Source organism: Amphiura filiformis, chromosome 12 (assembly GCF_039555335.1).
Source record: "Amphiura filiformis chromosome 12, Afil_fr2py, whole genome shotgun sequence".
Lineage (NCBI taxonomy): Eukaryota > Metazoa > Echinodermata > Ophiuroidea > Amphilepidida > Amphiuridae > Amphiura > Amphiura filiformis.
Window position 1 is genome coordinate 37,610,153 of NC_092639.1, and position 72,089 is coordinate 37,682,241.

The 72,089-nt window shown below is 35.3% G+C and overlaps 1 protein-coding gene across 2 annotated transcripts; it reads left to right on the forward strand.

Moving 5' to 3' along the window:
- Nucleotides 1-8,019: 8,019 nt before the first annotated feature.
- On the forward strand, nt 8,020-39,357 carry LOC140166150 (transcription factor SUM-1-like). 2 transcript variants are annotated; one of them, XM_072189542.1, is made up of 4 exons: nt 8,020-8,984; nt 32,856-32,937; nt 35,438-35,512; nt 35,782-39,357. In XM_072189542.1, the coding sequence occupies exons 1-4, from the start codon at nt 8,418-8,420 to the stop codon at nt 35,799-35,801; spliced, it is 744 nt and encodes a 247-aa protein (XP_072045643.1). In that variant the 5' UTR covers nt 8,020-8,417; the 3' UTR covers nt 35,802-39,357. The 2 variants fall into 2 exon arrangements, with proteins under 2 accessions (XP_072045643.1, XP_072045642.1); XM_072189541.1 differs by having other exon boundaries at nt 8,022-8,984; nt 35,438-39,357.
- Nucleotides 39,358-72,089: the final 32,732 nt, after the last annotated feature.

The following is a 72,089-nucleotide window of genomic DNA, read 5'->3' on the forward strand; positions in this document are numbered from 1 at the left end:
GGATGCCTCTATACATGCTATATGTATAAACTCCTTGTTCCGTAAGCATGCGTTTACATTCTGTACTGCCTCCTTGTTTTCTAGAGGCATCGACAGCATTACATTATATTTTTGTGTGACGTATTGTAGATTAATATATCGACTGTTCAGTGCCAGAAGTGGGTAAGTGCAATAGCTGCCCTGTGAACATTTGGCAATTTACACACATATAATCATCTACACATGGCAGCTACATATAGCAGCTATTGCACTTACCCACTTCTGGCATTGAACAATCGTTATGGAGATACCATAACTGGAATTTTAGAGTGTCGATATTTACTTTGCAGAACTATGTATAGTGCCGATATTTACTATGAAGAACTATGAAGATTAAAGGGTCTTCCAAAATATGCTGTAATTGCAATTGGAAGGTTATTTTTGCGAAACATCCCTATACCCCCAAAAACCTTTCTGTGGAATCAGTTAAAATTGGTGTTCGGGAAAGTATGGAACTCTCACAATTGGAGAAGAAAACGAAATGCCAGCATAAAACGTTTCACTAACATGCTAATGATAATATTTCTAAATAACATATCTGATCTGACACGATCCGATCCAAACAGATCAAAGGTGGCGATTGTCATATTGAGATACAGGCGAACATAATGGAGCAAAAAACCAATAAAATATTATTGTAAGACCTCGTAACTTTGCAATCGAAATCATGCTAATGAGGTGTTAAGTTTTCAGTTGTATCATACAATACAATACAATACAATACAATACAATACAATACAATACAATATAAGCATGATAAGCCTTAACTCTTTCAAATGTAGTTATATGTGACCGTACACCACGAATGAGCCGTAAAGTCGGCAAATTGTATTCTGCGTTACAGTGTAAAATGTGCTTGAAGGTCGTATTCATCATAGGCACATCAAGTTGGTGCTACATGTATCTCATTTTGGTAGTGCCAGTCAAACACCTTTTAAACCAATCAATAATCCTATTGTTGAAGAGGATAATAAGCTTCTATAGAATTCTTAAAAAACTCTAATCTTTGTTTGCTTTGGCTAGATCCTGTTCAAGTGGTGAGTTACAAAGCATTGTATTTTGTCTAGGTATGTATAACCATGTATAACCAACAATTAACAATGAGAGGACATTCCTGAACCTCGTTGATTTGGGGATGATTTGAAAGGGTAAGTGGAAAAAATGTATGTAGAACCGAAATAAGGTACCATTTTATTTCATGTTACAAATAGATTAAGAATTAATTTTGCTTATTTCCCGGTTCTCCGCCACCATGTAATTGTATAGTTGTAAAATCTGTAGTTGATATTTTTTGTACATCACTGTGTATTTCTTTGTAAATTGCATCTGTGGAAAAACAAATTATGTTATGTTGTGTTGTGTTGTGTTGTGTTGTGTGTGGTGTGGTGTGGTGTGGTGTGTTGTGTTGTGTTGTGTTGTGTTGTGTTGTGTTGTGTTGTGTTGTGTTGTGTTGTGTTGCTGATAATACCATTAAGATTCAAGGTGCTCTACTATGGAATTCACTCCCCCAGTCAATCAAATCCAGCCCCTCTGTGTCATCCTTCAAAACTAATTTTAAAAAGCATCTCATCAGTAGCTACATTTCTGGCTAATGGATCAAAAATATTTTATATTTCTATTATTATTACTATATTAAAATATATCTCACATTGGACTTGTTTTCGTGTGTTTGTGTTATATTGTCCCTCTGCCTTGCGGGTAGATCTTGGTTGGAGTTTGTCCCCAATAAATTATTTTCCAACAATTTTTTGTATGTAACTCCAATATTGAATATCATTATCATTTGCTATATTTATCATTTACTTTGTAGGTACTAGCCTTTTTACAAATTCACATGTAAATGTTGGATTTAGGCCTCTGATTTGCTCATGCATACATGTTTTGTTTTCAAGGTTGTAGGCTTATATCCAATACTTGTTACATTTACAATACATCTTTTTCATGTAATATTTTGGAAATTGCCTAAAATGACTTAATATTCTAGATATGCCTACTGGTTATAAAATTATTTCTTATTTAATATGCATTGTATACTTTAAATTTTGCATTGGTAAATCTTGTATTTTCTCTACTTACAAGGCTTGTTTGTCTTTGTTCGGTTTTTTTTCCTAATGTATTAAATTTTGTTTTGCTTATTGTAAAATTGAAACACTATGTATAGGGTGCCACGTCATCACGCTGTGCGTTTGGTGGCATCCTCATCCTCTGTTTCTCATACTTTTGTCATATAATTTAAAATGTTCCACACTGTTTTATACAAGAAAATATTATTCTGTATTATGTTAACATGTATTTTGAATGGATGAAATAAACTGAACTGAACTGAACTGTTGTGTTGTGTTGTGTTGTGTTGTGTTATGTTATGTTATGTTATGTTATTCTAATATTTGAGCATTTCATGTTTTACATAATAATGGATCAAAAATTCTTGAAGGTCGTTGCAACTTGCCACAGTCCCTCTTTCAAATATTGAGTTTTAGTTTTGGTTTTGGTTTTGGTCACGTGCTTTCTTATTATCCTGCCTAAGCTCTTAACTGACATGATTATCGATATCTTTGTTTCTACCCTTTGTTAGAAACTTTAGAAGGGCAATTAGGTACGGCAAATTCCTGGGGCCGACGAAGAAGAGTATCTGTATGGAGCAAGGGACGTCAATCATGTCAATCCAGTCTCTGCAGTTTTCATCATATAACATAATGAAGATAAGAAGCCGAATAAAATAAAATAAAATCAGAAAGTGGTTAAAACACATTTTACGTAGCCATGTTATCACCTGTACCTGGAGGTGCAAGTTACAAAATAATAATGAACTTTATAACTTAAGGGGGTACTACACCCATTGCATTTTTGTTTGCATTTTTTTGCATTTTGTGAAGAAATTAGAAAAAAATTGGACAAAGTGGTATGCAAAATGAAGGGGCAAATCTTCTCGTTCTATTGGTGGCATCGGTATCAATGTAGCTTACATCACTTACATGCTTTTAAAGGTAGAAGCCAAAAGGTGGTACATCACTGATGTTTTAAATTCACTTCATTTTGGAAAGCTTACTATTAACGGATTTTGTTAAAATTTTGGATATGTGTTGCTAACGCATTAGAGAAATAATGTTGATATGTAAAATGGGAATAAGTGGTTCCTGATTTCTTTTATGACTTCATGAACTTGGTGCTCCACAACTATCAAAAACGAACTGGTTAAAATGCTTCTATTTTCAATGTTGAGCTATATTTTGTATTTTTAACTTGCGACATTATTTCACTGAAACCTAATTAAGCCATAGGTAACAGGTTACCACAACCACACTACAGCAACGGTTGAAAAAGATTGTATTTCTTGTCACCTAAACCACCATATTAGGGAGTGTTCATAAATACTTTGGTGGGGGGGCTGGAAAATATTTTTTTTCATGTCGAAATTTTTTAACCCCCCCCCTTTTCGTGAACCCAAAACTTTTTGACCCCCTCTTAATGGACCTAAAACTTTTTCGACCCCCCCCCCCCTCATATTAGGTTCAAAACTATTTTGACCCCCCCCTCATTTGTACACTATTTTCGCCCATGATGGGGATGAAAATGCCTTTATTGTGACAATGTGCGTGTACAGCGGGCAAATGTTTTGTATTTTACACTATTTTGGCCCATGATCAGGGTGAATTTGGGTGGAAAAGGGGTTCCTTGCCCCTATTCTTTTCCTTTGCCCTCCAGATTTTATCTTTCATTTTCATTCATCTTTGTCATGGGGCACTTTCCCCTTGCCCCCTGGCTACGCTACTGCCGAAATGGGGTGTTTTGCTATTTGCTGGGCCAGTTCGGGTGATCGCGAAGCGCAAAATTTTGCAATTTTACCCTATTTGGGCCCAAAACACGGTGCTTTTCGATGTGCTAAAACAGTTGCATAGGGCAGTTATTGTTTTCTTTTTCTCCTACTAGGATCTTTAGGGGGATGTCCCCCATGGAAAAATTAGGGGATGGAAACGTGTGCCCCGGTTCTCCAAGATTCTTCCGCCTATAATTGTAAAGCAACATGATTTAGTTGATAATAAATTAATAATCTGTACTGCATGAAACATTATTGTAAAAATTGTCAAAACTAAAGAAGAACAAAGTTATTGCAGTCTTTTGGTGATTAAAAGAGCAGATCAGAAGGAACTGACACAAACCTCAAAATTAAGTTATAGACAACAAGACAATTTTTAACACTTCATACTTATATTGAATGACTTTTCAAAATACATAAAGGACCTGATCAAATACCCTTATCTGGAATGAACTTTTGTTCTGGTTTTAGGGGAACATTTGCGCGCGTAGCGCGCGAAAAAAATTTCAGGCTATTTTATATTTTAAGTTTTACACCCCCCCCCTCTACGTGCCAAAAACTTTTGAACCCCCCTGTTCATACACCCAAAACTTTTTTAACCCCCCCTCTTCAGAACTCCAAAAATTTTATGACCCACCTCCATATTTTCCAGCCCCACCTACCAAAGTATTTATGAACACTCCCTTAGGTAGTTTTCCGTAAGCTTCACTTTTGTGATTTTGGTAACTATTTTATATTTATTTGTCCAATCCATCTCAACTAGGCAATCTAAATTGTACTCACCATTTACATCCCAATGTATTTTAGTATATCCACCTCACACGTTTCCATTATATATCCAGTAACAGACAAAATATCAAAATTGATGCCTTATTATGATATCACAAACTATCACATGTATTCAAAATGGATGCCTAAATTTGACTTGAACCAAGTGACCTATAACCTGACCTGTGATAACCTCATAGCTTTTTAAATCTCTGTTCCTAACAACACATTATAGAAGATACATACATGGCGTAGTATTAAATTGGCTATGCATCCACATTTGGAAGAGCTTATTTAATTTATTCAGTGTTATTTAGCATGCACCATTGAGTACATTTCTATATATAGTATAACAAAGGATTTAATGTATTCTATTCATGTACTCTACATGAACATGTTGAATAGAATAAATTATGGTTTGTTATGAAACACACATCTGAGTTACTAGGATATAGTAAACAAAAAATATATAGGGCTAAAATGATTTACTAAAATGGTTTAAAAGCACTTTGTATGTAGAGATATTTTATAAGTTTAGGACATGAGGTGATGAACATATTTATGTACTTCATAAATTTGCAACAAAAAAAAGAAGAGGGGTACTAATGAAAATCAGGGTATTATACCCCCTTAAGGAATTCACTCACTCACTCCTGGACGACTTCTGTCGGACTCCTGCGCTGGCTCTCCAGATATGTCTGTCCTGTATGCAGTTCCTGATTTCGTTTGGTTCCTGTCCAGTGTCCTCACACAGAAGATCTACATAGGTCTTGCTTGGCCGCCCAGACTTCTTTTGCCGTAACTGGGTTTCCACAACACTAGATCTGACACCTCCTGCCCTGTACTTCTTAAATAGTGACCAGCAAATTGTAGTCTTCTTTTCCTGATTTCATCAGTTACCTTTGGGAGTTCTCCATACAGTTCTTTATTTGTGGTATGTGTCCTCAAGCTTATATCAAGAGCTGATCTAAGTAGCCTGGTGCACAGCCGTTCAACTTTACATCGTCATCATCATCATCATTGTCAGTCATCATCAATTATCGATGATGATGATGATGACTGGCATCATCATCAATGATGATCATCATCTTCATTTATATCATAATATTACCATACTCGGAGGTCATCAAAACTACACTGGTGGCTAATTTGCAACAACGTAATCCGCTATACGGAGTTAATTGTCAATTAAATAACTAGTTAATTAATTAAGCTGTTATGAATGAATAATTAATGTCACCATTCCTATCATCGTCATCATTGCGACTGTCATCACACCAACTTTAATTACGTAATCGTTTCTCCTGACTCCCTCCCCATATTTTACTCCACCTCTAGATGCAATTAAAATCGTTTATCATGTCCTTTGTCCTTTATCATCATCATCTTTTTCCTCCTCCACCTCCACCGCCACCTCCTCCTCCTCCTCCTCCTCCTCCTCCTCCTCCTCATCATCATCATCATCATCATCATCAGCAGCAGCAGCAGCATCATCATCATCAGCAGCAGCAGCAGCAGCAGCATCATCATCATCATTACCATACTCCGGGCATCCTGTAAACGGTAAGACTACGCTGGTGGCTCATTTGCCACAGATGTATAATCTGCTAATTATTGTGCTGGTTACTTTTCAAGAAATTTAAAAAAAAATGTTATTTCACGATTCCTATCATCGTCTGACGTCGTGGCCACCATGGTCATCATAATCAACCCAGCCGTTATGTAATAAATTGTTTTTCCTAACTTCATCCTCATCTTTTATTCCACCTCTATGCAAATAAGGAATCTCAAAATCATTTTATCATGTCCGATTTCCTGTATCATTTATGGCTGTAAGATAACGGTTGGAATTTTGCTGGTTTACTTGTTCTCTAGTTTGGCATGTTTGGGGGCTTCTATGAACCGCTATGAACTATGATTAAATCATGTGCAAGCCAAGTTCATGTGTAAAGGAGCTCGCCTCTTACTGGTACCTGTCCGTCAAAGTAGAAAAGTGCACTCGCCCCCGTCGAGTACGGCAAGCCTGGTATGTGAGCGGTGCTGTATCATATTGCCCTCATAATCAGGAAGTTGGCCCTGTATATAATAGCCTACGATGTCTTGCTAAGCAAGCTTCTGAGGTGGTACGGAGTTCAAGTTCTTCACAATTATTAACTGTAGTTAAAGTAAACCTCACTTGTTTGTTTGTCTTGTTTGTTTCATGCTAGGCCTATGCATGTATGACACAACAAGAACTCATTTTGAACTAAATCTATATAGGCCTATCCTATCGATGCCCCGTTCCATGTACGGATGGTTTCACAATAGGCAATTATCGTTATACACCTTGTTGATTAGTGTTTACAATAATTACATTAATTTAATTAACAATATGTTATTTTTCATTCATTTCAGCATATCAAATATAACTGTTGATTCTGAATCTTTTAATATAGATATAGGGTCGATCTCAGGGAGGGGGGGGGGCACTTGAATATATATCGGTGTAGAAAAAAGGGGATCATTCGGTGTTGGCAACGTCAAAAATGGGGTGATTTTGTATGTGAGCGCCCAAAATTTCACATCATTGACAATAAAAAATAGCTTTTTACCCAATTTTACAGTACAAATAGACAAAACCCGTTCATTTTGCTGAAATGCGCGCTAATTTTGAGGACTATATTGTTCGAAAAAAGGGGTCATCAGTGTATAGGCTGCTGAAACAACGGGGTCATTGGGTGTAGGATTTGCCAAAAATACCGGGTTTTTTCATGGGCACATGACGTATGTCAATATATGGGAATGCCCCCCCCCCAGTCAACTATAAATAGGCTTGTCAAAGAAACCATATTTTCTTTTAATAATGTATTCTACATGATCATGATGAATAGTGAACTCGGATATTACCAAACACCTTAAAGCACTAACCCAAAACCAAAGCAATTTTTTGCCTCACTTTCCATTGGTCATTGGTCCATTGGATGGCAAACCAGGGATGAGCAAACAAATATGCCCTACATGTACTCCGAACTTTTTACACAGAGTGTCATTGTGACAAAAATACCTTTTTGCAACAGAATTTATTTAATACATAGCATTGTTTGGTACAAAAGGTTTACTTGATACAAAAAGCCCGACAAAAAGTTTAGGCCTATTATAATCATAGACCATTTATTACACCTATAAGAAAGTGGGAGGGGAGAGAGTAAGCCCTGTCTTTACACCATAGTGCGACTCCCAAAAATTGGGTGGAAACTTGGGTCATAAAACTTTATAAAAGGAAATATTCAATATCTCAGCTTATGACTCTATGATAAGCTGCCAATCATACAGCATGGCTGACTGTGAAGTCCATCCCACTTGTGCTGGGCTCCACACGGCGGGATTATTTGTCCACCTCATGATTTGAGTCATGCCTGGATCACTGTGGATTGGAATAGTAGGCATGGGCACAGTGTAAATGGTGCGAGGCGATATTACACACGGACGCACGTATGGATGATGTGTCCCTCGGCTTCTGGTGTCGGCGCATTTTATAGTAGTAGTTATCAATGTTACTGTCATATAGTGACGTTTCACTTGTGACTGGACTGTTGCGTATTGTTACGAAGTGTTAAAAACTTTATATAATGCAACATACGACAACTTGTCATTCAGTAGGGGTGAAGTGCTGCTAGGAGTAAGTTGACAAGACTGAAGGGAGTTATAATTAGGTCTTCCAGTGACATCTTTGGACGTAAACTTTGCACTTTTAGACTTCACAGCTTGAACTTTTTCTGGTGATCATTTATCATCATAACCTTTCATCAGTATCATGACAATGGAACCAGTCCGGAGCAGTTGTAGATATACCGAGATGCAACCAATAAGTTATTATGACAATTATCCACCTCCTACAAATGGAGATATTCCATATAATAATATGCATAATTACACGAACGGTTATCATGATAATAATATCCAAGGGAGTCCCAATCGCAATGGACACTGTTATGCCAGCGATGGCTCAGCTTCTAGTGGAGATGGGTGTCGAGAGGAAGATCTTGAGCACGTGTTGGCGCCGGGATACCCCGGCCAGGGAGAACGAAGATGCCTCCTCTGGGCTTGCAAGGCATGTAAACGCAAAAATGTAGCTGTAGATAAGCGAAAAGCAGCAACGATGAGAGAAAGAAGGAGGTTGAGGAAAGTTAATGAAGCTTTTGAAGCCTTGAAGCGACATACCTGCACCAATCCAAACCAGAGGCTACCAAAAGTAGAGATTTTGAGAAACGCCATAGAATATATTGAAAAGTTGGAAAGACTTCTTCAAGTAGAAAAAGCAAATGGGGAGAACACCGATATGGACACTCTAGAAACCAGCTCCAATGCTTCAGATGTTTTGGTAAGTATGGACGATATAGTATAACAACATACATCATCATGATTGTACTTCTTTAACATTTTAAAATTTTGTGTTTATCGTGTTCACTGATTGCATGTGCCTATACCAGTTACCTACAACTTTTACTTGCCATGCATGCTTGTGGGATAATCATATGATAATATAGAAACATTACTTGAGCTAAGCATTACCCACGATTAGACCATGAGTTATTGGGTAAAAGTAGTAGAGAACTTCGCAAGTTGTATGCACTTGACGTTTGTTTTGATCCACTCGGCAAAGTGCCGGTAAACGGTCCATGATGGTGGACGCTTCTGGTTACCTGGGTAACGAATCAGGTAGTTGGTGCCATATATATGTTGCCATAGTAAACCATGCACAATGATGACAATTTAATTTCGGCGTTTCTATATATTCTTATGTTTATTTCATATCCTTTTATCAGTTTATCATCAAAATAATTTTGGTCATTGAATACAAATATACATTGTAATATCATTAATATCAGAATACAACCTTCTAAATTCTGGCCTTTTTCTGGCTCTGAGACAACTGTGATTACCATATTACAATGCAGCCAAGATTTCAACGTGATTTTAACAGCTGCACGGAGCCTCCGGTGTTTGGCGATATCAAGATAAATCTCTGTGATTAATGATACATTAACATGATTAATGTCTTTCTCTTTTTAAACAATTAGGTAAAATTAAAGAAGACAATTTAAAAGGCAAAATTTCACCAACTTTGACTTTGTAAACGCGATATGCAATACTACTCGCTGTACAAATAATTCATAGTCACATGGTCATTGTTTAATGCCTTTCTTATAAAAAAAATACTACATAATTTATATATAGGCCCCTACTCAGGCTACTGTAAAAAAAAAATTTAAATTGTCTTGACAAAATTAGTGCGTTCTTGCATTTTTTAAAATAGCAAGTTGGATGCTTTTCAATATACTAGGCCTATAAATAAAACTTTCTTTTGTAGATAATTTGTCTTTATAAAATTAGTGCATTTTTGCATTTTCAAAAACAATAAATTGCATGCTTTTCAATATAATCACAAAATGGCTCGAAGACATTGATTTTCAACGATTATTCATCAGACATGTCATAGTGTCAAGTCAGTCATCCGAAAAACACTTACTCAATATTGCAATGTTAAATGTAACTTAATTTCATTCGGTGATCAACCCGTGTGTTAACCCGACCATAGGTATCCCCATTTATTATTATCTTTATTATAATTTTGTGCAAGTCAGCCACCACTCCAATTATCCCTGATATTAGCCATGACGTATTTACTCATAAAATCAAATTTTGACAAAAAATCTTGTTACTGCATTGATACAAATAACGAATGTGAATGATCGACGGAAGAACTATGACATGAACCAGAAAGGTACTTTATTTCACAGTCGTTTTGACTCATTTAACTAATTCTTAGACCCTATAATAACAGTTTATGGTGATTATACTAGCATTGCTGAATATAGGTAGTCCTGCAACACCAATTTGACTTTCAAAAAGTGTAATATGCAGGGTAACGGTATTAAATAGATCAAAGAATTATGGTAAAATATTTTACTCAATTAACGTTACAGCTTTGGTAAGATATTTCATGCTACAATCAAACGCACAGCAAGAAAACAATAATTGCATTCCCATAATCATGGATTGAACAAGCAGATTCTAAAGAGATAAATAATTCTCGAGTTGGGGATTTCCTGAATATTTATTGGCGAAATCACGGTGTACATGTTCTACAATCTGGTATACTCATCTTCACTGAACACTGTCTTTCCATCGTGTCCAATCCTTGCAGCTTGACCATACACCAAATCAATTTGGTCACACACTGGTTTTAATTTTTGGCCTTCTAAATTTATCTGAGACCCAAATAGCTCCTCCCGTGATATCACTTTATTCCATGTTCTCTAGGGCATTTTGATGATATGTTTCGGCATGAAGCATTAATATCTATATTTACTCGTGTGTATATGTAGTACTTTTGTTTTATATTTCAAAACATGTCCATCCTTATCCTGGTGTTGCAAATAATCACATACTTCTGTCTTAATTAATGTATTAAAGCTACTTATGAATTTAAAAAGCATCATTTCTCATGTATGGTATGCATATTTTTCGAATATCTTAATTAAATCAAAGATCCTAAAAATTAATCTTGGATCAAATGTTTCTCGTACATTATAACCCATCTGCTTAATAAGCTGTAAACCCAATTAACCCATCAGTCTTAATGAGATAAAAAAATGAAACGCCAACATTATTTGAGCATTAAGATGTAAACCCATGTGAGAAATGAGATTGTAAGTCAACTTTATCTCATTGTGAAAATGAAATTGAAAGCTATAAATCTGTATACCATCATTATCTGTGAGAAATGTGATTGAAAACCAACATTCTGTGAGAAATGAGATTAAAAGCCAACATTCTGTGAGAAATGAGACTAAAAGCCAACATTCTGTGAGAAAAGAGATTGAAAGCCAATGTTATCTGTGCATGAGATCAAAAGCCAATATTATCTGTGAAAAATGAGATTAAAAACCAACATTATCTGTGAGAACTGAGATCAAAGAAGATTGAAAGCAATCACTACATTTGTGAAATGAAATTAAAAGCCACCATTGTACATATCCTTTGAGAAATAAAGATCAAAAGCTAACATTTGGTGAGAAAAGATATTTAAAGCAAATACTACTTGCAAGCCTCAAAATAAGCAGATCCGGACCAGGAGCCACACATTTGAAAAAAAAAGCAGCCCCTGGTCTTATGATTATTTAGTGAACCAAGGGCCATTTTTAAAGAGCTAAGAGTCATTTAAATTTCAATTGTACACATTAAATACAAAACCTGCTTTAACTATACCACACTACCAGGCTCTATTTGAAAAAAAAAATGCAGAGCCTGGTTCATATGATTTTGGTATGGACCAGGAGCCAAAATGTTATGACCATTGGGTAAATGGCTCCTGGGTGCCTGGTTATTTTGAAGCTTGACTACTTGTAAGAAATGAGATTGAAAGCCAACATTACTTGTGAGAAATGATATCAAAAGCCAACAATATCTATGAAAAATGAAATTAAAATCCAAGGGAGAAATGAGATTGAAAGCCAACGTGTTTTTTATTGGGGGGGGGATGAGATTGAAAGCCAACATTCTGTGAGAAATGAGATTGAAAGCCAACATTATCTGTGAGAAATGAGATCAAAAACCAACATTCTGTGAGAAAAGAGATTGAAAGCCAACATTACCTGTGAGAAATGAGATTAAAGCTAACATTTAGTGAGATATGAGATTGAAAGCCAACATTATCTTAGATTTAAACTCACATGAAAGTATGTCATGTAGAAGTACGACAAATCTGAAGACAGCATAGACAGGAAATATCAAACGTGTGCACATGACCTACCCACTTCATCTGTTTATTAAATAAACAAATTGACATGATAACCGTGGTGAGGTGTTGATCATGAGTTTTTGATAGGTCTATTACAATATACAAAGCTTCAAAAAGCCGTAAGCATTTAGAGCATACAGAAATAAACGCTTGGATTGGATAGAGTATAGATAGTAATGGTAATGGTAATGGTAGTAATGGTAATGGAGGTACGGGGAAATGCCTTTAGTAAATATCTTTATAAATAGCAACCGTGAGATTTTACATAACCTGGAGTTTACAATCACAGTTTTGGTATATCCAATTACACTATATGGTTAATTTCTGTCACTGGGATGGTTTAAGTTTATGTAAGAATAAGTAAAGAAATGTAGAACCAACGAAGAACATATGAAAGCAATAAAGCAAGCAAAGTAAAAAAGAGAACATTTTTGCCAACAAAAAAATATCATTCAGTGCTGATCACAAAGTCATTGACATACTGCGTTTTTTACCCTTACATGTACATGTACCTATTAAATGTAGCCGTCGTCGCGATCCTTTCGTTATAAACTCCCTCAAGTAAAGGGAAGATCTAGGACTAGGAGGTGGACATAGACTATAAAATCACGAAGTTCCCCTTAAAAGTTTGGATAAATTGGAGGAATTTTTGTGGCGTTATATTAGTCCTGATTATACTTCTTATTCAATTAAGTTGCTATACTACATATTTTGAACTTATAATCAATACAATACAGTTCCTTCTTGGACTAGTTATGTTGTTTTTCTACACCATAATTTAAAGCTTATATTTCCCTTTATATGTCAAATCAAAGGGCATAAGAAAAAAGGGCGGCCATGCTGGGTGGAGGCAAAGGAATCCGAATACTTCCTAGCGAGCCTACAATGAGCACCAGTATGGTAGATAGGAACCGTGCTGTAATGTTGTATTGAAATTGTCAATTTTAATTAGGTTTGGTTAGAAAAAGAGACCTCATAGAAAGTCAACATTTTCCTTCTAACCAGGTCATACTCAAAATAGTGTACAACCAATGCTCTTATTCTTACATCAGGAGATACTACTAATATTAGTTTTAGCTTTTGGGAACGTATAATTGTTAGAATCCTGATCAGATATTTCTAAACGGATAAGTATTGCACATAAATCAATAAAATAATTGTTTAAGATCTGCAAGTTTTTTATAGTGAAGGGGTTGTAAGATCACTTATAACTAATTTTTAACTTAAAAATAAAAACACTTTTCCGAGAAATTCCTCAATATCAGGAACTATGTTGAAGAACACTTTTTAACATTGAATAGCTCAAACAAGTCGGGGTTTTGTGTAGGGGCCCAAAATAATATTGTTTTTGAGGAGCCATTGCCATTTATTTTTAGTTTTCGTCAGTTCAGATTTGATGAAGTATTATGTCCATTGCATCATACAAGCAAAAAGGCTTTACATACTATTCAATCGGACTGTTATTTATACAACTAGAAAATGTCATAGGATAAAATTAACACTTCCGAGGAACTAAATTAGTCTTGGAGTATTCTTTGATGTTAATTCCAGTGCTTTGAATTTAAGCTGATAGCTATCTGACGCAGATAGTGTTGATGGTTCTGATGCATGTACCACGCCCTGTTCGAGCAAAGCTTTTGGATTATTCTAGCTCAGGAGGGACTTTCTTCTGACTCTATTATATCTGTTATTCAGTACATGTCACCAACCATGTATGTGACTCAAAATTATTTGCACCAAGACTGATACAGTTATTGCTTTTCCAAAAGTTGACAAAATAAATTCTAAAGCTCAAATATAAAATATTGATTTGAATTTTAAAATTATTTGAAATACTAATTTATGAGTTTATTTCGTATGTGCAAAAGATGTTTATTGCGAGTTGTGCTATGATAATAATTGGGCTATTCCAGAAAATAGATGCACACCCCTTATATAGAGGAGTTCGGATATCCGGACTTTTTGTCCAGTCGTGACTGTTGGAAATCCAGACTTTTAAAGTGCCCAAAGGCAAAAAAATCCGGCAGAAAAATAGTTTAATATCAGAAATCCTCAATTTAAGAGCTCATTTTCAACATTTCCGTGATTTTTCCTTCATTTGATTGGATTTCCAAGCTTTTTCCAGTAACATTGGCAACTGGAAATCCAGTCATTTTCAGAAAGCAGGCTTGGAAATCCGGACATTTCTTTGATTGAAAATTTACTCCTCTATAGGGGGTGTGCACCTATTTTCTGGAATAGCCCATTGTATCAAAATGTTATGAAAAATGTACTGATATTGATATTCCTGTTATTCTGATTTTTAAAGTTCTTTATATATTCTTATTAATATTTATTATTTTTATTGTTATCATTCTTTAATATTCTTATTCTTAACCTTATTCTTATATAGCTCTTATTCCAATTCTTATTCTTTTTCATATTCATATATTCATATTCTTATGCTTATTCTTATATTCTTCAATTGTAATTTTAATGTAAATGCAATATGTCTCTAATTATACATATTGGTTAATTGATTCCAAAATATGAGCCTTCAATATTCCGTACCATCCATTGACAGCCCAATCAAAATACTCCAAATACAAACTCATCACCGCTAGCGTATCCATAATTTCAATGAAAAACTTCCAAAAATGGGCATAGATGTTCAAACCATGATAATAATATCGTGAATTGTACAAAAGAACGTGGTTCGATTTCACCATTTCCAAATTACCCCAAATGACTTTGGCAATTTTAATAGTCATATCTTAAATTTGATGTAACGGTAGTTGACATGGATTGGCAGACGGGCAGACCATTTGAGTCGCTCCATTGATTCCCACAGGAATGGTATCTTTCCCGTGGGATTTGTTCACTTTTTGGGAAGGAAAACATGACATTTTTTTAGTAGGCATGGGTCATTCGTGGATGCATGTATATTCAAACGAAAAGTTTTGGTATCATATATCAGATTGTTTTATCCAAATTTGTGCTGTAGTGTTGTAGGAAACTCGATATGGGGGGATGGTCATTTATTTTGGATCATGAGATACTTCAGCATGCGCATAGAGCTATAGTTGTCATTTAATTGATATTTTCTAAATTATCTTGCATGGAAGTACTAGAAGTAGTACTTCCATGATCTGGGAGGATCACATATTTCATAGTAAAGAAATATAAAGGAATTGTTGCTTGTATTTGGAACAGTGGTGTGGGGGGTTGCATGCATTGTGTCCTTTCGAGGGATCAAATTCCCTCTATCGGACCCCCCCCCCCTCCAAACCATAGCTATGCCCAAACCACACCATGCACCATCTGTGATCTCAGATTGGCAATGTATATCCTATACGAATCCTTTAGAATAAATATCTTGGCTTTACGTGCAAGTGCGTTGAAATCCGATAGTTCAAAAAATAGGAGAAACAACATATTTTGATATTTTTATTGGTTTATTTATATGACACGATTTTAAAGCAACCACAATAACATAAAATACGACGGGAGTTTTATATGCATATTGAGCGCGCCAATCTTGGCGTTATATATCTCATGGTTCAAACGTCTGCATACCACGCAATCATTCGCGAGACAGTTTTATTGAGAACCGATAATCATAACGACACAAATAAAGATCAAGTTAAAACTCATAAGTCAAATCTTTTTTTGCTGTAGTAACTATTCGACGTGTTTCTCAACCCATATGATCGTATAATGGCGAAATAATTATTGGTAGGAAGAGGAAAACATAGCGAAGTTTTCATGGTCGTTTGGCGCCCGTCTTGTTAAAGAAAACGTCTGCAAAACTACTTCCGAGGCCTATGTTGGCTCTCTCCGGATTTGTGAAAGCCACACCAACAAAAGACGGGCCGCGAGGTTTCCCGATTTACGTGCTCGGTCCCGAGGGTCCCGTGCTTGGTTTTAGCTAGACAAGGATTAAAACCTCTGAATATTATCTGATAAAAGTAAATATCCATCAAAACAATTTTAATATTCATCTATAAAACAACGAAAAATAAAAATGACCGACATTTTAATGTGCAACACGTCATGACCTAGTTAATGTGTTTCAAAGGTGTACAAATGCCGGCATTATTCTCTCAAAATATTAAATTCAACACATGGGCTGAAATCTTATTCAAAATGCTAAATTTATAACATTTCCAGAAAGAGTTAAATTTTAAACATGATACTGAAACGCCAATTGCTACTGAAGATGCGCACGGAAGTGATAAAGTCAAGACCAATTCTTGATGTAACTGATTGAAATCATGCACCTTTCGAAATACTCTATAGCGCAATAGTACAGTAGCTCATTTAGGCCTATTAAAGAACGTACATTCTGTAGAATTGGGTGTTTACAGGTAAAAGTATAAAAAGCAGATGATAAATCGTTTTAAATAAGTTTTACAGAAGATGAAGCAGTCGGCATTTACTGATTATCTTTTGATTATAATAAAACCAGACGTAGTTATACTGTCATGTAAAAATTTCTCTACCGGAAATGCTCATTGGTCCCAAAAGAAATTGTATTTTTATCAGTAAAATTTGCGAACAAAAAGTTTAGAGCACTGTTTTAAGCCTAACAAATTGACCCCTTAACCCGCAACATTATTTGAAGAAAAGCAGAAAACCAAATAACAAACAAGTTTTTCAAACCGTTTTTGTTCTTTGCCTTTTTTTCTATATTTCTAAATATTCTGGGATTAAATTAAAATCGCTAGGTTTTAATAATTCATTATCTAGAACAACATGAGAAAGCTGAATTATCTTTCACTTGAAATGTTTATAGTGGAATCGTGGAAGTACGATGGGATCATGTAATGCTCCTCAAAATTTGATTAGGTCTATTTTTTAACCATACTAAACATCAACAACAAGCTTCGTCGTAGGAAAACAAAAACAACAGCAAAATGTTCTTGAAAAACAATATTATTAAACCCTATTGGGAAAGCACCGGAGCACGACCCCGGAAACATTTTCCTACGCTAATGTGCTATTCCTTACATCCCTATGGGACCATTCAATCAAATTGTGGTGGTAAAAGTTTGCAGCAGCATTCACACACAAATCCATGCATGAGCATTTCAGGAGCATCTTTCTATAGTTCATTCTTCATCATATTAAGTTTCTTCGACATTTTTTTCTTCAAATCCGAACCAAAATATTAATCCAAAGGATTCTATATATTCTACGAGTTTCATGTAATGTTTACATTAAATTAGAATATATGATTTGAGAAAATGGTCTTGAATTGTATTTTGAATAAGAAAGTGTTCACGCTTGCCGATACCACTTTTTGCGTAAAATGTATATTATTATACATGTAGTTTTGGGAAAGAATACATAATGTTTTGAATTTGCACAATCAAAATTCAAATACAAACAAATGAATGTAAAAACAGGCGTAATTTTCACCATTATATAACTAAATACTACATGTATACTAATACTAAATATTAATAGGCATCATTAACTTCTAAGGTACATTGAAACTACCTTAATAATCAATCCTATAATAGGTTGCAAAGAGAGCGTAGCTATGCCATCATGATCATCAGCTGGCTGCATTTAAGCAACGGAAGTAATAATCACAGCTAAGGAAATACGGGAATTTCCCCTAGTATTTCCCGCCAACATTCCATCTTCAAAGCTGATGAGATTATGACATAATTTTAGCACACGAGGTGTAAGGCTGACCTTAATATTAATTCTCATCGCACATCATAGAGGCTTAGATACTAACTTAAAAATTACATGAGCATGATGAGCAAAAATAGTGCCATACAAGGACGTTGAAATGCAGGTTACATGGGTTATTTTAGAAATTGAAAATATTTTAGACATGCAAAATTTTATAACATTAACTTTTAAAGTTCTTCTTCGTTCGGTTCCTCCTCCACCACCCTTCAGCGTGTCCTCCTTACCTTTCATTCTTTTGAATCGTCTTCTTCTTCTTTTGACTTCTTCTTTTCAGTCGTATTCGTAAAGTAGTTAAATATTGTATTTATAAACACTAATAGATTATGGTGACCAGTGTAAGAAATATTTGGTCTAAAATGAAAGATAGGGGCCTAATCATTATTTTAAGCAAATTAACCAGTTTTTGGATCAGGCTTTTACTTTATGCGGCGCGGTATTGATACACTACAATGACTACACTGAATGTTCAGGAAAAAGTAATTCGCAATGTTTCGGAATACATGAAACAGGTTCTATATTCGCGATATCTGCTGTTCAGTGGCTAAAAGTACTTGCGCATCAAAACATACTTCTGATAATTATTGCATTTGTTGTTCAAATTTCCCAAAGCTGAAATTTAGTCTGATGAATTCTTTTTGTTGTAATTAGTTTACACATGAGGTCATTAGAGAATGAATTTGGAGAAAACCCTCTGATAATTACAAACACTCGCTGAGCAGCAAGACCTTCCCTCTAAGCTTTTAATCCGATAAGCTGATTATCTATTTGTTTTCATGAATTGGAAGACATTCTTTGATGTATTACTGAGCTCAATCATCTGAAATTACTGGAGCGTGAGCCACCCAGGCTGGTGGCTCAGCATAGTATTTTTAAACAGAAGGTTTTCTCCAAATTCATTTCCTAATGTCAAGAAAGTGAACAAAGTAGCGAATATATTACCTCTTCCTTACAACATGTACAATACTTCCAAGTTCCGTCGTATCTTTCAGGACTTTCTTAAAATCCCATTTAAATACGCCCTGTTTATTTTACCTTAATCCTAAGTACAGCTAGCAGAAAGCTACATTCTATCATCGTTTAAAGAGTCAGAGGCAGTGGATAAGTTTACCCTAGGGGTAGTGATCGTTTTAATTATAGCTTTCCGTTTTGCCCAGTTTGTGGGTATTTTGCAAGTATTATAAAGGTAATCCTGTCGATCGCAGCTAATTTTGGTTCTTACATGGTGACGTTGAAAAGGGCTGTACATTCATGATTTGTAATCATCTTTTAAAAGGATTTTTATTCAAGAATATAAAGGGTGGAACCCGGATTATAGTGCTGATATCGAGCTTTGGCAAGTTTTCAACATAAGAATACATATCAAAAAGATAAGCTTCTTTAGAAATGAAGAAGTGAGATAGTTTTAATTGATGAGACGTGACATTATAAGCACTTTTAAAGTATCCATAATTTGCCCCAAATATTTCTTAGTTTAATTACTCAACTCAATTAGAAAGCAATGATATTGAAAAATTAATATAGCCCAATTTTGTTCAATATTCATCAATCAGCAAATTTTTAGGCAGATCACAATACCGCCAACTGAACTGCTGCATTTACAATGGGAAATTCCTTTTTGATGGCACATCTCAAAATTCTTAACCGGTATTCCGAAACCCACAGGATCCAATTTCCGAATTATATAAATTCCGAAACTTTCAATGTAGAATTTTAACATCTTTGACGTTTCGGAATTATGAACTCTATAGGCCTAATGTCTATTTCGGAATATTAATTAGCATTTGGAATTAGCGACTGACTCTATTGATTTAGTTAATATACCATATTCAAGGGCGGGGCATGTTCTTGCGGTGAAGTTCATTCATAAAAGTTCATCGTGATTTGAAGTCATTGAGCCAAACCAGGATAGTGTGGTGTGACAAATAGATTTACGATTTCACAGTATATTCATTAGAAGTGTGACTCCTTCACCTCTAGAAAAGTTCAGGTAAATCAGTTTTGATATTTTGTCGATTTATTGCGTAATAGGTAGGCGCCACGTTTGACCAGTAAGGACAACTGTGTAGCACTAAGATTATTAGCATAATTGAAGAAATTGCTATTTCCTCTATCTTTATAAAACACATCCATTTATTTCTGACGTTATAAGTACTCATCATTAATTACAAAAAAAATCTAGTAATGTTCAACATTGTTGAATAAGAAATAATACAATACTTCAAGTAAGAAATAATGTTCCAACGCGTACTTTGCAAGCAGAATTTATAGCGCGATTGTTGATCATGTTTCATGTATTTTAAATATTAACTTTTCCTGAACATTCAATTGTAGTGATCTACTAAAAAGTGTCCAAACAGGTTAATTGTTCTTCACTTTAAGGTGGTACTACACTCCTGATAAATTTTGTGACTAATTTTGCATAATTTTTTTCAAAAAATAACTACACCCTGATAACAAGAGTTGTGTTATATTATAGGGGCAAGGAATCCAATCCAATTCAAGACAAGTGGTTCATTTATTATGTTATTGTTAAGAAATGATGTACATTCTAGCGGTACCTCTTTTCTTATCATAAATAACGTACCGCTTGTCTTGAGTCACCGGAATTCCAGTGTAGTAACTGGATTCCTTGCCCCTATAATATACATAACTTTTTTTACCAGTGTGTTATTATTTTTTGAGAAAAATGCAAAAATAGTCCCAAATTTATAAAGTGGTGTAGTACCGCAGGACATTTTGCTGTATTGATCAACAAATGCAAAATATGCATGACTGGCAAGTACTTTTAACCAATGGGCAATTGTTGACACTGTTTCATGTATTTCCAACAGTAAAGAGTGACTTTTTCCTGAACATACAATGTAGTCATTGTAGTGTATCAATACCACTCTCTAAAACAGGTAAATTTATCATAAAACATATTTGTGGGTAAAAAATCCGGAATTTTGAGTATTTCAATATTTTGTTTTGTGAGAAAATATGCAATGATTCTGGATTATGTCAAAACCTATTGTCATAAATAACTGTAGATAATTTTATGGAGAAGTTTGATAATGAGCAGACTATTTGACACAGAAATTAATCAAATGAGTAAATGTTTTTCCTCCTATTCTGTGGAATTTAATCTAGAAAGACTTTAATTTACAACCTGCTCCTGAAATATCTTCGCAAGTTGTAAATAATCATTATTATTTTGATACTGACAAAATAACAGTATTTTTAAAATGTAAAAAATAACGCCATTTTGCACAAACCAGAATCAGCATGCTAACGATGTTGTGAATTAATATTGACCCATATTTTGGGCGGGAAACACTTAAAAGCATTTCTCCCCGTGGTGTTGTAATATATTATATTTCGTAAATAATACACATAAACATTAATAAATTAATTATATAAGTGATTGACATTGACATTCAGATAAACTTGATTGGTTACAGTAAGAAAAATATGTTGCCCATTTAATAATGGCGCACCGATAATATTGGTACTGGCAAAGTTAGATACTTTTACTTGTTCTCGTTATTTCATGAAAACATACGTTGTCCTGTTCACTCTCTCGATCTCCTACGTGTCTGCCTAAGTCTGTCTGTCTGTCTCTCCCCTCTGTCACCCCGTCTGTCTGTGTGTCTGTCTGTCTGTCTCCCCCTCCCCTCTCTCACTCTCTCACTCTCTCTCCTTTCCCCTCCCCTCCCCCTTCTAGCTTTCAATTGTTTAAAGGCTGTTTTAACTTTTAAGCCTGCATGGAATAAAATATTAAAATGTCTTTCGAAACAACCCCACAAGTTCTTCAGAGTCCCCCCCCAACCCAGAAAGATAGTGATCAGTTATTAATGTAGGATTCCAACTAAACTGGCAACCAACCCCAGTATTATAAGTCTTAAAAAGATATCATGTCATCCACAGTCATCTACCAAAATTAAAGTAGATTGGGTGAACTATTAATATACAGTATGATTAGAGTACGGATTAAAACCGGAAACAACATATTTTGGTACCCTTGGTTTTGGACAAGTAAAATTTTATTCTATGCTTGGGGGTTACCTGTACTCTTTGCTGCCAGTCTCTTTTACAACTACATCATTTTGCCTAGATTGTAAAGATGACATCGCCAAATCTTGAGATTGTTTTTCCTGAGTCTCCTATTGTAGACTTTAACTCCAAAGCTAGCCCTATAATAGTGCAAGAGCCCTACAAGAAAGCTTGTTGGAAGCAAAGTAATGCATTCGACCCAGCTTATAAACAGGGTAATTACTGCGTGGTGGTGATCAGACCAGGGGTTCTTCAGAACAAGCTTTAATATCATGAGGCAATACAAAAACATGGGCATTATTTGAGGGGAAGTAGATGCATTTCATCTCGGTGGAAGATAATCATAGATGTAATAGAAAGAAACACGTACATGCTATGGTGGTAAGAGTGCAAATCAAGGTCAACGATGACTTGTTTACCTGCTGTACTTTGGCGCTAAGAAATTTGTATAGACACTTTTGGGGTTGAAATGCGAATCACTAAGTATTTTGAAATTATATAGTGTTAATGATGAAATTAATTTCTCGATCGCCAGCAACTTCTAAAACTAGAATACATTGATACGTCTACTTTGTGGTAGTAAAACTGTAGACAGATAAGTAAGGGTAAAGTAAGTAGACAGATGTCCATCCAGACACTAGGATCCACAACATGCTCATCTACCAGGGGCACAGTTCTTTAATCCTAATACATTTGTACATTTATTGAATGACCTTTGAAAATTTGGGTACAAAAACTCATTCTCTGCAACTTGAAGTCAAATGTTGCACTATGAATTGTTTAATTGAAGTTATTGAACTATATGTTTAATATTGGAATGAGACCATTGTGGTCCATAGTGAGACACCTATCCAAAAGGTGTATGGAGAAGTGCAAAATAGAACCAAAACTTTGTGTATATAGGCCTATATTTTTAAATATTGCTTGGAAAATGAATTAAACAAACTATTAAATTATACATTAAAAGAAAGGCAGTCATTTTCTTTTCTAAGTGACAATAATTTGAATAAATCGGAGAAAATATCAAATTACCCAATGAACTTTTGTGTTGGGTTCCAATTAGAATTCGTAACACCTTGTGTATGTTGAAGTGTTTTACACTCGCTGTGCATGTAATAGTACGTCAAGGTCGATCTCATCACTTCCCTGATCTCATGGTGCACCGGAGACAGGCAAGTCAACATTGCTGTTGATATTTTAATATTCATGTATTTATTTACTCCTTGTCTTGAGTTTGAAACTTCTGAACTCGAGTCAGGAAAGCGCATTTATAAGCAGACTTGTCATTTGACGATATTTTACTTGTGCAAGTTGTGGTAACGTTTTTACTTGTGGTAATGTTTTAAAACATTAAACCAACATTTTACCGATATTTTTGTAATACTGATATTAATAATATAATATTTGTGAATACATTTATATATTGATAATATATTTTATACGTCATTTTAATATTAAACGTTCGGTAAGAAATAGGACCTCATACACACCAAATCCAACACAAGTGTGTAAAAGATTTGTTTTCGGTGTTTTCCCCAGAAACAAAGAACATGAAGACTAAATAGACGATACTCGATACAGCCATTTTGAAAGCTTCTTCATTTGATGTTGATTACTTTTGACAGTAGTGGTTGAAACGGGACCATAGAACCCCGTTAGTTTTGGTTCAAGTAATTCATTTTTGGATTTTTACCGCATAAAGCCCGATCCTGACTCCACATAGCAGCGCGATGCGATGCTGCGATGCTATAAAAACTGTAATCTGAGCCAGGTTTTTATGAGCTCAGCGGTGAAAATTCTCATCGCGTGGTGGAAATTTTGGTCCGCGAAAAAGTTGAACAATGTTCAACTTGTTCGCATCGCGCTGCGATATCGCAGCCGTGCACGCTTCTGATTGGCTGCTGGAAAATCAAGGTCGGTAAAATGACCTTAAAAGGAGATGCAGACCGCACATGCTTTTAAAACATCGCAACATCAAGCGATGAAATTAAAATATACATTTTAATTTCATCGCGCGATGCTGCGATGTTTGAAAAGCATCGCAGCATCGCATCGCGCTGCGAAGTGGAGTCAGGATCGGGCTTTAGATAGGCTTTGTGGCTTAATGGTAGTCGGTCATTGATGTAGATGTTGGTATAAACATGTCCAATGGTATAAGATACACTCATTTTGATGGAAGTAAATACTTATCATGACAGGAGTCAGATGATCTACATGTAGTTTCAACAGTTTCGGGAGATTCTTAGTTGAGTGGGACTTCCACACGGAATCCATGCATGATGAAAATTCGGTTAAGGAGAATACACGTGAAAGTGTTGATTCTTGGATACGAATCCACAAAGCGCAGCCGAGTGGATTATATCCAAAATCAACACTTAACCATTGTATTAGTATATACTAAACAATACTACAATAGTACAATAGGCATAATTATTATAACTCTCTAAAACTTCTTACATACAATCAACAAATGTTTGTTACACATTTGTTTTAGCATTGCTTTAAAATGTTTATCACGCAAATTGAATAAAATGTAAATTTGTAAAATCTTTTGAGTGATTAGACAATCAATGGTCTACGATCTATAAAGAGTAACATATTGTAGCATGGATATATACAGGTAAGAATATAACTAGTTGGGCAATTTGATTTACTTTATTATAACTGCCCTTTAGAAACGAATTTATATTGTATCATTTGGATCGCAACAAGTTGATAATTTTAAGTCACACTGGATGGAAATACAAGAAAGATATGGCAAACATCATATGATGAGTAAAGTACAATTACCTCAACAACATAATTATCAATCTCTTTCGCTATCCTTATACTCTTCTACTAATTATGTCATATTTATCATGCTCACCTGTCCGCATTACGTATTATAGTCGGTTTTAGACTCATCAATTTATTAAAAAAGATCAGGAAGGAAATTGAGGTTTCCGGAAAATGATTTGGAAGGTGTCGAGGATTGGAAATATTAAACAAATGCAAGTCGAAAGAATGGTTTACATTTGTTAATGTATTGGGATAGTGACAGATTTGTAGATTACATATCGTTTAATTCAATTAAAACAGTAATCATGGTAATGATGATCTTATCGTGATAGATCGGTAACCTTATAGTATTGCATTATATTGAGGAACTTTTTAGTTGTATACATAACCATCAACAGTCAGTCCAGAGAATAGGACTATACTATTAACGCGAAATAGACATGATAAAGAATAATATGATAATTTCAAAAATGTCATAATGCGTTTTTCTTTATACATGTCTTATCTGAAAGTATTATTTAAAGTACTAATGCCATCATTCAAGTTTTGCATTTCCAAATCAAACCGTTCAACAGATGCGAAATATGTAGAATACAGTATAGTAGAATTTCATTAGGAAATTAATTTGGAGAAAACCTTCTGACAATAAAATACCATGAAAATACTATGCTGAGCTATCAGCCTGGGTGGATCACGCTCCAGTAATTTCAGATGATTGAGCTCAATAACACATCAAATAATGTCTTGCAATTCAAGAAAACAAATAGATAATCAGCTTATCGGATTAAAAGCTTAGAGGGAATGTCTTGCTGCTCAGCGAGTGTTTGAATTATCAGGTTTTCTCCAAATTCATTCTCTATAAATGTGTACTAGTACAATCATGCATATCCATTCTTGTCCACTTTGTCGTGGTCGTGGAACAGCCGTTGAGCGGTAAATTAGGACATGTGTCGTTACAAATATGTTTTTATATCCAACATGAGCACCTACCAAAACAAAATATGTTACTGAAACTAGGTCTATTCTATAGCACTTGTGTCTTTTATTACGTGTGTTTTCTTTGCGGTGAAACAATACAGAAATTTGATATGAACATAATGGTATAAATTCTTTCTCACATATGTTTCTTTCTCTGGTGTGAACATAAAAAACAAATCTGAAATCGTTGACGGATTTTCAAAAGAAGGGGCTATAGCATTTATTTTGTCATCAGCCCACCACATGTATTCGAGGAGCTTTCGTGGATCCAAAGTTGATAGCATCATCTCACCAAACTCTCGTATTCTTTACACCTCTGTTGATCTGTTTGGTTACGGTTTGAAGTTCAACAACAAAGATGGTTTAGTAAAACTGGTTTCCAATTTCCCATAGGGTCTGGGGTATCAACCATAAAGTCTTAGGTACATGTAGTATTCATGTTCCACTGTTTACCGTGTATTCACTGGATGAAATTTTAAAGATAGCGTTAAAGTGATCCCTCAAAAGATCAACTTTCTTTTCTTGCTGGCGGATGCCTGGGGGTATTTAACGTAGAATTTCGTAAGGGTTGAAATTACGGACACAGCAGAAATCATGTTGACATGGCAGAGGAGGAATTACCCGCATCACTATAAGCGGTCTACAGGGATTCCCAATCTACATCAACAAGGATTGTTTTCTTTTGTGCATCTTCCCTTTGTGGTATGATAAATCATGTAAAATTATCTTTTTGCAATACGATTTTCTCGATAGGTTTAAAGTTTTAAGCTCATTATTAATATCACACTAGTTCATTTTTTCTGGTATAAACACGTGACAGTGCTTCAACTTAAAGGTTTTATTGCATTTTTTATGATTTAAAACATTATGCTAAATTACATATCATCATTTGGAAAAGAGCAAATTGCTCTTTGTGCGGCAAATGTGGAAATGTGGAAAAGAGTTTATTTTGGCAACGTTTTGACAAAAAATTACTTAAAACTATATTGTTCATTTTCCTATACTTTATGCAGGAAAATGAGGCCTTATATTTCTGGTAAAACTTAAGTGATGTTGACAAGCGAGCTATCTTTTGTAATATTAGTCATACTAATCATAACTTCTGTGAGTCAGAGTTAACTAAACGCAATTCTTTGGAAGACATCCCGCATTTAAATTACTTGTGAAGTATTGCCATTTACTGCTCCATCCTGTCCACGGCCTATTGTCATTTTCACCGTTGTTTTACTATGTATTATATCTAGTCCTTAGGAGAGGGTAAAAAGTGCATTAAACCACGATTACGATGCCTATATCGTGTACAAAGGAAGTCATATATGTTTGTATGTACACGCATCGCGTTGTCAGTATGAATTAGGTATTCTCGTTTAAACATTGGCTATGACTTAGCAAAAATTAGGATGATTTTTTAAAACAATGAATGACTATTATGAATTTATCCATGAACTGTCTAGTAAAATGTTATATCATAAGAGCAGAAAACAGTTTGCTAAGTATGACTTAAATAAATTACGCTGTTTCACGCATGTCAATCATACCAGTTTTGTCCAACACTCCGTTTGACAAACTGTCGATCAAAATAAGCATGATAATTTGAAAGACATCATTCTGATATGTGTGTACAACAAAAATAACTTTCAAAAATCGGCATAATGAATTACTTGTATTGTACATTAACCCAATTCGAAATACAGATGCGATCGTTGTTATGGCGCATGCGTACAACGAATCAAACTTTTTTAAATTCGTAATTACATGTATATAACCCAATTCGAAACTCTGATGAAAGGTTGCATGTCCTAAGTTAAAAGAAAATTGTCTTGCGATAACATTTTTGAAGATCACATCGCTGACTTATTTTAGTTGATCATTCCATAGCTCCTAATCAGTGCCATTTTATTGTATCTAATGGCACTCCAATTTCAAATCGCTTAGTGATGAGACGCAATGTCATTCACGCACTGGGGTTTAACCAACCATGAAACTTGTAGTTGCGTTCGCCTGATGACAAAGGCATGTCAAACATTTTAACTGTGGAACCGGATTTCTTCCATATCTCACAGTGGTATATTATAGAAGTTGGAAATTATGCAGGATTCCTGCATGATGAAAAGTCTTCCTCTTGCTCATTTTACTACATAGGGTAATTACGACTGATTGATGAAATCGAATGGTATCTGATCTGCCTCCAAAAGGTTCTTATGCCAACTTTAATTTGTTTTTACAAACCTTTTTAAAAATGTATTTCTTTGACAACGTTTGTGGTCCGTTGAAGTTCATTCTAATAGATTGATTCGACATCTTGGTCCTCAACTTGGAATTTTAATGAACCTTTTGATGCAACACTCATGGTTCAACATAACTACGCACCTTGAATTCCTTTATAATTTTAAGTATTGGTTTCCTAAATGGTTTCCTAAATGTAGCAAGAAGGGACTCTCATTTTTCAACTCAAAAGATCACCACTATTCTCTGTTCTGATACTACAGAATGGCTTTGTCAGCAAAAGACAACTTTCATCGTCATGATATAAACCTGCACTTATCAGTGCCAAACGGTTGCTCCCCGGACTAAAATCCAATTGTTTTATACACAAATACAATATAATGTGGCATGTGTATTTCTAAGTTTGCCAAAAATATATAATTTCCCATCATATAAAACAATTACCGCTGTAATAATAAAAACAACATTGTGGGTACACAACTTTGGTAAGTTACATAGGTTAACTATCTACGGTAGATAGTAACCTTTTCTGCTTAGCATACCGCTCTCTGGTAATGCCAAGGACACGCGTAATACAATAGAACTTGAGTTGAAGATAATTTGTTTTGAGCGCAATCACAAAATACCAATTTTGTTGTGAACGATCTATTCTTCCCTCGAGGTAAAATGCAGTCATAATTTCATAATAAACAGTATGAAAATAATCGGGGGCAAACCAGAAAAAATGAAACCGGAAGACGAGCAAATTACTCAAAATTGTCTTACCCCTTTGGGCATGTTAGGCAAAAAAATCATTTGTGACTCCGTATGCCAAAGTTTTATCTGTTGTATACATGGTATAGGTAGGTTTTCTTTCTCCCCACAACAATTCTGAAACGTGATGCTATAAGTTTACTTTATGTCGAAGTTGACTTCCTAGCGGGTTGCCTGGAATGAACACTAGACAAGGCACGCGACTCGTTGCGGGTCGCGGCTGGACTCGACACGGACTGCTCCAGGCAGAAGATGCTCAAAACATTCATGCTATAGCTAGCTGATGAAAACCTGCCTGCTATAAATGTGTGGGCTTGAAATCGAAATGAGGAAAAGAAAAGTGAAACTATAGTTTTATAGAGTAAAACTATTCAAAACAAAATTCTTGCTTGGCGCCTTTTACTAAATACAGAAAAAAAACCAGAACAAGTTCAGCTTTGCAAGAGGCTGAATGAAAGGAATTTTGAATAATCAAACTTTCACTTTAATTACTCCGCGGTCATTAGCAACACATGGTTCGAATTATGAACGTTAATTCAATTGGCAAATAAAGTTGATTAAGATTAAACATGCTAATTTGGGCAGGTATGGACGAGCCGTAATTTTAGAAGAAACATAATGCAATGAATTATATAAGCAATTTTGTAATTATAATCTGATAAATAATCTTATGCAAAGTAAGATTATCAGTGTATTTACAAGTTTCAGCTTTTGAATCTACGCCCCTCCTATAGCGATGAAAGTCACAATTTTTGCGCGCTTCGCGCTCATTTCAACCCAAAATCATTTGAAAAATCAATTTAAGACCGATATTCAACTTCATTATAACCAAAATTAATGAGTGATCGGGCCTATTTGTGCAATTTTTTTGTTTCAAGAATTGGGATAGGGGCCCATTGTGTATCCTTAGCCCTGGGCGCCACAACCACTAGCTACGCATCTGAGTTTAGGGAACTGATATTCATTTGTTTTCGTAAATGATTGCGAAGCTCCTGAAGTGTTCTAAAATTTTAAAATATGCAACAACACAGCCATTTGCGCAGTGCATTGATACAGACAGATTAGACGATTATAATTGTTATTATTTTGTACATATCTCCATACAATTATGACTGATGTACTAATGAAAGGAAACCTGTACAACTTCCACAATATCACACATCTCTTCCTCTTTGCCTCCCCAATCAACTGATTAAACTTCCTGAATAGAAAAAAACGAGTAAGGTCATGTAGCTGGCAACATTACGAGGTATGAAGAGGCCTCGATATGACCAGGATCTGATAGCATTGTAAGACAGGTGCAGATGTCAGGCCAATTACCGCAGTAGATAACAGGGGTGCTTAGTATAAGGAAGATGGCACGAAACTATTGATCGTGTGTTGTACATATTAGTAGTAAGTGACTATTGTCTGTAGCAAAGAATATTTACGCGGATCATAAAAAATAAAATGATCGTGTGATCATGATGATTAATATTTGGTGCATCAAAGTATATTTAAATTAATTATTTAAAAAGTATATACCTTAATAGTGTTGCTATAATACATAAAACGTTTCTATGACAATTTGATAATTAACTTCGTTAGTTTTCAAAGTACCCATGCAAAGCAAAACACAAAATTTTGCAACGTTCGTTTATGAAACAGATGGAACTCATACACAATGTTTTGGCCTCATTTGGGGAACTGAAAAAGAGAAATGCAGTTCAGATTCTTTTTACTTTTTCCTGTATGAAAAATGAGGTGAACGGATTCGGAAGCAAATAATTATGTTAATCAAATTTGATAGATATTTTGCTTTCGCTGCCAGAATTTTGGGTGGTGCAAAAAGAATACAACGTTGGGAATGGGAGCACAGGCACGTGGTATGGTATATCTTTTAAAACTAAGAGATCAACATATATTCCACATTTGATAATACCAGGGATATGTCTCATATCCCGGACATACACATTTGTTACAAATTGCAAAAGAATACAGTTTAATCTTAGGGCTTGTAGTAAAAAAAACAATAGGTTACGTAAGAGATGCGCCATGAAGTCTTCCTTAAAGTTCAAAAGTATTAGCCGTGATATCAGCTGCGAACCCTCGGGTTGCGCCTTAATTCTATAACTTAAACCTGTCTAATTAAAATTGTTAAGTACAACGTTTAACACCTTCACTAATGAAGTTAATTATCCTGCCTCATTGTCGGGCGCCATTATTTAGGTGTTGGTCATATACTTCACACCTACTAAGATCAATCGTTTTATATGGCTTATATAATTTCCACGTTGCGGTCTTAAAGAGCTTTAAAGTGCAACTTACATACCTTAATCATGTTAATAATCTTGCAAAATATTTAATTCCGATTGAACATCGTTTCGTAATAAAACATATTTGTTAATTACACACTCGGAAATGATTTGTTTACAGTACACATAATTTGTGACAGATATCATTGATATGATATGAACAACTGTTGTACTTTTGGCAGGTCATATGATTGGTAGATCTACTTATTATCGCTATATTTCAAACTTTGTCATTTTGTAAAATTTTATATTGTGATATAATTACTTTCTTAAATGATTTATTTATTTATTTATTTATTTATTTATTTATTTATTTATTTATTATTTATTTATTTATTTATTTATTTATTTCGTTTGTTTATTTACTTTTTTTATTTTGTATTCATTATTTATTTTGCATTCATTTATTACTATTTTTATTTATTTGTTTATTTTGTTTTTATTCTTTTGTTTTTTTATTCTCTATTTATTCTTTTATTCATTTAAGTATTCTGAATATTGTTTAATTATGAAGTAAAAGAAAAATATTTTGACTATTAATTATATCAAAGATTTGAATACTTAATGAAATGGATGCTCCGCGCGCCATCAAATTGAACAAAGTTTTATATGTCTATTTTGCGCGGGAAAATCAGCGGTCGATATTCGAGGCACTTTGATAATAGAACAATTTCCAAAAGTTTAAGAGAAATATACAACTAGTGCATGTTATATAATGTTTCACTGTCTGTGTATATTTAATTTTTAATTTTTAACACCACTGCATAATTAGAAATCCGTCGATTCTCTATGGCATTTGTTTAGTGCCAGTGGTTCTTACGAAGAAGTCATTTTGAAAGATATCATCTACCTCTAACAATAGGCGCGCGAAAGGCATCAAAATTTCTCGCCTACGCGGATATATGACATCTACCAATTGATGTAGCACATCTTGAAATACACCAAGCATATGGAAACAGCATCCAAGTTTTGTTGATTCTCAGGACTTCTTAATCCTCGACAACAAATACGTTGATCCTCTCTCGTGTATCTTGCTCAAGTTTTAAGTTATCATATATGAAGTTCATATTTCAGAATTTCAAACAACATTATGTTTTTGGGTTCATGATAAGGAGTAACTGTGTTGAATATCCGTAAAACAGGTTGTATTCAAATTTGAGGTATAAAACAATATTTCCAACGGATTGAAGGGTGTAAATCTAGGGGTGTGCGAGAGAAGATGATACTTTAAGATGTATTTTATGTGTTTGTTATTTATTTACTTGTTTGAGAGTGATTTAATTGCCAGACCACATTAAAGTTATATTTGAAAATTTGCAATTTCAATATTTTACAGAATTAAAGATTAACTTTTTACTGATGATTATGTTTATGAAATGCCTTTTCATGATATGATATAACAAAATATGAATGCTAAGAAAAATTAGACCAAACATTGCAATAAAATGTAAGAAATTTCCGCGTAGCAAATAGAAAAAAGGAAACAAAAAAGGAAAAAACATGTAATTTTTTTGTCAAATGTTTTTGAGACATTTCTTGTGCGGGGGACCTCGACCATTAGCTGATAGACGCTGATTAATTAATTGTATATATCACCTAGATTTATATCGAACATTTGTCTTCTTAATTCTTAATTATTTTAATTTGTTTTCATTGTCATTCGAATTAATCAAGAACTTTTCTTTTTGATTTCTCATTTCAGACGGAGGGAAGTAGTCCGGGTTCTTATTCATCAGAAAAGATGCATCATCATTATGATGGCTATGACGTCACATCACCCTATGGTAAGTATTGTTTCAGAATATAACATTTCTTGAAAAAGGAAATTCAAAATATCAACGATGAAACCTGCAAAAAATTCAGAAGGGTTTTACGATGATATAAATATCTATGAATCAAATTGCTGTAAGATAAAATGCATTACGTAGGCCTATATATTAAGGTCTATATACCAAGACCATGTTTGTAAAAAATTACTTGCAAGAAGTAAAAAGTAAGCCTATTTAAATTTATTTTCAGGCATAACGTGACAGTGCCTACTTACATGTAGAATTCGATGTCCCATTTTGGATATTTTCAGTCAGAGCAACCAAAGGGCTTGATCTCCAGAATCGCTAGGGACGCACCATTTGATTCTCGAGGGGGGATGAGAGTTTGGGTCAGGCGGAATTTGTTTTTTAGCCGCCTTCGTCTCACTAGTGGGCAAAAACTCCCATGCCCCCCCTGGAAATCAAATGGTGCACCCCTTAGCTCCGGTAAACCAAACACCATATAATTATGGAAAAACAATGTTGAAATGGTTTATCCATGTGTGCAAATTGTCATTTCTTTTCCCCACGTGCATAAAAAAAAGTTGTTTTGTCAACATGTGGAATTCTTGGTTGGAAAATGTAACAGTCCAAAAAATCATTCATGTGAAAGTACATCATACATCATAATGAATTATTACTATCTAACATGTGTACAACAACAAGAAAACTTCCTCCAGATCGCATGATTTCGGAAATGTGCACTAAATCAAGCCCGTCATTGGTAAAAAATCAAAATACATACACTATGGACCACAATAGACTCATCCCAATGGCATAGTCCAATAACCTCAATTACATAATCATAGCGCAAAATTTGACCTCAAGTTGCAGAATATGAGTTTTTGTACCCAAAGTTTCAAAGGTCATTCAATGAATGTAGAAATGTATTGGGGTTTACGAACTGTGCCCCTGATAGATGAGCGTGTTGTGGATCCTAGTGATCAGCTCACAGGGGATGCGAATAGTTTGTCCTATATTCCTTCCTATTCACATCAATAAATATTCCCATTTAAAGCTACAAAATTCTCATCATGAGAAAAACATTGTTGTCCCGAAGGAGGAATAAACATTTACCATGGCATTTTCTCGGCAATAGCATGTCAACCATATAGACAGGGAGATCCCCAAAGGTTAGAGGGTGTGGGAGGGAAGATTACTATGGAAGTGAAGCGCACCGTCAATGAGTGGCATTTGAACAAAAATTATGACCATTCTCTTCTAATTAATTTCTCATTGAGTCTAATGGCGTCGCCCAAACAAAATATGACATATTGTTCTTATGTACAAGTACAGGTTCCTTGGCTCGCAAGTATTTTGTTTTCATAATAGTTATAACAATACGACGATCTTGCAGCTCATTAACAAATGCTCTTATTTTATGGAGTGCGCATTCAACATATTCAACTCATCGTATAATGTGAGCTGAGCAAAGTGAGGGAATTTCCTTGCAAATCATTGCAAAATCGAGCCTGTTGTGTTCATGTTATTTAAAAGATGTCTTAAATTACATACATGTACTGTATATACGGTATAACGAAATTCAGATACTATAAGTAATCTTCCATAAGCAAATCACCATTTCGCAAAGCCCAGTGTCATCATCTCGTCATTTTATTCACACTTCTAAATAGATCACTCTCTACATTTATAGCCTAAAAACCACAGAATTTCTTTATAGCAATAATCAAACTAAACAATTTCAGGACCCAGAAAACGCGAGAATAATGTATATATCAAGGCATCCATGAGTACCTGGATGTTGAGCCAGTTTTCAAGCGGGCTGTCAAATGCTTGTCTGAAGACAGATTCTTGCCAACAAATGCAACTGATACTTATGAAGTTGTTGTATGATTAGGGAGGATTGTAATAACGCGTGTAACTTGATACGCCAAATAGATCTGCTAATAACTGATCCCTTTCTACGTTTTTTTCACAAAATAAATCCTAATCATTGTTCCTATTAGTATTATCATCGATACAATGGGTCGTCTTAAATATGCTCTGCGTGAAGCATTAAAAGTAGTTTTGAGATATTTTCTCAAATCAAGAGCTATCTTAAGAATCACTGAACCAATACCAGGCTTGTTTGTACTCATTTCAATGCATTTTTCATGCTGTTTCCAAATATGCTTATGAATATTTTAAACAAAACTTGTCGTCTGCAGTCGAAAAAGAAATCATGTAAAAATGGCGCAATATGTAATTGTAACATTAATTACTAATACTATAGTATAAACTCGTACTCGTCTATCCTACTTTGAAAGGTTAACTTTTGTGACAAAATTATCCCAAAATATAGAGCAAACGTGTTGTCTTATGAAGATAACATAACAGTATGAGCTACAATGGTTCATCTGTGCATGCGGTAATCTACTCTGTTTTACTCATGTATATCTATGTAATTATTCTCATAAATAAAGCAACTTTCTAAGATCTAATCTTGTTTATTTGTTTGTTTCGTTTCTTCATATAGGTTACCAATGCAATAACAGTGCGTCAAGTTTGGACTGTTTGTCGTTGATTGTTGAAAGCATAACACCGAACAAAGGTAAAGCAATTACCTCACCGAAGAAAGCTACGTCAGATGGCATATGTATGTGCTAGAAGGAATTATTGAACAAAATGACTCTTTTATAGAGACACATGTATGATACTACTACAAAAGATTGTATTTTTGTCATGTATTTAAATCAATCAAAGAACAACAGACGGAATGAGATGAGCAGACGGTAAAAAGCGCGGGAAAAATTCCAAGATGGACGATGACGATGGACGAAGCAGCTTATAAGTTCTTCTCAATTTCTTCTGTTATTTCAGAAATGGTCAGCATGCTGTAAAAGAGTTTTTATGAGCCTTGCATGAGAGCAAAATCGTCTGGGCATTTTAACTGATCATCAGAAGACAGAAGTAGCTGCATGGCTTCAACATGTTCGAGGAGTGGACGACGTAGAGACAAACAAATATTCCCGCCATTGGCGAGATTGTTACATTTGGATAAATGCAATAAGCAGACGATTGCAACTTGAACACCTAAGTTAACAATAACATTAAATTTCAGTATAACATGTATAAGCTGTGTGATGAAACAATTTATCTTATAAAATAATAATCTTCAATTGTTTACCAGGTTTTTACAATTACCATGATTACAACCAAGCAGTACCTCAACATTATTAACATTGCTCAAAATCCTTGTTAGAACAAAACAATGATCGTATACTAAAGTATGTATTTGTCATCAACCATGTCAACATACTTTGTTGAATGTGCGTTTTTCGACTGGCATCATATAATGCGTATCTTTAAGCCTATATTTGACAGCCAATGTAAGGTTATCTTGACATTGTTTTAATATCGATGATAGGATAATAAGCGAGTTCGATATTACCCACTTCCGGTTAGGTCATAGGTCAGATGTACCAAAATGGCCGTCTTCGCGCGAGATTTGCATCAAAAAAGCGGCCTTCGCAAACTTTCTCAAAATTCGACTGTTCTTGCATTCATCATATCGAATTTATGAAGATTAAATGTATTGGTATAACTGCAGAAAAAGAGGAAATTTTCAGAAATTGTTTTAAAAACGTAATCGAAAAATGAGTTATTTTACGTGTGTTTGCAATGGACGGCGCGGCAGTAATTTCGGTGCAGCCTCCCACAATGCAACACGATTTTGTAACTGACATGGAAATCGCTTATCATGATTATCTCAAAGAATATTTAATATGCAGTGTTATTATGATCACTACAAAGTTACTATGTTTCAATATTATTTCTTTTGTTTATTACATTTTGCACTCCGATATCAAGAGTTCGTATTGCAAAAATTGCAAGATCTGAAAATGATTGTTTTAGTTCTGAAAGTGTCAGCCTGTAACTACTAAATATTCAAATTCTGGTACTTTTTAAATAACAAGAGAGTATACAGAATTATAATTTATAAGTTGAAAGTTTCAGGGAATCTTCTGTACTAAGACTTTGTTTCAAACAACGCAATAATGAGATTCTGAGGAGCAAAATATAATATTTAAGTAAAAAAACACGAAAATAATGTTAGAAACGTCTAGGTCAATTTTTCGGTACATGATTTGTGTCTGCGATGAGTCAAGTTATGTTTGCCCTGGAAAGAATATGTCAGACATTGAGTGCAAAAAAGAAAGACTCATGCTAGCGATATTATCAATTAAATCAAAAGACCCCTCCAATGTTTATGATTTAAAAGACAACTGGTGAAACTAATAGATTAAATAAATCAATCCCAGGAATTCAGTCTAAACCATTCGAAGGTTGGCATTAAAATAAGGAAAAAGGTTAAAATGTGGTTTTGCACTTGTTAATTTATATTAGTGTGATTAGTGCAATGATTAAGGTTTTTTTTATATTAACTGTGAAAAGTTTGTAAAGATGCGTACAAATACATATATGACAGGGTTGAAAATCACGATTTCTTGGAAAGACATTTGCTTAAATTGATAAGCCAAAGTTCACTACAAGATAGCAACTTTCCCATAATATCTTACGTATTTTTTTTTTACATGGGGAAGCCAAATTTCCCGCCAAATTCCAAACTTTACCTCCAAATTTGTATTTTCCAGACCTGGTGTTTGAATCATGTTTTAGAGGCGATCCTGGATCGGGATACAGATCTTGTGTTTATTTCCAGGATCTGTGATCGAGGTGAGCAGGAACTATTCTGCGTAGGAAACATTTCCAAACTTTACCATATCTACGTATGTGTTGCGTAACATGAACGCACGTTTGGTACGTAAATGTAGTGGTCTTCCACCGCATACCCTTAAAAGCCAACCACGCGAAATCTAATATCTGCGTAAAAACTTTTGTTTAAAATAATATGTCCAGGATGACTCGAGAACATGCAAGATACATTCATCCATATTTTCTATTGAATTCTCCAAATAATTAAATTCGGCTCTTCCGGTATGGGCAACACATCAGACAAACGACCAATCAGAATAAAGAAGATTTTTTTACCACAAATAATAGATTAAAAAGTTTTACATCCAGCTGTTGTGTACTAAGCTATGTAGCATGAGTCAGGAAAAAAAGAGAAACATTACAATATACAAGTGGTGAGCCTGCAATATTACACAAGTCCTTTTCTAGGGTTTCTGTCCCGTTTTGCACGCACACTTGCTTAAGTATAACTTTAAATGGGCTATTTTATATGGTGCCCAGGGTTTGGCACCGTTTTTGTGCTTTACTCATACTAAAGTCGAAGTCCATAGTTGGTCCACATATCAAACTATGCAAATAAATATGTCATTTTGTATGTTGTTGGTTTTTAACTTTAATTTGCATTGTGTGTTTGTTCACCTTTCCCCCCAAAAAAGCAAAATATATATGTGCGAATTGCTATAGGGACAAAGTTATTTTTTTTAAATCTAGAAATACATCTAGAAAATGAAATGGTTAAGTATATCAAAGTATACGTTTCCAGTAACGTTCATGGAGTTTTTGGAAGATGTTGGTTACGGAAGACCATTTTTCTTTTTGCAAATGAAGGTTTTTTATTTTCCGCGTATAACTGGCCTCGCACAGAAATCTTGAAGGATTATCCCGGGGGGTCACTCCCTTTGTGGCCTGTACACCATCCGCGATAATGAAAACGCGTAAAAAGGGTCGTTTTTCGTGGGTATGCACAATACGCGCGTATCGCGTTTAGGGTGTCAAAAACATGACAAATTGGAAAAAAGGGTAGCAAAATTGCAATTTCTAAATACGCGGAAATGAAATTTAGGGTATGAAATTTGATGTTAGGAATGAAATCCCTGTTTAGGGTGTCGTTTTAGCCAAGGGTTAAATCCTCGTTTAGGGTGCTTTTCAAAAGTTGATTATCGCGGATGGTGTACAGGCCACAATGGGAGTGACCCCCCGGGAGGATTATACACCTTTATTCTGCAATGGAGTCTTTACACTAGTCATGAATATCTTCACCAAGGAAACAACCAAATGACGGTTGGGCCGAAGGAGGGCACCTCAAAAATGCATGCATGTCCCGAATAGAAATAAAACATCAGAAGTCTTTAATTGGTTTCAAGTGTGTGCCCCTAACATCCTACGGTTTTGCTTTCGGAAACAACAGATAAATTTAATATTATTTTAATGATTATTTTTGCCATCAGACCTTATTTCATATGGAATTTTGACTCCGAATGTATTTCCAATTCTCTATTAAATTAAAGTAATTATAAATGATTTGATGGAGTAAAAAATATGTACTTAAATTAGCGATTGACCTTTCAGATGCATGACAAATCATGTTCTATTAAAGATGGCGAGGTTGAACCGTACCACGCACCAGGTCCCATATAACATGTATTTAGTCGAATCAACAAACTCTAACCGTGCTAACCAAGTTCATTAGCTATAAGAAGTTATAATAAGTAAAACAAAAATGCCATTATATTCAAGATAAAGAGCAAAAAATGCAAATTTCTGTACACTGCAAATAATTATGACTCAACTGTTGAGTAAAAAGGGAACACCACAGCAAAATGCGATTGAACTCAATGTTCATTAAATTGTACTCAAATTGAGTAAAAGTTTAATCAATATTGAGTTTCATTTGAATCATTCATCAGTTTCCTTTTTACTCAATTGAGTAATTTTTACAATTTTATTAGAGTGTAAGATATTTTTTGCCAAGTGAGTAAAGGTTAAAAGTGTTTTCTGTATTGAATGTCTTCCATACACTGTAATACCGAAACAATCACAGAAATAGTGCTCAAAATAGATATTCTTCCATGTTTCTTCTTCTTGTTCATAATTATTTTTAATACTTTTGAAAAGGAAAGAAAATATGCTGTGTTGAAAAGGCAGCTGACAAAAGATGTGTAATGATGAAAGAAACGAGTTGTCATGTATAAGACGCCATTTTGGACTATAAACGATATAGTTATTTGCGCCTAAATGACTGCCATGCACTTTATCAGCGGTCTGTTACTCAAAATAGAGTATTTTGCCCTTGTTTATTCTTTTGATGCAGTTGAATAACATGTTTTGTTAGCAACATTACATTTTAATGTGCAGGTAATTATTGCCATTGCGTATTGTTGAAGTCTATATAATTAATACTGCGTCCATAAAGTATTTGACTTGTTATAACTTAAGGGTACATTTTTATACAAAATTATCTATGCAAAAGGTACCCAAAACTATTAATGAGTTTTTATTTAGATAAACAAAAACATGTATATGAAGTTGTAAATAAAACTATTTGGTGATGACGATTTGCCAATAGATATCATATGTATTTATTATCTTTCGCTTTGTATATTGTCACGGAAATTGTTTGTCTATAATAAATATGATAAATGTTTCAAATGAATATTAATGTGTAATGCGGTGATTTTATTTTTGTTCTCAATACAATATTATTATGAATGGACAATGCAATTCTACTATATCCTGAACATGCTGAAGGGTTCTTCTGGTATAAACTTGTTGTTGAAAATATACAATGAATACATTATGTATATTCATTCAGTACTCTTTCAAATATTTTCAAAACTCCTGTATCGTATACAAAAAAATGGTTAACTGTTAAATTATATCATACAATCTTGGAAAAAAGTACTTGGAACACTTGGCACACTTCATCCAAAATCCGTGCAGAATTTGCAATCATCATGGAAATGTTTATGAACAAACATGACATCTACAACAATGATTTACCCTTAACCTCGCCCAATCAATCAATGTTGGAACACTTTGGAAAACCACTGAAGACATTTATTTTTCCCAACATTGCACGTGGGAGAGGGGGTCCCGTTCTTGACACGAAATTGTTCCAAGACTTTTTTCCAAGATTGTATATAGATATACCTTTGAATTCAAACATTCTCACCCGGCACCCATCAATGTTGGAACACTTTGGAAAACCACTGAAGACATTGGTATTTCCCAACATTGCACGTGGGAGAGGGGGTCCCGTTCTTGACACGAAAGTGTTCCAAGATTTTTTCCAAGATTGTATATAGATATACCTTTGAATTCAAACATTCTGGCATCAAATATCTTACTTTTTTTAACCCTCGCGGATATCCGCCTTAAATACTCTGCACGGAATAATCAACATTAATTTTTTTGGACGCTGTATTCCAAAAGATAGAGTAACCAGCATATTTGGTGGGTTGCAAACCCATCAGTTTTCAATGTTCATTGCAAAGACTGCCACTTAGACATTGGTTCAATTAAAATGGTCGGTATTCCATAACAATACTGCCCAACCACAGCCCTACCATGAAAAAAGAAAGCAATGACCTTTTTTTTTTTTCAAAATGCATTTTATTGCTTGTATTACACATAATACAAGTATCTTCCTTCTGAATAAAAGTATAGCTTAGTTATGGCTCTAAAAAGTTGAAAATCTCATGATGAATACTTGCTTCCTTACATTTTGTACATAGAAAGTATAGGACAATCTCTGAAAACCACGACAAAAGTAAGCAATGACCAAATAATTGCCCATTGTTTTGACAATTTTAGGCAAATAAGTCATCATCTTAAAAGAAAGTTGTTGATATTTAATAAATACCGTCAAATAATCTTAGTATTTTCTTCAATATTAAACAAAATCAAACACATTTATGTTTTGTCCTATATATCAATAGTATAAAATTAAACAAATTGGCCATTATATCCTTTTGCCTAGAGTATAGTTTATTTAACGGATAATTCCTATTGTTATGTCTCAGACTTACTAGACAGGTCATGCGTGAAACATGGTTACCTGAATGGTTGACTGTATTTGAAATCTTTATGTACATCTATACCCCCCGCGTTGGAGATTAGGGGGGGGGGGTGTGGATTTCAACTGGAATGGCCCAATTAGCAAAGACTTGAATCGACCCATTGGGTGGACTTGATGATCAGATATTAAAGAAACTGTAGCGTACAGTACACCACAGATACCTGTGAGTACACAGAGCTCTTGGTACCGATGCAGGGACCGGGAGTAGCTGGAATTTTTGTCAGGTGGGTGTAGGGGGTGGGGCAGCCCATGTTGGGGAGGGCCCAACGTTGCCCCCCCAAAAAAAAAAAAAGGTCACACCTAGTTTTTTGGACACAAAAGTCACAAAAAAAGCTCAGTACTGCAACTAACCTCAAGGAGAAGCGTGGGCCGGATGGTCATGGAATCATGGTGATGTTGCTAGTGGTTTTGGGCCATTTTCATGAGTTAAGTGTAAAATGGCTCGAGCTAAATTTGTGCGAGATAAACGATCGCTTCTTGTTTGGCAAGCAAAGGAAACGTTGGGTTGTTTCTCGTCTATTTTCGACACGATTCAAATTATGCTTAATTCATCGCACTGCCGGGTGCTTGAACAAGTATGGTGGAGCAATAATGTATCTAAACCAAATTGTGTTATAAACTCTGCAGAACTTGCTAATAACCACCGATCAGGTGTTGTTTACGGGTCAATTTGTTAACTTTCCATGCTACGATATTTGGCCATTTATTTTTCCTTCCTAAATTGTTAATAATGAGTTTGTATATACGTGAGCTTCTAGAGCTCGTACTCTCCACTGGTAGGGCCTAGTATTAACGAACTCACGGCGAGAAAGAGCGGATAGCATGGAGCGAATTCACCTTGCGATGTTCTGACCATTGCGTCTTCAATAAATTGAATAATAAAGCAGTGATGGGCATTCTGAAACCGACATATTTCGTGACATTTTCTTATACATTCTGAAAATTCCTCACCATTGGGCCCTCAGCGGGTCGGAGGGAGGATGGTGGGTATAAGGAGGATAGATTTCACAACGGAAGAGTAACCTGTACTATTTTACGTGTTCAAAACAAAATGTTGATATATGTTATTAACAAACATTGAATATTAACATAGCTCTTCTATTCTCAAGTCAAAATACGATTGAAGTAGTATGTACTACATTGGAATTTAAATCTTATCTATTTTATATATTTCAATCCAAAGTTAGAATCAAGATACCAATCCGAAATATTAAATTTTTAATCTAAAGAATCGGAGACATTTTGAATAAGCATTTCCGAGACCCTTGGAAACTGGCCTGGATCATGGACAGTTTCGTTTCCTCCTCCTCATCATCATCATAAAGAGATGGATACTAATCATTTTGACGACCTCATCCTCATCAATAGACAGTTGCGAATCGTTTTGACGGCTCCTGCTCCTCCTCCTGCTCCTCCTCCTCCTCATCATCATCATCATCACCACCACTACCACCAGTGCCCCACCATCATAATCAGATATTAAATCAACAACAGCAGCAATATTAAATAAGGAAACGGTCACAATTAATTAAACATGATGATATAGCACAAAGACATTCAACATTACATTGATGCGAGGTCACCCCAAAAACGGTAAGTCGACCTTAGCATCGTCACTATATCTTCATTTGAAAAATCATTGACTGATAGGCTATAATATTTCAATGGGGTTTTCTTTGTTTTATAGATGTTCAAATAATTTAACCCGAATTGTGTCATAACTTAGAGGTAACAACCTACATGATACAAACCAGGTACAACACATGCAGACTGAGGAGGATCTGTGCATATACCGACCTTCCGTTTGGCATCAAATTTAGGAAGCTTTCAATCGACACTTTCAGTCGGCGATTTTGAAATAATTAATATATTTACACTTGAAGTGTCAACAGACAATCAATTATAATTATGCAATAGCTGTCCATATTACTGTAATAAAATACTAAAACTTAGTTTTAATTTACAATTTTATCGTTTGACAAATATAAATGTTCCCGCACGGGACACGGGAAGTGAGCGGTAGTTGCATTGCGAAGGTTACCGTGTAGCCCTCTTGTCGCCAGCCAGAGCTCCTAGGCGCTCTTTCCATCTACTCGTGGGAGTAGTAACTTTGAATTACGATTCGTCTCTTCCTGATTTACTACTTTGACCAATAGATTACGATGTGAATTGCCATACCACGTGAATTTGAATCAACAAAATATATGGTTGGAAAATCATCATGCATTTTACTTTGAGAGAAACACAAATATTCAATTTCAACAATATTGAAGAATGTGAAATCTTCAGGTATCCTGGTTAATGTTGTAATTTTACGAGCCAATGTGTCGAAATGTGCTCAAATTGGTAGTAAACAAGAAAAGCAAATGGTTTGTAATTAAATAATTGGTTTAAAAAAGCAATATGGGTTTTGTTATGATTTTTTTCTCAAATGTTTTAATAGAGAATTTCAAACATTACAGAATTTTTAATCGCTATTTTCCCTGCTATTTTCTCAAAATGGTCCAAATAAAGGATGAGGTACTAGTACTAGTGCTGTATTGAGCGCTCGGGTGCAGTGCATGGGTGTACATGTATTTTCAAGTCAATATCTACATAACCACGTAAACAACATTAGTGCACAACATTATGTACAGCGATGGTTATCAATATCATGTTTTGTAGTCCAAGTATTCGGAAGTTTTTCTAAGGCGTGTTCTCATGGGAGGAATGTTAAGAGACAGAATGGAACCACTACTCGGATAACAAGGTAAACCAAGCCCAGAGATTTAACCGCTTTAATACCCAATGAAATACAACGTAGCGCCTTAAAAATACACACCAAGGAGTCGTTAACTTTATCTGCAAACTACGCAATACATAATACACAACTAAATATTAATAAGTAAATATATTGTTGTTTTGATGCTTTGCCCATCGTCGGCAATGTCTGAGATTGGTTTTATTTCATTTAAATTTTATCATTATGTCCTCCCCAGGAACTTGTTATCTAATATATAACTGGGTTTATTAAAGAGGTTGCACACGGAGGTCAACTACAGGTTAGCTAATTATACTTGTGCGCTCTCAGCGCATCCCTTTATTCATGTGCGCTTCCACCTCCTGTGAAAAGACTTGGACATGTTAGATGATTCGGTTACAACTTTTATCCAATCAACACTACGGATAGAATCCTGATCGCTACTCCATCAAATTAGTCCCAAAGTCATGTCCATCTTCAACATCTCAAGTTCAATACCGATGGAGCATATATAGTTGATTAAAACATGCTAAAAACATTAACATTAATAACAATTTCGCTGAAACTTTTAACCCATCAGCATATAGAAGTGACAACCATCCACGCCCACCAAATCGTCATTAAGGTGTTGTTTTTTTTGCGGCGATTGAGGCCGCTCTAATAAAGAGCCAATATTATCCCGGTGTTTTGCGGTTTGTTTGTTTTCTGTTTTGTTTTGTTTTACTTTCATATGCATCTTGAGAACTGCAGCCATGACTAACCCTAAATCATGATACCTTGGGCCCAAGAGGTCATTGAATCGAATGAATGCTAATTGGTCGCAAAAAAAGTATCGAATGCTAGCTGTCAGTGCTTTCCAGGATTTGAGGTGTCACACAACCACCATGCATGCGCAAATGCAACTCTGTCGGATCCGGCAATAAGGGACCGCTCACAAACACTTGTTTGTTTGTTTGTTTTGTTTTTTATTTCTTCTTTAACCTGGGACACTCAATCAGTTGAAAACACAATTAATCATCTGTTCTTCCTTGAGGCCCAGGGATCAATACAACATTTACATAACATAATTATTAAGGTTTTAAAAATACTACATACATTCAAATACACGATAATATTGCAAATTTTGATAAATACAATGCTTACAAAATAAATCAAATTACAATGTGACTTTACAACATGTTTAAAATACTATTAATATTACATACATAGGCAAAGCATATAGAATAAAGGATCAAATATTAAACATTAAAACTACTTAAAAGATAAAACACTACAAAAATCAACCTATGAACCAGCATAGCTATAAAACAATAATAATTATAATATTATTCAAAACAATCGATTGCACCAAATACAAACTAAATGATTCATTTAATGTCAAATACAAATAATTCAATATGGAAACTGATTGCACAAAATAGTAGTAAGGCCACTTGTTAGTGGGGCCTGATGCAAAAAGGGGGCCCTGAAAATTTTGACCCCCCTAAAGGGGGGGGGGCTGAAAAAAATTACCACAAATTTTCCTGGGAAAATTGAGTTTATATGCTTTTCTATAGAAGTTACGGAAGTTCTCATGATTGTAATCTATATTAATGTCAAAATGAGAAATGAAGGTATGTTGCTTTCTCAATGTTATACTAAAATGCATACACGTAATGCAGTTTGACTGGGTCAATCAGATTTCGAATGACCATGCATAATGACATTCAAGGGGCAAGTGTAGTAAGTTATCTCACGTTCTCATTTTCCAGTTTTATTTACTCACTTTAAATAATTATTCACTTGTATTCATTGTTAAATTTATTGTACTATATCATAGGGAAACAAAACTCTGACTATGACCATATTTAGACCTAGTTCTTTATTATTTGGTGTTATAAATAACTTTTTATCATTTATGTCCTCCCCATGAACTTGTTATCTAATATATAACTGGGTTTATTAAGGTGGTTGCACACGGAGGTCAACAACAGCTTAGCTAATTATACTTGTGCGCTCTCAGCGCATCCCTTTATTCACGTGCGCTTCCACCTCCTGTGAAAAGACTTGGACATGTTAGATGATTCAGTTGACAACTTTTAGCCAATCAACACTACGGATACAATCCTGATCGCTACTCCATCAATGTTCCAAAGTCATGTCCATCTTCAACATCTCAAGTTCAATACCGATGGCGCATATATAGTTGATTAAAACATACTAATAACATTAACATTAATAACAACTTCGCTGAAACTTTTAACCAATCAGCATATAAAAATAACAATTTCGCTGAAACTTTTAACCCATCAGCATATAGAAGTGACAACCATCCACGCCCACCAAATCGTCATTAAGGTGTTGTTTTTTTTGCGGCGATTGAGGCCGCTCTAATAAAGAGCCAATATTATCCCGGTGTTTTGCGGTTTGTTTGTTTTCTGTTTTGTTTTGTTTTACTTTCATATGCATCTTGAGAACTGCAGCCATGACTAACCCTAAATCATGATACCTTGGGCCCAAGAGGTCATTGAATCGAATGAATGCTAATTGGTCGCAAAAAAGAAGTATCGAATGCTAGCTGTCAGTGCTTTCCAGGATTTGAGGTGTCACACAACCACCATGCATGCGCAAATGCAACTCTGTCGGATCCGGCAATAAGGGACCGCTCACAAACACTTGTTTGTTTGTTTGTTTTTTTTTTTTTTATTTCTTCTTTAACCTGGGACACTCAATCAGTTGAAAACACAATTAATCATCTGTTCTTCCTTGAGGCCCAGGGATCAATACAACATTTACATAACATAATTATTAAGGTTTTTAAAAATACTACATACATTCAAATACACGATAATATTGCAAATTTTGATAAATACAATGCTTACAAAATAAATCAAATTACAATGTGACTTTACAACATGTTTAAAATACTATTAATATTACATACATAGGCAAAGCATATAGAATAAAGGATCAAATATTAAACATTAAAACTACTTAAAAGATAAAACACTACAAAAATCAACCTATGAACCAGCATAGCTATAAAACAATAATAATTATAATATTATTCAAAACAATCGATTGCACCAAATACAAACTAAATGATTCATTTAATGTCAAATACAAATAATTCAATATGGAAACTGATTGCACAAAATAGTAGTAAGGCCACTTGTTAGTGGGGCCTGATGCAAAAAGGGGGCCCTGAAAATTTTGACCCCCCTAAAGGGGGGCTGAAAAAATTACCACAAATTTTCCTGGGAAAATTGAGTTTATATGCTTTTCTATAGAAGTTACGGAAGTTCTCATGATTGTAATCTATATTAATGTCAAAATGAGAAATGAAGGTATGTTGCTTTCTCAATGTTATACTAAAATGCATACACGTAATGCAGTTTGACTGGGTCAATCAGATTTCGAATGACCATGCATAATGACATTCAAGGGCAAGTGTAGTAAGTTATCTCACGTTCTCATTTTCCAGTTTTATTTACTCACTTTAAATAATTATTCACTTGTATTCATTGTTAAATTTATTGTACTATATCATAGGGAAACAAAACTCTGACTATGACCATATTTAGACCTAGTTCTTTATTATTTGGTGTTATAAATAACTTTTTATCATTTATGTCCTCCCCATGAACTTGTTATCTAATATATAACTGGGTTTATTAAGGTGGTTGCACACGGAGGTCAACAACAGCTTAGCTAATTATACTTGTGCGCTCTCAGCGCATCCCTTTATTCACGTGCGCTTCCACCTCCTGTGAAAAGACTTGGACATGTTAGATGATTCAGTTGACAACTTTTAGCCAATCAACACTACGGATACAATCCTGATCGCTACTCCATCAATGTTCCAAAGTCATGTCCATCTTCAACATCTCAAGTTCAATACCGATGGCGCATATATAGTTGATTAAAACATACTAATAACATTAACATTAATAACAACTTCGCTGAAACTTTTAACCAATCAGCATATAGAAGTGTTATGGTGTGAGACAGGCGCGGATTCAGGGGGGCCCGGCGGGCCTGGGCCCCCTCCCAAAAAAAAAAAAAGAGAGGAAAGGAGAGAAGAGAAGAGAAGAGGAGAAAAGGAGAAAAAAAAAGAAGAAAAAGGGAGAAAAGGAGAAGGGAAAAGGTTAAATTGCACGTATAGTAGGCCCATGCCTAAATCGCAGTCGGGTCAGTCTATAGGCCTATAGGTATGTGATTATTTTGCTTGAAGGCGGGTCCTCTGCCTAAAAGCATGTGAAAATTACGGCAGCCCACCGATATGTAGGGCCCGTCACATTTTGTCACCAAAGTCAGTAGGCCTATTAAGACGGACTCTGAGCCGACTTCAATTCAACACCATACATGCTTTAATTGCGAATCTCAAGTCTTAGGCCTATAAAGTGTCCGTGTTATATTTAAAATTTTACAAATCGAGTTCGGGCCCTTTTTTGTTTTAAAAAGCAATGATAGTGTAAAAATGGTCCACCAAATGGCTTCAATTAGGACTTCATTTTGCAAAAGTTTCTCACTTCTGAGGGGGCATATCCCCTCAGACACCCCCTGTGTGCGCAACTTTATGTTTAAATCTAAAGCAATATCGGGTAATTTAAGCTAATTTATTTATAAAGGTTAAAACTTGCCCACGAATGGCTTCAATTGGGCCTTCATTTCGCACATTTTCGGCCTTTTAAAACATAAAATTTGACACAATAAATAGTGCAAAATTGTCCACCAAATGGCTTCAATTAGGCCTTCATTTTACAAAATTTGCTCACTTATGAGGGGGAACATCCCCCTCAGACACCCCCTGCGTGCGCAACTTTATTGGTACATAATTATATAGCAATAATTCACACAATAAAAGTCAAAACTTGTCCACAAATGGCTTCAATTGGGCTGTTTTTCTCAAATTTTTGGCTTTATCAAACTAAAATTTTACGCAATAATAGTGACAAAATGGTCCACCAAATGGCTTCAAATGGGTCTACATTTTCCAAAAGTTTCTAACTTCTGAGGGGGGCACATCCCCCTCAGACACCTCTGCGTCGCGCAAGCAAAGCTTCTGGGATGAAGCCGCTTCGCGGCCATTAGTTACATTTTTTTTCCAAAATTGGGCCCCCCCCCTCTGACTGCTCTGGATCCGCCACTGGTGTGAGAGAATACATTGGAACGTTGGAAAAGGTTACTACCATGACTACCGCGCCGTTTCGTGGCTCGTTAACTTTTGCGGCTCCACCATTGCATGGTTCTTCCTCTTGGCGTGCGCGCAAAGACTACCAGCAACCACATAATTCTGTGCCAGCAACTCTACTTTGGGAAATTCCCTAATCAATCTTGTGGTTTGCATTAAAATATGATCAATCACAGATTGCGGAATATCTATCACACATGTTTACTTCTAGGCAGTCAGTCTGTGTACCCATTTTATCGTATTGGGTATCCCAAAGAACAATTTGGTTCAAAATAATCAGTCCCACGGGTAACGGATGGATCATTTCCAATCCTCAATTTTATGAAAAACTTCCGATTTCACAGATGACATTTATTTAGGCCCCAGATTAGCGGGGGTAATCGTTTGACATCTATGTTATTACCATACTCAAACTTGTCAGTGTGGATACGTGTTGTTCTACTCCAACTTGAAGCCATGTTGATTTTCAAGATGTTGAAGTTGAGAAATTTACCTGGTCCTGTGGGATTTGGATTCCATGTTTGGCTAAAAATTGGTATCATGTTAAAGATATTATATCTGATATTATAGATATAATGGAACATGATGAAATTTGCCCACTCTGTTATACTTTGGGTCGACATGTCAAGTATTTTATCACACAAATGCGAAGGCGGTTGCCAATCCACTAACAACTCTATTACCCCCAAAGATAATTGGTGACGACTGATTTCTATGTATTTCTTTATTTCTATATATTTATCAACTTCTAAACGAAAATAAGAAAAGACAGACAGCCTTATATGGATGAAAACGAAATAAAAAAAATAGATATTATCAATAATAGTTAAATGTACCAATGTATCTATTTTGGGTGTACAAGTTCTTTATTGATCAATTTAGTGACTGTTGTAAGGGGGTACTACACCCCTGCCGAATTTTGTGCCTATTTTTGCATTTTTCTCAAAAATTATAGCGCATTGGTGACAAGTAAGATATGTACATTATAGGGCAAGGACTATAATTATTGCACTGGAAATTTTATTTCAGCACTGACAACAGTTGTGGAGTTACAGTCAAAAATGAGGGAAACCAATATTTGATCAATAAATCAATAACTACTTGCCTTGAGTTGCTGAATTTTCAGTGGTTGTAGTCCTTGCCCCTATAATATACATATCTAACTTGTCACCAATGCGCTATATTTTTTGAGAAAATGCAAAAATAGGCACAAAAATTGGTCAGGGGTGTAGTACCCCCTTAGGTTCAGGACAACCTAACCACTGCAGTGCCCAACGATGAACCAAAATAAATGTGCGTTAAAATGGCAAAATTACCTGAAACTTCATAAAGATGCAACCATTTGGGCGCAGAAATCACGGAAATAGAAAAAAATCGGGGAAAGTATCAATTTCATGTACTTACACGAAAAATAGCATTTCATAGGTTTAAGCAAAAGAGGACAAAACTGAGCTATACATGTGTGGACATGAGGATACACTGAAAAAAAAAAACCATTTATGTTGCTGAAATTTTACTCGAAAAATATTCTTGCGGGAAAAACGAAGTTGGTTTATTTTCTTTCTTAGCTTTTCTTCAAACTTTGGCGCAACCGGAGGTTTAATTTTTAATGCTTGCCTTACGCAGTTTTTGTTCGAACGTCCATTCATTTGCTGGAATGGGCTATTCCAGAAAATAGATGCACGCCCCTTTAAAGGAGTTCGGATATCCAGACTTTTTGTCCATTCGTGACTGTTGGAAATCCAGACTTTAAAAGTGCCCAAAGGCAAAAAATTCCGGCAGAACAATAGTTCAAAATCAGAAATCCTCAATTTGAGAGCTCATTTTTAAGATTTCCGTGATTTTCCTTCATTTGATTGGATTTCCAAGCTTTTTCCAGTAACATTGGCAACTGGAATTCCAGTCGTTTTCAGAAAGCAGACTTGGAAATCCGGACATTTCTTTGATTGAAAATTTACTCCTTTATATAGGGGGTGTGCACCTATTTTTGGAATAGCCCAATGTTATGGGTGTTTTGTTTGTTTGTTGGGGTGTTTACGCGTTGGGGTGTTTTGTTTGTTGGGGTGTTTACGTGTTTACATGTTTGACACCATCCAATTAAAGCATTGCCGGGAAAAGATTTATTGAGAAGGGGCCCATACCAGTCCCTTGCTCCGTGTCATCATCTAAGTGTTTTGCCTTCCACAACATGTCAGTTATATTGATCAATCACCTCATGGTATAGCAATCAAATCTTAATGTTAATGTAACTAAAATATGTCATCTTCTTCTTCGCCATCTGTCTGGTAAACCATCAAATCTTAAAGAAATAGATAACGAAGATGCAAACAAAGTGTAATATTTATATAGTTGTCATGGTAACCATGCGACAAAATAAATGAAATTTTATATTGAACTTCATGTTATATAAGTTTATCATATGGGATGTTACGGAAGTTCTCATGATTGTAATCTATATAAATTAATGTCAAAATGAGAAATGAAGGTATGTTGCTTTCTCAATGTTAACTAAAATGCATACACGTAGTGCAGTTTGACTGGGTCAATCAGATTGCGAATGACCATGCATGATGACATTCAAGGGGGAAAGTGTATTAAGTTATCTCACGTTCTCATTTTCCAGTTTTATTTACTCACTTTAAGGGGGCAAGTGTATTAAGTTATCGCACGTTCTCATTTTCCAGTTTTATTTACTCACTTTACTCACTAATTATTCACATGTATTCATTGTTAACAGTGGCTCCGGAACCGGGGGCAGCCCCCCCCCCCCCATAATTTTGGTGGCTATGGAAAAGTACCATTGGGCTCTTCAATAATGTTGGCCAGGTGCCATTGCCCCCCCCCGGCCCCAATATTTAAAATCTTCCGGAGCCTCTGGTGAAATTTATTGTACTATATCATAGGGAAACAAAACTGTGACTATGACCATATTTAGCTGGGCATATTTAGACCTAGTTCTTTATTATACGGTGTTATAAATAAGTTTTAAAGTTGTTGATGACTGCATGCAGAACATGACCATGATGCATGACTGTGCTAAATTGTACCGCTTGTCTTAATGAAACCTACCTTACCTATACTTGAAAATGGTTTCACTTCTCTCCTTTTGTCTTTTCTTTTGTAGTTTCTTCTTCTCCTCCTCCTCTTCAACCTCCTCATCCTCCTCTTCTAAATTCCCCGCTTCCGTCTTCTCTATCTTCTCATGCTTCTGCTCCTTCTAGTTATTTCCTTCTACTCCTCCTCCTTCTCCTCCTTCTTTTTCGCCTTCCTCTCCTCTTTCACATTATTATACCCCTCCTCGTCTTTTTCCTTTTCTTGTTGTGTTGTTCATTTGTCTTCGTTTTCTCCTGCATCTTTCACTATTTCGGGTAAAAAACAAAATTACATCCATGATAATGACCTCTAAAGCAATCTTGGTGGGCATAAACACAGTTTCATCCTTAGGCATTTCATCCATATATTATGTTACCTGAAAAACGAAAGAAAATCCGTTTCTTAACAAGATACCTGCTAAGATTGGAAACAATTTGGAGAGATTTACATTGGTATCCGGTCATCCAATAGCGATCTCCTGAAATTATGATCTATTGTGGGTCAAGTTCACGTTTCACATGGTCAAAACTTTTGATTAATTCTCATTAGAGCTAATTTGCTTGCAAAGAAACTCCTGGTATAGCATAATGTGTATGCCCGTATTCGTTTCCCTCGTATCAATACAATTTCAAATTTTCTCAAAATTCAGATTTTTGCGCTATTATAATTAACTTTGATGAACTCGAATAAAAAACAGTGCTCTACGCTAGTCTACTGTAGTAGACCATTTAAATTTATCATACCTCTAATCCCTCTACCATAAAAAATCCACCAATCCTGGTCTGATCCATGAGATAGCTGGGCAGGGCAGTCACTGGGGATGTGTTGTGTTTTATGCATGGAATGGATGAAATATAGGCCTAGTTTGTGCAAACATTTTGCTATTTGCTACAAATTTCGTCAACACTTAAGGGATCTGGAATGAGCGTTTTAAACGTTTCGACAGTATTTTTTGTGGGACATGAGAGCACATCAGACATATCGAATTGCATTCTGAATACGCAGAATATCTTTCTGATATCAAATAATTTTCATTTTTTGAAATTCACGATATAATACAAATTTTATGACAAATTATTAAAATTTGTTGTTTTTTCACATTTTTGATATATAACAGTCGTCGAAGTAAATTTTATAAATCTAATGATATATTCTTAAAGTGTATGTAGCTGGGAGGAAAAGCCGACGATCAATTGAAAATTTTGACCTTTCATATTCAAGATATGAATTGTTTTTCCAAAAAGACCTAATATTTTTTGGTGTTTTGGGGAAAAAATGCATATCTTCAATACAATAGGTCAACATTTTCAATTGATCGTCGGCTTTTCATCCCACCTACATATACTTCAAGTATAAATCATCAGATTTATAAAGTTTACTTCGAGTACTGTTAAATATCAAAATATCAATTTTAATGATTTGCCATAAAATGTGCATTACATTGCGAATTTTAAAAAATCTAAATTATTTGATATCAGAAGGACATTCTTCGTATTCAGATTGCAATTCGATATGTCTGATGTGCTCTGATGTCCCACAATAAATGGCTGTCCAAACGTTCATACCCCAGCCCTTAACTTAAATAACATAATGTTGTGATAAGTGTCGTGATACCGTCCTTTTTGTATTAATTATTTTGAATCCCAAAATATCATTGTATTTCGTTGGGGACGTACATGTATAATGCGATTTTATCTTATGTATTCGTTGGGAGGTGTATGCGATTTTATCTTATGTATTCGTTGGGAGGTGTATGCGATTTTATCTTATGTATTCGATGGGAGGTGTATGCGATTTTATCTTATGTATTCGATGGGAGGTGTATGCGATTTTATAGTGTATTCGATGGGAGGTGTATGCGATTTTATCTTATGTATTCGTCAGATCTAATTCATGTTCAGGTGTTATATCATTTCTTATGTTACTGTCACATTTAATTTCATGTTGGAGCTTTATAAGCAAAAATGATACAAACCTATAAGCTACATGATTCATACACACACAGCAGTCATGGCATCAAGTTGTTAAATTTGATGAGATTCTAATATTCTTTCAGGTTTTTTTTAATTTTTATTTTTTTGCTTACATAAAAAATAGTTTTGCAATTGATTCGTTGATAACGTTTAGGCCCTATAATTTTTCCTTTGGACTGGAGCAGTTTAATCCACTGGAATGCATCAATATTGAGTCCCGGGTTTGCACCATGTTTGTTCCTGAACCCCCCCCCTATGTACCGTCCAAAGACCCCATTTGGCCCTTCCTTAAAGGCCCATTTTTTAAATCCTCAACAAAGACCTCGGTCGATAGCTTGAAAGTATGTAAGCCATTCACCAGAAGACCCCTTTTTCACAATTCTCGCTTGAGATATTACCAATGGCATTCCGTTACAAGCATATCCCCAAATCCCCAAATATTTAATTTGCCCCTGAAAGACCCCTAATTTTGCCCCCCCCTATTTTTCACACCCGTTGTGCACCCTAAAATCACAGACCATGAAAGTTCACTTCATGATGCATGGAGCCTTTCGTGCGAAGCATGGCTATTTTTAGGAGAACGTTCCAAAAAGTCAATTGTGCAATATTCCCCTATATTAAGAAAAATCAATTGTTCCGGCGTAATTTAAATGATTAAAATTAAAACATAAAGGCACATGACGGGTGAGATTACTAAAATTGCAAGTCATTGTCAGTTCGAATATTGATTACAATGTTACTTAATAGATGAAAAACGTGTTAAAAGTGTGCTTTTTAACACTATCTTGTGCTAAAAACATCTTCATATATTTTACGTGTTTTTGTGTTATTTTAGTGTTTATAAATCAACACTCCTATACCTTCACTGTACCAACAAGTGTTTATTAAGTGTTCAAGTGTTTATTAAGCGTTCACTGCAGATTAACACTATTTGAGCAACACTTTTTACACATGTTAAACCGTTAATATATTAACATTTATGTTAAAATATTAACAATTGTGTGTTAAAATATAAACACAAATGTTAATATTTGAACACATTAACGGTTTAACGTGTTTAAAAAGTAACACTTAATATATTAACACTTGTTTTTTGGAAAGTGGTGTTAACGTGTTAAAGCATTTAAAAATGAACATCTTCATTTAATCATAGTGTTAATGTGTTAATAAAAGTGTAAAAGTGTTAATATTTTAACACATAATTGTTAATATTTTAACACAAATGTTAATATTTTAACACATTAACGGTTTAAAATGTTTAAAAAGTGTTGCTCAAATAGTGTTAATGTATTAACACTTGTTTTTGCAGTGTGCTCTGCTCTGCTGACTGCTGTTTTTGCAGTGTGGTAATTTGGTAATTCAAAAAGCGCACAAAGACAACGAGGTTTACCTTAAACTTTATTAAACCCCAAACCAGCATTCTAAAAAAAATAAACAAAAAATAAATAAAGATAAATAAATAAATAAACAAATAAATAAATAATATATTTAAACGTTAGCCCATTGAGTGTTTTAGTTTTAGTTTTTATCTTAATTTTTTAAAGCTATGTAGGCCTTTAATTGCATTTACTATGTGATGTGTAGGCATATATTAAAGTCGAAAACAATATAATAAAGATAATTTCAGGGGCCCCCTTTTTGACATGAAAATTATCGGTCAACACCATAGAAAAGCATACACACTCAATTTTCCCAGGAAAATTTGTGGTCATTTTATCAGCCCCCCCTTTTTTTGCATCAGCCCCCCCAACAAGTGTTTGTGAACGGTCCCTTAGTCTTAGTCTTTTGAAGCTACCTGTATGAGCCCGGGTATAAATGAGCTATGATTATCATAAATTCCATAACCCTAGGCAAAATTTGCACCATCACTCATACATTCTATTTAAATGTTACAGCCCCAAAGGATTCAAACTTTTTACACCTTCTAAGACAAGAAAGTTAGCATGTGAACTTGACAGCCAGAAAGTGCAAGCGACCTTGGCTTGAAAAAAGATGACTCTTCTCTTGTCAACTAAAACCCGCATTGACATACATACTAGACTTTGACAAGTCTTTCAACACAAGCTAAGAAATGAGCTATTAAAAAAGCATTTCCCCCTTTCAAGTGAGGGGTGTTTCTCAAAAAGGACTTGCTTCAAGTCTAAGGTTTGGCCAGGGTACAAATCAGTCAATTATCTCATATTTTCAAATTTGTATTTCATAGGCATGATAGGGGTGACGCGTACTTCTGTAACTCAGACTTCTTCATAACATAAATGTGTAAAGTGACTTCTTGTCATATAAATGTTTACATGTAGATTTCTGATACTGATAGACGATAGTAGGTTTTAAGATATAATAGAGGATTTGATGAATTTCAGATAAAATTAATAGTCTATGATACTCCCACGGCAAACAGACACCGCGCCGGCTCGTCTGCCAGAAAGGTGAAATAGCAATTGGCATATTTAATGTTTATATTTATGTTTAATACGTTTCCTTTTTTTCTTTAATACTAGTACCCCCTGAGCACTATCTGCCGATCTAACATTGTCTCTGATTGGTTAATTACATGATATATTCACTTTAATCGCCAATCAGAATGGAGCTTTGCAAATAATTCACCCCAATTTTTTGCGTGGTGTGCATAATTATAACAATGTTGCTGATTGGTCCAACTGATAATGAAAACTTCTTTTTGGCCAATCGGCAGGTAGTTCTCAAGCTGTATTGAACTACAAATAAAGCCTTCAACGCGAATTAATTTACTTCCAAATTCATTGAATCAGAATGAAAACACTACGTTACGCAAACGTAATCAAACGTCTTCCTAAACCATCATGCTAACTGATTATTACGTCACTGCAAACCCACACCACGTAGGGCCTACGAGTGAATTACGAATATATTTATGTATTTTGCGTATTTCTTAAAGATGAATCCCAGGTTGAAGTACAATAGTCGAAAACAGTTGCTGTAAACTATTATTAAATTAATAATTATTGAGTTGAAGTTAGATTGGAACGAACGATGTCTGGTACCGCCAGTTTTGCGACACCGAATTACGAACAGTGTCTTATATCACTAAATGCCTGTCACAAGTTAAAGCATAATTTGGTTCTAGAATTAAATGACATTTTAAATTATGGTATTTCTATAATAGACCGTGGAGCCTAAGTAGTCTTGCAACTAAATTGAGTTTGTGTGTCCATAGATACCTTGACCCCTCGCCTCAGCATAATACTTGTTCTTAATGGTATATAATAAGCCATCACATTAAGTCTACGTAACCCAATTTCATCCTCCGCCACCGGATACTTAACCATCATGCATTGCGACAAAAAGTGCAACGAACCCAGCTGAGGAAACTTAAATTCAACACCTATATCTATCAAATTGAATTTAGGCGCATTTGAGAACTATGGATTACGATATCGTCTGCAAATCTTCCGTGCAGAAATGAAGCGGAAACTAACAATAGAGGGCGTTCTGATGGTTTATTAACAGTTTGTCTGTAAGCTCTAGATTCTCCCCGACTGGAGTAAAACATCATCTGGGTTTCCACGATCGCATCTTCGATCGCATTTGTCGCAGCTGCGACGCGCGTTTTACACCAGCATGGCAGCAAACACTGTGCAACAATCTAAAAGAGATATCATTCAGGATCATCCTCTTCACGATTATTGTGGTGGTGTACACCAAGGGGAGCTTTTGGGACTCAATCTTTTCATTGTTTTCATAAATGATCTTCCGCACCGTGCACATGTCCCTAGTTTTTAACGCCTTCGTGATAAAGGAAACTGGCTGTGTGTCAACCACCATGACCATGGCTCACTCCCTACTCTATAGTCCATCTTTGACCGCAAAGGATGAACTGGCAATTACATAAAGCCTTAAGTAGCTTTTAGTCACTTGCTGCGCGTTTTGGTACGACCATAGAAGACTCATAGACTCTGTCTTCAGAGTCTATGGTACGACTGAGAGAACTTCAAGAGGGAGTACCACACCCGCAAGATTCCGCACAGGTTCCGTAAACAGTGGTTTACCCAGGAATTTTTCAGAGGTGGTGCTGCAAAGGGAGGCGAGGGGCAATGCAAATTTCATGTGGGCAAAATTTGAACATTTAAATAGAAGAGGAGCAGATTCTAGGACCTAACTTATACATTTTTAAGTACTAAAAGGGCTTTTAGAAGGGCACATTTTTACGAATGAACGAGCACAGTAAAACAAAGGAAGGTAAAAATCTTATACCTTTTTGGGTTTCAAACCTGTGTCTCACCGGCTATTGCCTCGTATTGCCCAAACATTAACAATCTATTATACTCAACCGTAACATGGTAAAGCGTGTTATTCTCCATTGATTCGCTCGTGATAACAATTCCATCTTCAAACTTGATGACTAATTGATTTAATTGAATAGGTTGAAACATGAAATAAAATTTTAAAGCAGTTCGGTGAAACTTTCCAACCCTCTGCCACTTTGCAACATTACAATAACATAATTTTAGGACATTTAACATGTATCCGAGTAACATTTAGGCTTTAGCCTTCGTATGATGATATCCCCTACCCGAGACGGCTATATTTTCACCTAACTCCCCAAGTAGGGGGAATGATGAAGTACCTATGTCTACGAGTTGGACATGTTGCCGACAGAGCATTTTGCTATCATCAATAATATTTGTATCTTTTTGGGGCTCTTTCCTGTAGACCATGTCTCTGTTGTGTCCGATACATACCCAATCGCATGCGAAATGGTTTTGTTCGGTCATGTTGGTTAGGTGACCGATATAAATAAGTGAGTTAAGAAAAAAGAAAGAGTTTAACCGAGTTTTGAAGAAGGAAAAGGAGTTCTTCGTGTGGTAAAATAAATATGCGTACTCTGGACGGCCATTATAGGGGGCCATGCATTTTTGCAAGACTCGGGAGGGGTTTGTTTTGGCAGGTCGAAAGGGGGGGGGGCAAGCAGTGGCGGCGAGGGGCAATATTTTTCTTCCCCCAGTTTTGAGGCAAAACCCCCAAATTACGCAAATTTCCACTTTTTGCGACGATTGTGCATGCCATATCAATTTGTAAGCGCTCTCTTTACCAAGTCATAGTTCATTGAATTTACAACCGTAAGACAAAACAGGCGAAAATAGTAAGTTTTTGCACAATATTTGCAATTTAAAGAGAATTGGCAATTGCTCATTCTAGTGACGCTAGTATGGACAATATAAGTGTGCTGTTTCATTTAATGACAACAAATTTGAAAAATATTGAAAGGAACACATGAGGTTTTGACTTTTAAAACCTACATTTTGGTCAAAAAGTGCTTGGATAGATAGTTTTCAACAGATTTACCACATTCGCCTTGCTATAACATTGAGTTATGTTATCTGTTGACCTAGTGACGAAATTTGTTTTTAGGGGGCCGGGGAAGTGTTAACTTTCGTTAGACATAAAAAAATTCTGAATGGATGAAGGGAACACCATGAGGTTTCGACAAAAAAAACAATCAAAGAGGCCCATTTGTCAGCTAGAAGCTCCACAGCTCTTCGATGCTATGCACTCAACCGTGTAGTGTAATCAAAGACTGTATTGACAATCACTGCTTACTTGAGAGCTCATTGACGAAAATATGTGCTCAGGTGTATCAAGGTGGAAACTGTGCGCATGGTGGTTTATAAGATAATCGTTTTTGTATAGAAACCTTTCCATATGCCTCTAAAATTCACTTTGCCCCCCCCCCTGAACTCCACTCCCCATGCCCCTCCGAAAAAATCCTAGTGCCGCCACTGGAGCCAAGCGATTTTGGCAAACATTTATGGGGCACCTTCTTGATATCGCGTCACGCCCTAAAAGGCGTAATTTTCTATTGCTGCGCTCACACCACACGGTTAGACAAAGGTTTTTAATTTGTGTGCTTTTCCCAAACTCTGACATGCGTAAAGGGTGGAAGCTCTATAGTCCGACGGTTCTTTATTCCGACGCTTCTTTAGTCCGAAAGTTCTTTAATCCGACGGTTCTTTATTACGAAGGTTCTTTATTCCGACGGTTCTTTATTTCGAAGGTTCTGTAGCCCGAATTTTAAAAAAGGTTCCCTAATCCGAATATTAAACGAGGTTCTTTAATCCGAATTTTTAAAACGGTTCTCTAGTCCGAATATGAAAATAGGCTCTATAGCCCGAATTTTAAAAAGGTTCTCTAGTCCGAATATAGAAATAGGTTCTCTAATCCAAATTTGAAAAAAGGTTCTCTAGTCCGAAATTGCAAAACGGTTCTATAGTCCGAAACGGATACCGTGTTCTTTTGTCCGAATTGGTAAACGGGTTCTATAGTCCGAATTTTATTTTTATCATTTGTTTCAGTGTCAAATCATCATTGTTAAATACAAATCCGCTTAAGTTCAACATGGTTGGTTTCTCTGGATATTTTCTGTAGCGTACATTGACGTTCACCTTTATTCTGGTGATATTTTCTTCATTTTTATCCGTTTTTCATTCCATTATAATATTATATACTAGTAATACTCTACGATGTATTCGGGCATTGTCGAGTTCAAATTTTCATAGCGCCATCCCGCCATGTAAATGCTACGGCTGTTTCATTTAAACAAATTTTAGTCATTTAAACAAATTAGTTTACAGAATAGTTAAAGTATAGTTTTATCTTGCAATGGGGGGGGGGGGGCGTGACGGGGATGTTTCAATATACGGGTAGTCTTGTGATTAAATGATCATCATTTTTGACCCGTTCTCTACCCTGAAAACCCGTTTCTGGCAATTTTTCAATCCGAGGGCCTACTTTATTCAAAAATTGTGTTATGCAACATTTTGGATGATCCAAGTTCATGTGCAGGTCTCAAATATTTATTTAAGCTATAACATGCCTCTCTTCATCATGCAGTTATTGTTAACTACATGTATGCACACAACACAGGGGCACTCACAATAGGCAATTGAACCCTACTGGTAGCGCTGTGTTGTAGCTATAGGGGATGAACTAATTCAGATTTAAGACTGGGAAGGAAAAAAAAAGAAAAAAGATAGGCAGTCTAAGAGTGTGGTCGTATTATATTATGGGGCAGAATACTACACTGTAAAAAATATTTTACTCAACACTGAGTAAAAAGGTCACAGCTCAACAGTTGAGTTAAAAATTACTTAACATTGAGCTCATATAGGTCACAACTCATCAACAAATGAATAAAAAAATACTCAATAGTGAGTAATTTTTTTACTCAACAGTTGAGTTGTGACCTATATGAGCTCAATGCTGAATTTTTTTTTTTTACTCAACTGTTGAGCTGTGACCTTTTACTCAATGTTGAGTAAAATATTTTTACATTGTAACAGCAAACTCAACCAATGTTTACCACAACTCGCTTTGTAACAAACTCGTCGCTCACGAATTATAAACAAAATACGGCGCGGGTTAAACGGTTTACCATGTGAATACGAAGATCGCACGCAAGTTACTAAGTTAGTCAATTTAATTTGAAAACTAAAAGGTAAGAGATAAATGAAGTTAACAAGGAACACAAAGACAGAAAGAAAATTGAGATGAGCAAACTGTCTTATTAAAGTTGTGGCTTACGTTTTTTGATGGTTCAAGAAAATATATGGTCGAATCCAACCAAAAGTGTCCACGGGCCAAAAATAAAAGTCCGAAATAAAAATGTCTCCACAATTTTTTCCTTTTGCCCATTGATTGATGACATATTGGCCTTATAGGAACCAAAAGCGCCATTACTAATCTTGAAAAATAAATCCAGGACGTGTGATAGTAAATGTGATATCAAAACCCAATGTTACCTACGAATACCACTAGGATGCTTTTACTATCGCAATACTAATCAACCTAAAACAAATGGAATATTCCCATTAACGCTTTTTTCGTGTAATGTAGACCACAGTGTGGCAGGAAAATGCTAGCTCAACCAGAAAATATTTGTTTTTATTTTTATAACGCGATCAATATGATCTTAGTCAATTTATGCTAGTTTATTTTTGAAAATGAAGTTTAGGTCAGTTTCTGTATTTTATTTATCAAATGAGTATGAATCAATTTACACATTGTATAAGAACGAGTAGGATATATGTTTTCAAGAATATTAGGAATTATAAGCATACACCTAACGCTTTATACAATGAAAAGGTGAACAAACCCGGGTATTCGTAGGTAACATGAGCGATTTAACAATATCTATATTGAGTTTAGAGATTTAAAGTTTGGTATTATGGTAATGAATTAATAAAATGGTAGTTTTAGATCTCTTTCAGATGGTACGTCCAAATGAATAAATGCTATTACCTTAGATCAAAATTTTTTTGATGCTTTTAGCAAGATTTTGACCACTTCATTTTTATATACAAATAGTTAATCAGCAATTTTACCTAATAAATAATTGTTGAATGAATCCGTATATGGGTAATAATAGTGTCCTGGGGCACCGCTTAAAGTTTTTGACAATTAATTTCCATTGGTAGCGACACTTCATTACACATGTCATGTATTATGCTGTATTCGTAAGTAACATTTCAGTATTTGTAGGTAAGAATTAGACTTTTGGTGGATATCCCAATCAAAACTTCATTTTATAAAGCACTTTGAATGTATCATTTTCTTTATGTGCGTTTATTGATACTTTAGACCCTATCATGTATTAATAATGTCGGTTCACAGCGGTTGAAAGAGTATTGAAGTAAGAAACAAAGGCACTAAAGTGACTTTAATTTGCTTAAGGGTAGACGAGGTATTGTTGGTCGAAGCAATCTAAAATTCGATTTTCATTATCTAGATCAATATATTATTGAAAAATAACACCTTGATGTTTTGCAAACGTTCATTCTACAAATCGAATACTTTGCAAACTTGCTTAATTTATTGTTGTTAATGAGTTATGTACGTTTTACAAAAGTGTTGTTGTTTCAGCCCTCTTTACAACGTAACTCAAGAACCGCAGCACCTATAAAAGTATATCTGATATTTTAATTCTTCTACACACTCGCTATGAATTGAGCAATGCAGTTTTTGCCAAAGCACACTACCATTCGTAAGATGCTGTGAACTACCAAATCACAACAGTTTAAAATAATTAATAACCTTAATTGCACACAACTCGCTTAAAACCGTTATTGCAGACTCGTGAAGTCCATCTTGGAGTCAGTTACGTCTTGTGGCCTTTCGTTTGAGGGCAACTACAATTAGCTTTATACCAGGGTCCATCATTATGTTGTCTAGATCATGAGACAATGAGAACAGTCGTTTTTTCCATGGTATTCGTAGGTAACCTTAGCGAAAACGTCAAACGTTACCTTCGAATAAATCAATTTGGACACAAATTACTCAGACACCAGAAGGTCGGTAAACATTTAAAATGAAGCACACATGACAGTTGACAAATCCAAGTATTTATCCCTTCTAATCTTCTTTGAATCTGATTTTTCTTTCAAATGAGCAGACCGTCGTCTATTTCAGTACATATTTTTCAACAATTAAGCCGTATTCAGTTTTGCATGGTGGGCATGTATGTGAATTCGCAACTTTCATTGACATATGATTTGATAGCAAACATACAGGCCTTCGTTATGTACCAATATGGGCATTGGCATGAATGGCGGTGTTTCACAATACTGTCATGATGTCAAATTGTATTCGTAGGTAACATTCGGTTACCGAAATTTACCTACGAATACTTGCTTTTATTGTTGACATCTCAGAAATATTTAAACGCAGGCTATTGAAACTTGGTAGAAATAAAGAGTGTATTACCCTGCACCTATTGCTTAACTATTGTTTACTATTCTCTCACTTTGTGGAAATGACACAGCTTTTAACATGTATTCGGAGGTAATGCATATTTTTTACCAAACCTACCTTTGTGCCATTTAGAATTTCTGGCAGCTAAACACAATAATAAAGATGCCCGAATGCAATGCATTTCAGTATTGGACATATCAAAGCTTGTATCAATTGCGCATTTATTAGTGATTTCCATTTTTAAAGATATATCTAGTGCTATGAAAAATTGTATTCGTAGGTAATGTAAAAAAATACCACTCAAAAAATTATCACAAAAAATTTATAATTATGTACAAATATGTGAAAAATTGAACAGGCAATCTTTGAATACACGCCTTTCAGGAAATCAATTTAGATTCAATCCAATGACTTCTTTTCATAACTGATTTAGACGTTTTAAAAATACATTAAGAAATATTTTGAAAAAATGGGTAAAAATAGCATGTTTTGGGGTCTCTGTGTCTAAGTTTTTCACAGAAGGGGTCTTATTATATATGGCGCGAAGCGTATGATCAAGGCGAATAAACACAATACAAGAACGAATGACAATTGATTAATACTTTTAAGTTATGGCCCTGAACATGCCGTGTACACTTTTCGTTGGATTCGACCATATATGCACTCCCCCTTTAGAGGAGTTCGGATTTCCGGACTTTTTGTCCAGTTATGATTGTTAGAAATCCAGAATTCAAGTCTCCAAAGGCAAAAATAAAAAATCCAGCAGAAAAATAGTTCAAAACCGGAAATCCTAAATTTGAGAGGTTAATTTTGATAAAATCATGAGTTTCATTCATTTAATTGAATTTCCAAGCCTTTTCCAGTGTAAGATTGGCAACTGGAATTCCAGTCGTTTTCAGAAAGTAAACTTGGAAATCCAGACATTTCTTTTCAAGAGGAAGCTGAGAATTCAAATAAACTATCGATGATGGATTTAACGTAGGGGAGATCGAAGGGGAATATAACATACCGGTACCGGTATGTACTCATTATAAATAATAAGACAAAGAAAGCTGACACACACAAGAGATGTTAATATTACGAAGCCCCTACAGTTATTTTAGTTAAATGGCTAAACTGGAAAAAATGGCCCATTAATGACGATATAAATAATTGTATCTTAGTTTGAACTTTCGCTTTTCCAAAATCTAGCCCCAGCTGTCATGCATGGCTGTATGAGGGCATTTGTACGGTGTATAAACACTGGCTTACCTGCTACTGCTCCGAGAATACATAAAAATGATGATTCAAAGGAAATAATTTTGGTGGCTTGGTGGGCTGGGTGTTTAAATTAATTCCTTACATTAGTTGTTGCAAATGGGCCACCAGTGTAGTTTTACCGTATACAGGATGACCTGAAATGAATGAATGAATGACGACGACGACGACGACGACGACGATGATAACGAAGGAGTGAAGAAAATAATGATGAGGACGATGATGATAATGAGGAGGAGGAGGAGGAGGATAATGATTATGATGAGTTGGAGGTGAAAAATGAGGATAATGATGATGAGAAGGAGGAGGATAATGGTGAGGAGGAGGGGAGGAGGATGGGAGGGAAGAGGGTGATGATGATGATGCTGAGGAGGAGAAGGGGGGAATTAGATGATGATAATGAGGCGGAGGAGGAGGGAGGGAGAGGAGGAGGGAAGAGGATAATGGTGATGATGCTGATGATGATGAGGAGGAGGAGGAGGAGGAGGGAAGGAGGATGATAATGGTGATAATGAGGAGGAGGAGGGAGGGAGGGGGAGGAGGAGGAGGAGGATAATGATGACGATGAGTTGGAGGGAAGGATGAGGATAATGATGACGAGAAGGAGGAGGATGAGAAGGTGGGGAGGAGGATGATGGTGAGGAGGAGGGGGATAATGATGATGATGATGAGTTGGAGGGAAAGGATGAGGATAATGATGATGAGAAGGAGGAGGAGGATGATCGGTGAGGAGGAGGAAGGGAGTGAAGAGGATAATGATGATGATGCTGATGATGATGAGGCGGGAATTAGATGATGATAATGGTGATAATGAGGAGGAGGAGGAGGGGGAGGAGGAGGATAATGATGACGACGAGTTGGAGGGGAAGGATGAGGATAATGATGATGAGAAGGAGGAGGATGAGAAGGTGGGGAGGAGGATGATGGTGAGGAGGAGGGGAGGAGGGGGATAATGATGATGATGATGATGCTGATGAGGAGGAGGAGGAGGAGGGAAGATGAGGATAATGGTGATAATGAGGAGGAGGGAGGGGGAGGAGGAGGAGGAGGATAACGATGATGATGAGGAGGAGGAGACATGCCTAGACATAGCACATACTCAGTTCAGAATCAAGGAGAACAGAACTCACATGACTCAAGAAGCAAAACAAGATGCAAAATTCAATTAACCCACATAAGTTCGGAATTTCCAATCTAAGTTTTCCAATTGAAATTTCATTTTCATTTGATTAATTATACCGATATTCTTTAACATTGTAGAACGTACAAATACCTGGGTGGTACGATATTAGATTAGTAAAACAAACAAGTCATGTTGTAAACCCTTGCAGTGATCTATTCTGAATAGAGTGAGTAGCACAGTGCCGTGTAAGTAGGCCACATGCAACAATTTTAATGAGCTCAGAGGCCCATGGTTTGCGATGTGCATTACGATTGAGCAGAGAAATGGTTAAGGAAGTTTAATTCGTGCTACAAAAGTTGTGTTATTATTTTAAGCGTTACAATTCTGGAAAAGATTTACTGGCGCTGATCAGGCAACGTCGCTTATATTTTGCTGGTCACTGCATTTGCACAATTGCCCAACCTGTCCCCGACTGATTTTCTGGACCCCTCCTGATGGGACACCAATTCAATATCCTGACACCATCAAGATTAATTTGATAACCAGGCAGGGGCATCCTCTTTAAAACAATACAGTCCATTCGGTGCCTGGTCACATTATTATTAGCAAAACTTGAGTTGGTAACTCATTTTCATAGGGCCAGCAGTTTGTCTCGTTTTTGGCAGGTTTACATGGTCCAGTAACCATAGATGACTGACATGTGCTAAAAAGGAAACAGTCACTGCAATCAAAATATAATCTGTGTACAGACCGATAACTGTGTGGGTATCATTATAATAGAGGCGTGTCCAAAAATAAGTTCACACCCCTTCAAATATAAAGACAAACTGCAAACCTTATGTAAAAAAAACCCGACGTTTCGAAAAGACTTCTTTTTCACGGGATAAAATAAGAGGCCTGCTCTTAATATAGTGGGAGTTACTCCCCCCATTGGATGTTGTGTCATATTTTCCCTGTTTTTTATTTTATCCATTACTAGCGTGACACTATTCGCCACTTGCACGGTTCCGCCATTATGCACTATGTGCGGGGAGAGCCTCGAACTGGCAGCATACATGAATGGGAATTGAACCAGTCATATAACATTCTGTGTAAGGTTACGTAATTCTTCCTTTCATGTATGCTGCCAGTTCGAGGCTCTCCCGCATATAGTGCATAATGGCGGAACCGTGCAAGTGGCGAATTGTATCCTTTTGGATCCATCCTTTGGCTCCCCGCTGGTCAGTTGGAACAAGAGTTTCCATGTTTTTATAATTCACATATATAGTATGTATAGTTTCCAATTGCGCATCTTTTGAAACTACGTGCACCAACTAAAACGCGGGTTTAAAATTGTGACCACAAAAAATGTTCATATTTGACAATGATGACCGCGAACTTATCCGGTCTGGAGCTTATAAACATGTTTTATAGAGAAAGATGTCTATCTCAGCTAAATTTGGGTGCAATTTTGTCAACACCCAATGTTGATTGGACATGTCTTTCATCAAATGAGACCAACAGAAGAGTTTAGACATATTTTTATTTATATTTTGGGTAATTTCTTTAATATTTATTTATTTCGGCTGATATTAAATTTATGACGTCATCTAATGAATATGCAAATTGATGTCGTCATCGCATGAATAGGGGAATTAATGACGCCATCTCATGAAAATTCAAATTCATCTCAAGAATATGCAAATTAAGGACGTCATCTAATGAATATGCAAATTGAAATTTATGACGTCACCTCATATGGAAACTGCTGACGCCATCTCCTAAATATGCAAATTAATGACATCTCATGAATTTATGACGTCACCACATGAATATGCAAATATATGACGTCACTACATGAATATGTAAATTAATGACGTCACCACATGAATATAAAAATTGATGACGCCATCTCATGAATATGCAAATTAATGCTTATTAATGAAGTCATCTCATGAATATGCAAATTTATGACGTCAACACTTGAATATAAAAATTTACGACGTCACTACATCAATATACAAATTCACGACGTCATCTCATGAACATGAAATTATATGACGTCACTATATGAATATGCAAATTAATTAAGTCATCTTATGAAAATGCAAATTGATGACGCCATCTCATAAATATGCAAATTAATGACGCCATCTCATGAATACGCAAATTTATGACGTCATCTTATGAATATGCAAATGTATGACGTCATCTTATGAATATGCAAATTTATGACGCAAATCTCATGAATATGCAAATTTATGACGTCCATCTCATGAATATGCAAATTACGTCATATCATGAATATGCAAAGTAATAACGTCATCTCATGAATATGCAACTAAATGAAAATGCAAATTGATGACGTTATCTTATGTGTAAATTTATGACCTCATCTAATGAATATACAAATAACATCATCTCATGAATATGCAACTAAATGACGTCGCTATATGAATATGCAAATTGATGACGTCATCTTATGAATATGTAAAATGATGACATCATCTCATGAATATGCAAAATTATAACGTCACTTTATGAATTTGCAAATTGATGACGTCATCTTATGAATATGTAAATTTATGACGTCTTCTCATGAATATGAAAATTGATGACGTCATCTCATGAATATGCAAATGACGTCAATATATGAATATGCAAATTGATGACGTCATCTTATGAATATATAAATTGATGACGTCATCTCATGAATATGTAAATCGATGACGTCATCTCATGAATAGACAAATTTATAACGTCACTTTATCACCAAATTTATAACGTCTATTGATGAATATGCAAATTGATGACGTCATCTTATGAATATGTAAATTTTTGACGTCATCTCATGAAAATGTAAATTGATGACGTCATCTTATGAATATGCAAATTTATCACGTCACTTTATCACCAAATTTATGACGTCACTTTATGAATATGCAAATTGAAGACTTATGAATATGTAAATTTATGACGTCTTCTCATGAATATGAAAATTGATGACGTCATCTTATGAATATGTAAGATGATGACGTCATCTCATGAATATGCAAAATTATAACGTCACTTTATGAATCTGCAAATTGATGATGTCATCTTATGAAAATGTAAATTTATGACGTCATCTCATGAATATGTAAATTGATGACGTCATCTCATGAATATGCAGCTAAATGACGTCACTATATGAATATGCAAATTGATGACGTCATATCATGAATATGCACATTTATAACATCACTATCACCAAATTTATGACGTCACTTTATGAATATGCAAATTGATGACGTCATCTTATGAATATATAAATTTATGATGTCATCTCATGAATATGTAAATTGATGACGTCATCTCATGAATATGCAAATTTATGACGTCATCTCATGAAAATGTAAATTGATGACGTCATCTTATGAATATGCAAATTTATCACGTCACTTTATCACCAAATTTATGACGTCACTTTATAAATATGCAAATTGAAGACGTCATCTTAAGAATAAAGCATACTACATATCGATTAATTAATCAAAATAGAATCCGAAATTTTCAGAATCATTTAAAACTGGTTGATTGGAATTTTGTTGAAAACATAGGTTCTTGTGAGCCTGCCTACATGGCTTTTCTTAATAAATTTTCTGATTTATATAACATTCATTTTCCTTGAAATCGTCTCGCTCTAGTAGTTCCAGTAGTCGTCGAACTCCTCGCAAACCGTGGATTACAACAGCTGTCCTTAAATCTATTGTTCGAAAGGAAAAACTTTACAGAAAGTATGTCGGTCACCCAACAGAGTCTAATAAAACGAATTATCATGTTTATCGCAATCGACTGACTTCTATCATTAGGTCTTCCAAAAAGACTACTACGCTGAGAAACTAGAGAATTGTAAAATAACTCAAAACGAACTTGGAATATTTTAAATTCCATTCTAGGTCGCCAACATAGGCTTGATCTTCCAACCATGTTTAACATCAATAACGTTTCAACTTCGGATTCTCAGCATATTGCAGATCATTTCAATTCATATTTTGTTAATATTGGATCTAAATTAGCTAGCAAAATTCAACAACCAACTACTGATTTTCGTGAATTTTTAATTAATGCTCATTCTCCTGTTAACTCACTCTTTTTTTCACCCACCAACTTCGATGAAGTAGTCAATCTTTGTATGGCACTGAAGCCTGGTGCAAGCTGTGGTCATGATGAAATCAAACCCGAGGTTATTAAAGCAGTCAGCACCTTAATCGCAACTCCACTTGTCCACATTTTTAATTTATCCCTGTCTTCTGGTTTTGTTCCCCACCAACTCAAGATCGCTAAAGTTGTTCCCATTTTTAAAGATGGTGATCGCCACGATTCTTCCAATTATAGACCAATTTCAGTTCTTCCTGCTTTTTCAAAAGTTCTTGAGCGTCTGGTCCACAAGAGGTTGTACAATTTTATTTCCCGATTTAATCTACTTCATAACTCCCAATTTGGTTTTCGTTCTAACCGTTCCACATCTATGGCCATTATGGAAGTCTACAATAAAATTGTTAACGATCTCGATAACAAAAATCACGCCCTTGGTATCTTCCTGGACCTCTCGAAGGCATTCGACACGGTTAACCATGATATTCTTTTTTTTTTTTTCGCTCATTACGGTATTCGTGGGAATGCCTTCGATTGGTTCAGGAGTTACCTTACTGATAGGTCCCAGTTCGTTAACTTTAATCATCGTAAATCAATTCATTTGAATACAAGTTGTGGAGTTCCACAGGGCTCGATCTTAGGCCCCTTATTATTCATTTTATATATAAATGACATTGTGTTTACAAGTAAATTCTTCTCATTTGTCATCTATGCTGATGACACTAATTTATTGGCTTCACATAAAATCTCCATCACCTCATACATTCAGCTAATATCGAACTTACAAAAATTTCCACATGGCTCAAAGTAAACAAACTTTCCCTTAATATTAAAAAGACCACGTATATGTTATTTAAAAACAAACACAACACGCGCTTAACGTATCCAGACACCATATCAATAAATATTGAAAACAAACCTATCTCAAGGGTCTCTCACACAAAATTTCTTGGGATAATTCTTGATGATGCTCTAACATGGCATCAACATAACACTTATATTACAAATATTGTTTCGAAGTATTCAGGTGACCCATTCCATGTCAACTCTAGGGATGTGCACCGCAGCCCCTCTTCAATTTTTTTCTTTTTCTGTGTGGTGGTAGATATTGATGAGAAAGTACAATTCCGAAAATTTGAGCTTCATACTCTATTTCG

Excerpts from the sequence above, each read along its gene's own strand:
- LOC140166150 (XM_072189541.1), top strand. The coding sequence starts at position 8,418 with ATGACAATGGAACCAGTCCGGAGCAGTTGTAGATATACCGAGATGCAA. Across the intron at positions 8,985-32,855 it reads CCAATGCTTCAGATGTTTTG|ACGGAGGGAAGTAGTCCGGG; the intron begins GTAAGTATGGAC and ends TTCTCATTTCAG. Across the intron at positions 32,938-35,437 it reads TGACGTCACATCACCCTATG|GTTACCAATGCAATAACAGT; the intron begins GTAAGTATTGTT and ends TTCTTCATATAG.